Here is a 72,089-nt window from a genome sequence, read left to right as displayed (position 1 = left end):
AGCTCTCAAACTCTCTCATCTCTCTCACGGTTCCTCTTTCTCTCTATCACACTCTCACTCTTGAAGGAATGTAGAAGAACTTGGGTTTGGGAGCTAAGGAAGAAGAAGGGGCAGAAATCTTAGGCTATGAGCTGAAGGAAATTGAAGGAAAATAGAAGGAAATCTACGGGGGATTCAAGCTAAGAATCTAAAGTTGGAATATGTGAGAATTCAACCATAATTGAGGTAAAATCCTGAATTTTCCATCTTTGAGTTTCTGGTTGGATATAGATTGAATTATAGGAGCTTGGTTAGTTCTGACTTTGATGATGATTTTTCTACTGAATTGGAGTGTTGATTCTAGTATGATTGTTGGGAATTATATGATGAAAATATGTGAATAAAGGTCCCAAACTCGTAGTTATGCATGTTTGTGGTTGGAAGGTTTGTTGGGTGAAGTTCTGGGGGAGAGTGGTTGGGAGAAGCTTGAGAAAAACCCAGATTTCTGGGCTCGAAGGAGGCGCGCCGCGACCCAGCCCTGAGGCACCGCGGCGCGTGTGGCCTGTTTGGCCAGGGTTGCTCTCTGACTTGGGGGGGGGGGGGGCACCACGAGGCCAAGTCGCGGCCCGCCTCCCCTTTGGCTTAGGTCCTTGCTCTCTAACTTAGGGGAAAGTCGCAACCCACTAAGCCAAGTCGCGACCCGCCTAGGGATTTTGGCCTTATAATGGTTTCTAGAATTGGTAAGGCTCAGGGGTTCGAACCTAGGTGCTTGGGACAATTTCTACTACCTGGTTTAGTATAAATTGAGATCTCGAAGGCTAGTTTCTGTCTCTTAAGTATTTATTTGGATTGGAAGTTAAAAATTACCCATTGGACACTGTGACTAGGTTTATCTCCAAGGCTCGGGACTGAGGATCGTGCTCGGGACCATTCCATTATCTTCGTTCGGAATTAAAGGTAAGAAAACTACACCCTTGTGTGGCTGTGTTGGGATTGAGATTCCCTGTATTTGAATACATATGTTGTATGACTGTGATAATGCCATGTGAGCATGAAATGAAAGGCCTAAGAGAGCTAGGGCTGATAATTTGCGCAAAGGATGTGGCTCGGCCACTGTGAGCTGGGGTCAGCTAGATAAGCATTGGACTCAACCTAAGCGAGCTGTAGTTAGTGGGTTAAACAAAGGGTGCGACCTAAGGGCGTCGACCTTGAGTAATGTGTAATGATTGAGATAAAATGTTGAATATAAATGTTTATTGTTGTTAGCTTGATGCTACAGTTTAAAAAATATTTGGTTAACTGTCTTGTGAATTAATTGATTATCATCATTGTTTATGTTATGCTGTTATGGTTTTCTTGTTGGGCCTCGACTCATGGGTGCTATGTGGTGCAGGTAAAGGCAAGGGTAAGATGGATCAACCATGAGTTGGAGAGCTCTGGGGGTGAGGTGTACATCGCCAATTGCTCGTCCGCCACGGCCAAGGGATTGTACAGGGACAGAAACCTAAAATGTGTATTTTTCCATTAGAGTGGCCTCTGATTGTATATAACTTTTGAGAGTTTGTAAGTTATCTTTTAAACCCTGTTTTGGGATCTCATGTACCAAACATCTATTTTAATGAAAACTAACCGTTTATGATCAAAATCTTTTAACCCTAACTTGATTATGATTATAGGTTCACACTTTTATTCAAATGACTTTGATTAACAAGTCTTGCACTATTTCAAATACACAGTGTAACAGTCTTGGTTATCCAAGGTGTTACAGAGATTGTACGTCTCCATGGGGTTCCAAAGTCTATAATATCAGACCGGGATCCCATATTTACTTCCAAGTTTTGGGGTAGCTTACAGAAGGCTATGGGGACTCAGTTGAAGTTCAGTACGGCCTTTCATCCTCAGACAGACGGGCAGTCTTAGAGGACAATTCAGATGTTGGAGGACATGCTTAGAGCATGTGTGATAGACTTCGAGGGGTCTTGGAGTAAGTACCTTCCATTGATTGAATTCTCATACAATAACAGTTACTAGTCAACAATTGGAGTAGCTCCATACGATATGTTGTATGGAAGGAAGCGTAGATCGCCCATTCATTGGGATGAGATGGGGGAAAGGAAGTATTTGGGTCCATAGATGGTTCAGAAGACTAATGAAGCTATTGAAAAGATCTGAGCTCGAATGCTCTCTTCCCAAAGCAAACAGAAAAGATACGATGACCCTAAGCATAGGGACATGGAGTTCTAGGTAGGGGACCACGTATTTCTGCGAGTTTAGCCATTGCGGGGAGTAAAGAGATTTGGAAAGAAGGGCAAGATGAGCCGTAGATTCGTAGGACCTTTTAAGATCCTAGAGAGGATCGGACAAGTAGCCTATAGAATGGTGCTGCCCCAGGAATTCATGATGTGTTTCACATCTCAATGCTACGGAAGTATGTGTCAGATACGACCCATGTATTGGGATATGCAGATCTGGAGCTACAAACGGACTTGTCATATGAGGAGCAACCAGTGCAGATCCTAGACAGAAATGACAAGGTTCTAAGGAACAAGATGATTCCTCTAGTTAAAGTCTTATGGAGGAATAGCAAAGTCAAGGAAGCGACCTGGGAGCTAGAGTCGGTTATGCGGGATTGTTGACCCTAATTTTGGTCAACTGACACGGAGTCAAAATTGCTTGATGTGGACAGATATGTTGAAATGAGAATAATGACAAAAACAGTAAAGCACACAAGGATTTATAGTGGTTCGGCCCCAGAATCTGGTAATAACCTACGTCCACTTGAGCTGTTATTGATATAAGATTCAAAGGAGTAATCAAAGAACTAGGGTTCAATGAGTTTCACAAACCTCTGAAGAACAAAACAATATATCGAATGTGATAGCTCTAATACACTTGTAAAACTCTAATCTCCAATAATTAGAAAGCAAAAAGATCCTTTCCTTGAGATATCTTTCTCTATTTATAGGCTCAAGGAAGATTACATTTAATTTGTTACAGATATTCTTTCCTAAATAATCGGATACTCAGGAAATCATGGGAGATAACTTCGGATATGATTATAACTGCATAAGATTCTCTCCAAATATAGCGAGTATACGACCAAGCTGGTCGTATATAAAGATTGAGCGTCGCGCCGCAGACATCTTTCTGGTCGATGGTCGAACAAGACTTCTGCCAGATGTCAGCCATGTGTACTAAACGTCTGCCATGTCATCCATGCCTGTTTTTTGGATAACATTTGCCCCCCAAGTTTGTTTAATGCGACCAGCAATAAAGAAACTTTAGGGAAACAACCGTTCATATGCCCCACGAAATCTGTCAGAATCCTTGTGCGTTTTTGAAAACCGTGACATAATTATGTCTAATCAAGCCTTTTCGGTTTTCAAGAAATCAATTCGACGGCTTATACACTCCCCCACGTTTCGAAAATGGGAAAGTCATGATTGCCACTTTTTGCCATACTTCAGCCTCTATAAGTAACCTCTTTATCTTTCTTATAATTCTTTACTCACCATTCCAATCAAGAACTTCAAGAACTTTGCTTCAGAGCCTAGAATTTCGAAATCATTCAGACGTCCTACCGAAGATCCTTCCGACTCAAATTTTTTTTTTCTTCTGAATCTCCACCTTTGCCCAGGCAATCACTTCGTCTTTTAAACTCTTCATTATGCCATGCATGCTGTTACTGTGCTTTGTAATTTCCTGCGTTCTTGAGTAAAAATTATGAGGATTTTTGTATAAACCATCTGATGCTTGGTAAGAGAGTGTGTTTCTGCTTTATATAAGTTAGGAGCTAGTTTGATAGTAAGGATCATAGGTTTAGGGCGTAAGATCAACGTAAAAATTCAATCTTTAAGCTAGTTGAAAAAACTGGGTTTTTTCTAGCCCTTTAGGAGTTGAAAAAGTTCCCTTTCAGAAAACATTTTATTCCCTTTTTGATCCGTTTTTCAAACTGCTAGCACCAAACTTAGTGTATGGGTAGGATGCTGCTGGTCAATAGACGCGAGCAACGTTATCCCAATCTCCCACGTAACTCCGCAGGCTATGTGTCTTATCTCCTCCTTTGTCTGTTTACAGTTCATATGCAAGACCCTTGGGGAGGAGAAAGTTCCATTAAAGACAACCTCCTAGCTCAGCTGCTTGAAGGCGAAGAAAACCCCTCTACTCTGATACCAGATATCCCTTTCTCTCACCCTAGCCCAAACCCTTCTCCAGTTCCAACCCAAAGAATGGCTTGAACAAAAACAAAAGCTCAAAAAAAGGAAAATCCCTAACTCCTCATGCCAGCCTACTGCTGATGCCCCCTCGACCAGTGGTCGAGGTGAAAATGCTCCTGATGCCAATGTATAAAGGCATGCCCGTCCTCAACACGCTGCTCAGCCGGATGTCGAGTGGCCTGTTGTTCCCCAGAGTAGAGTGACGATGCGGATGATCTCCAACTACTTAAATAAGTATAAACTGACAGGGGTGACCCTGGTTAGACCTTCTATCGACCAGAGGGCCAACCTGCCAGGCGGGGCCTACAGCGCCTGGTCGCGGTTTCACATTGAGGCAGGTGCCACTTTGCCTCTTCACTCGTTCTTTCAGGGGGTGGCGAATTACTTTGGAGTTGCCCCCTTTCAAATCACCCCAAATGGATGTAGAATGCTGGCCGCACTCTATATCCTTTACAAACTTAAAAAATGGCCGAAGCCCACTCCCCACGAGGTCAACTTTCTCTTTGACCTTAAGTCCAAACCTAACCAAGAAGGCACGGGGTTCTTCCACTTTTGTCATCAAGAAACTGGGCGCACTTTCTTGTCCGACACTACTCACATCTCCAACGTGGGGAGGTATCATCAGGAATACTTCCTTACTCCCGACTTAGCCGCAGACAATCTGTCCTTCACCTAAGGAGGTAAAAATTCTTACGCCACTAGCTTCTTCGCTTAGTGTTTTTCTGCCACAATGTCTTGACATTCCATTGTGTTCCAGGCCCATGGTTACGTCCAACCCCAACTCCAGGGATGGAGTCAAGGGCGGCACTCTTAGCCAGCATGCCGAATGCTGATAAGAGTGTCAAAAATTTAGTTACTGAGGCTAACCTTAGGCTGGTCGGCCTCTGGAATCCTCAACCAGCGACGAGCGAACCTTCGGCGGAGAACGCCCAAGCTGAAGTGGAACCCAAGCAGCAACCCCAAGCGTCTCCTCCGCAGAGGAGACCAACTGGGGTTACGATCAGGGAACCTGCCATCCCTCGTCGAGCAGAGAAACCCTTGGCCCCCGAGGGCAAACGAAAACAAAAGGTTGCTGAGCCTATCGAACTTTCTGACGACTCGTCGGATGAAAATGGTATAACAATCTCGCTTTTAAATCATTTTCCAATTCCCTCTCATCTATTTGATGGGGATGGCAACTTTAGGAATGCTCCCCCCTTAAATTCAGATTTCTTCCAGGAACTAGGTAGTTCAGTAAATAATGTTACGACCAGTAGTTGTAGCGCGGGTACTTTACTTATAATCCTTTTACTTTTATTCTTTTATCCTGCATGACCATTTAGTCTTACTGCTTGTGTTGCTTCCTTTTGTGCAGGTATGGACTCCGAGGACGTCTTTGAGCACTATCAAGCTAATGCAGCCTCTTTTGTCCCGAAGAAGGATAGCAAAAGGGCTCGGGGGGAAAGCAGCAAGACCCCCTCGAAGAAGGCTCGAACAGACGATGCTCCAGCCACCGCCCCTTCCAAGGAGAACTCACCACCTTCGCCCCCCTCCGAGCAGACGACTCCCACTCCTGTTAATCCACAGCCTTCTTCTAAGGCTGCTGACAAGGAGGCACTGGACACCTCGCCCGAAGGCTCCCTGCCCAGCTTCGTGGTCGGCTCAACCAGGGAGAGGATATATAAGCTCTCGAAGCACAGACGCAGCCAGGCCGCCATTACTGAAACTACCTCAATGGAGGTTGATCAATTCGTCAACAGAGGGCTTAACGAGATAGTTAGCGTAAGCTACCTCCTGCTACTTTATCATTTATGCCTGATTTCTTTTCCTCACTCTATCTCATTCTTTGTCTTCAGGGGTTGCTAACTTTAACTGTTGGCTGGCGCCGTGTTGGGGCGTTGGTTTCTCGGGGAAAGAACTTCGACTCCAGGCTTGCCCAGACTAAGCAAGCATTTGAGGCTGATTACAACAAGCTGCTCGAGGAGAATAAGGAGTTGTCCAAACAGAATGACCAACTGCACGAGGACTAAGCTACTCTCACCAAGGAGCTTCTGGATGCCCAAGATGCCTTGAAGAAAGCCAACGACTCCCGGGAAAAATTCAAGGAAAGTGCCAGGCTCAACACTCAAGAATGTAAGCAGCTTGAGCTTTATCTGATCGCCAGCAGGCAGGAGACGAGGGAGCTTGAAAAGCGAGTGCAGGAGCTCGAGGAGGACGGGGCCAAGAATTTGAAGAAGTATAAGGAGGCCACTCACCTCTGCATCAATGAATTCTGGAAGCACAACCAGGAGGCCAACTTCAACTACCTGTCCAAGTGGTTGAAGAGGACTCTGATGGCGCAGTGCGCCATCCGGCTGGAAGAAGAAGAGAAGGCCAAAGTGCCTGCTGCTGATGCTGAAGCTGGTCCTTCGGCTGACCAAGGCACTCCTCCTAATCCTCAGGATCCTCCAGCTCCTTAATAATTTTTTTTATTTATTTCGTTTTCATGGCCCACGGGTCGTATTGTAAAGACAATTTTTTTTTATTGCTGCAAGGGCAGCTTTTTACTTTTAATTAAACAATTACATCCGAGCAGTACTGCTCGTGGTGTAAAAGAATGCCTTTTGATATTATAATATTTTTGTCTATTATAACATCTGTTCGCATGACCAAACTTAGCATAGTACTTTGGCTTGATTTAACAAAATATAAATTTTGAAAAATACTCTAAGTACCGTAGCATGCTTTCACTCATTTTGTTCATGTGTTTACATACCTATTGGTATGTTTTGCTATCGATGTACCTTATATGCCCCCCAAGTGATCAAGGAGCTTTAGGTCCTTGGTCACTTGCCTTGACCACGACCTATGCGAACATTACTGCTCGGTAGGAAACGTAACACTTATAATACAGCAAAACAACACACGTAATGAACAAATACTTGTAAAAATAAATTTACAAAGGTTGGCAAGAATGACTGGCTGCGCACAGTCCCTTATAATCTCGTATTAAAAATGGACTAAACATGTCTTTACGAGTGATCTTAAAAAGATCTTACACTTATAAGCGATTGGCCATACAACGTGGCTAACCCTTTTTCGAAACTTGTAAAAAGTAAAAATTAATACAAGCTAGTCCTTTAAAAAGGACTGTTTATTGATAATACTTGTGCAGGTGTTCTCCATTCCAATAGCGTGGAACGAGATCTCCATTTAAGCGTGCAAGCTTGTAGGTGCCTGGATGAAGGACTTCCTCAATCTGGTAAGGTCCTTCCCAGTTTGGACTGAGCACTCCAGCAGTTGGGTCGCGGGTGTTTAAGAAAACTCGTCGTAGTATTATATCTCTGACGTTGAATTTTCTTTCTTTCACCTTTGAGTTAAAATACTGGGCGACCTTTTGCTGGTACGCAGCTACTCGGAGTTGGGCTCTTTCCCGTTTCTCTTCAAGTGATTCTAGAGACTCCATCATCAGTTGGCTATTCCGGTCTTGGTCGTATGTAATTCGTCGATGTGAGGGCGGATCTAACTCGACAGGCAACATAGCTTCATACCCGTATGCTAAGGAAAACGGGGTATGACCTGTCGCTGTTCGATGAGAAGTTCTATACGACTAGAGTACTTCGGGCAACTGTTCTGGCCATGCTCCTTTAGGATCTTCGAGCCTTTTCTTCAGGGTGTCCTTAAGCGTTTTATTCACTGCTTCAACTTGCCCATTTTCTTGTGGATGCGCGACTGAAGAAAAGCTTTTGACGATTGCATGTCTTTCGCAGAAGTCTGTGAATAAGTCACTGTCAAACTGGGTGTCGTTGTCTGAGACAATTTTTCGAGGCAAACCTTATCGGCAAACAATGTTCTTGATGATGAAGTCAAGAACTTTCTTGGTCGTTATGGTAGCGAGTGGCTCAGCTTCGGCCCATTTGGTGAAGTAGTCGACTGCCACAACTCCACCCTTTCCCGTTAGCAGGGATCCAGTCAAGTGTATACCCCATACTACGAAAGGCCAAGGACTATGCATCTGCTTTAACTCGTTGGGAGCTACACGTGGGATCTTGGAAAATCTCTTACACTTATCGCATTTTCGCACAAACTCCATTGAGTCTTCGTTCATAGTCGGCCAAAAGTAACCTTGCCTCAGAATCTTTTTTGACAAGCTCTGCCCCCCAGCGTGATCCCCGCAGAAGCCTTCATGTACTTCCTTCATCAGCTCTTTAGCCTTTTCCGGTGTAATACATATGAGCAGTGGCATGGAATATCCTCTTCGGTAAAGAACACCATCGACCAGTATGTACCTAGCAACCTGCCTTTGGAGGGTTCTGGCTTTATTTCTATCTGCTGGTAGTACACCATTTGTAAGATACTCCAAGTAAGGTGCCATCCATGTATCCTCCATCCAGATTTCCATATTAGTCTCATATGCTCAGCTCGCACAATCTTTCTACTGGCACAATATTCAAAGTGTCAGCGTCTTTCACGCTTGCGAGTTTGGCTAAGGCATCTACGTTCGAATTCTGATCTCGAGGTATTTGCTGGAGGGTATACTTCTCGAAATGGGCCAACAGATCTTTAGTTTTATTTAAGTAGGCCACCATTTTGAGGCCTCGTGCTTGATATTCCCCTAGGACCTGATTCACCACCAGCTGTGAATCACTGTAAATATCCAGCACCTTTATACCCATGTCTTTTGCCAATCTTAACCCAGCGAGGAGTGCTTCATATTCGGCTTCATTATTTGACGCAGTGAAGTCGAACCTAATAGCGCAGTGAAATCGATGCCCTTCTGGCGTTATCAATATCACTCCCGCTCCTAAGTGAGATTCATTGGACGATCCATCTGTGAACAACTTCCACGAAGGAGCTTCACCTTGGGGCTCAGGCGCACTAGACTCTTCGCACTGCTCATTGTCTGGAAGCTCAGTGAACTCGGCAATAAGATCAGCCAAGACTTGTCCTTTTACTGCTGCTCGCGGTGAATATGTAATATCGAACTGCCCGAGTTCGACTGCCCATTTTAATAAACGCCCAGCCGCCTCTGGTTTTTGCAGGACTTGCCGAAGGGGCTGGTCAGTTAAGACTGTAACGGGATGGGCTTGGAAGTAAGGACGTAGTTTCCTTGAGGCCAAGATTATACAATAGGCTAACCTCTCAATGGGAGGATACCTCAACTCTGCTCCGATTATTCTTTTGCTTACATAGTAAACTGCCTTTTGTACGCCTTCTTCTTCTCCTACCAGTACCGCACTAGCAGCAACTTCGGTGATCGCCAGGTAGATGAACAAAGTTTCTCCTTCGATAGGCTTTGATAAAATAGGAGGCTGTGCCATATGGGCTTTTAGGGCTTGGAAAGCCTGCTCGCAGTCTCCTGTCCATTCAAACTTCTTGTTGCCTCTAAGAAGATTAAAGAAAGGGACGCATTTATCCGTCGACTTGGAAATGAATCTACTTAGTGCGGCAATTCTTCCAGTTAAACTTTGCACATCCTTGATCTTCTCTGGCGATTTCATGTCGATCAAGGCTTTTATCTTGTCGGGGTTGGCCTCGATTCCTCTTGAATTGACAATAAACCCCAAGAATTTCCCTGATCCGAATCCGAAGGAACATTTGAGAGGATTTAATTTCATTTGGTACTTGTTCAACACATCGAAACACTCTTGTAAATCCTTCACATGTCCTTCTGCTTTTTTCGACTTTACCAGCATGTCATCCACATACACCTCCATGTTTACTCCTATCAACTCCTTAAACATGTGGTTAACCAATAGCTGGTAAGTCGCACCTGCGTTTTTCAGTCCGAAGGGCATTACTTTATAACAGTATAACCCCATATCGGTCCGAAAGCTGGTGTGCTCCTCGTCAGGGGGATGCATACTAATCTGATTGTATCCTGAGTATGCATCCATGAAGGAGAGGATCTCATGTCCTGTAGTTGCATCGACCAGCTGGTCAATCCTTGGGAGTGGGAAGCAATCCTTTGGGCAGGCTTTATTAAGGTCTGTGAAATCCACACAGGTTCGCCATTTGCCGTTAGGCTTGGGAACCAGTACTGGATTAGAGACCCACGACGGATAAAAAGCTACCCTGATGAACCCATTCTCCTTTAATCTTTCAACTTCTTCTTTTAAGGCTTTCGATCTATCCTTATCGAGCAGCCTTCTTTTTTGTTGCACGGGTGGAAAACTCTTGTCTACGTTCAGGACATGGCTGATAACTGCAGGATCTATCCCAGCCATGTCTTTGTGTGACCAGGCAAAGACTTCCTGGTTCTTTCGCAAAAATTCCACTAGTGCGTGCTTCGTGGTTGCTTCTAAGTTTTTCCCGGCCTTCACAACTCTGGTCGGGTCTTTTTCGTCAAGTTGGACCTCTTCCAGTTCCTCGACGGGTCCAACATTTTCCTCAAAATCCCCAAAGCGAGGATCTAAATCCCTATCCTCATTTTGGGCAACACCCTATTTAGTGACTCCATCACCGGATTGGGCTTGTGTATCAATAGCCATCTGCAACCTATCTGGGGGAGTGCTCTTTGACGTTCCCTTCTTCGCCTTTGTGACTGAGGCGTTGTAGCACTACCTGGCATCCCTCTGATTTCCCAACACGCGTCCTACCCCTGCATCTATCAGGAATTTCATGGCCAAGTTCCATACTGAGGTGACGGCCCGAAGACCAACCAGTATGGGCCTTCCAATGACAGCATTGTACGCCGAAGGACAATCGACTACTATAAAAGTAGCGAGTAATGTCCTGGTAGCGGGCGCTGTACCTGCTGTCACTGGAAGTATGATTGACCCTACTGGGGCGAGTCCCTCACCAGAGAAGCCGTAAATTTTTTGGTTGCAGAGCTCCAAGTCCTTAACGGACAACTTCATGCGTTCCAGCGAAGATTTGTATAGGATGTTCATTGAACTTCCTGTATCAACTAGTACTCTTTTCACCATCATATTGGCGATTTGAACGTCCACGACCAGCGGATCAGAATGTGGGAACCGGACATGCTGGGCGTCGCTATCAGAGAAGGTTATCTCACCCTCCTCTGACCGAGCCTTCTTTGATGCCCTGTCCTCCACAGTCATCATCTCGATGTCCTGGTCGTGGCGTAGGGTCCGAGCATATCGTTCCCTCGCCTTTCCACTGCCTCCCGCGAGATGCGGGCCTCCACAGATGGTGAGTAAAGTGCCAGCTACGGGGTCAGGCTGCAAAGGTGGCGAGCGTTGGCGTGTGGGCGCATGCTCGTTGCCACCTGGAGCTTCTCGTTGGGAATTTCCCGAGGCCCGTATATATCTTCTCAAGTGTCCTTGTCTAATAAGGAACTCGATTTCATCCTTCAGCTGGTTGCATTCATTTGTATCATGTCCGTAGTCGTTATGATAACGACAGAACTTGGTAGTGTCTCTTCTCGAAATATCCTTTCGAATGTGGGCAGGTTTCTTATAAGGCACACTGGAACTCATGGCCTGATACACCTCTCCCCGAGACTCAATAAGGGCAGTGTAGTTAGTGAACTGAGGTTCATAACGATTACCCTTGGCCCGTTTATTGTCAGAGGTGGAAGGCTTATTATGTGGCTGTTTCCCCCCATTCTTGCCATTGCCATTGCCGTTCCCATTGCCTTTGCCGTTTCCATTGGGTTTCGACCCTTTGGCGGGCTCGGTAGTCCCCTTATCCTTGCCTGGGGCTTTCCTTCACTGGTGATGGCATCCTCGAGCTTGATATATCGATCAGCTTGATCCAAAAATTCCTGGGTAGTCCTGACCCCATGCTTTCTGAGGCTGTTCCAGAGAGGCGTGCGATGCTTAACCCCTACAGTTATGGCCATCATCTTGCCTTCGTCTCCCACTATTTTCGCTCCAGCAGCTGCTCGCATAAAACACTGGACATAATCTTTCAATGGTTCTCCGTCTTGCTAGCGTATTTCGACCAGCTGATTTGCCTCAGTTGGGTGCACACGACCCGCATAGAATTGTCTGTAAAATTCCTTCACGAACATCTCCCAGGAAACTATACTTGCAGGAGGGAATTTGAAAAACCACTCCTGTGCAGCATCAGAAAGTGTTGCTGGGAAGATCCTGCACCGAGCGTCTTTGGACACTTTCTGAATGTCCATTTGTATCTCAAATTTGTTGACGTGAGATACCGGGTCACCATACCCGTCAAAGTTCGGAAGCGTAGGCATCTTAAACTTGCTAGGAGTTTCTGCCATAGCTATCCTCTAAACGAAAGGAGTGCCCTTTCTCCTATCGTGATCGATATAAGATGTTCTTCCCCCGACCAGCTGTTGCACTGCCTGGTTGAGGGCATCTATCTGGGCCTGCATGGCGCCAGGAATCACCGGGACCTCTAGTGCTGGGGGAACATACTCGTCGTGCCGTTCCCGGTGATCGTTGAGTACGTCTCTCAAATCCTCATCTCTTCTTCGCTGCTCGCTAGCTCCGAGCCAGTTAAAGATGTTATTTTGTATGGGCTGCCCCCCAGCGTCACGTCTTTCGGGTTGGTCATCCCTAGGTGGTAGGCTTCTGCCCCCACCTCTTTCTTCATTTCTCCGACCGGCGTTTCCTCTGCCTGAGTCGGCCTCATTATAATCATGGCCATCTCTGAGTCTTGATTGGCTATGATGGGATCGACTGTTCCCTCGGTTGCCTTCCCGGGCTGGAACCTCCCGAGCGTTAGAGGGTGGCCTGCGTTGGTTGGTAGGTCCCCGTGCATTATCATGTCGTGGGGGGCCTCGGACTGCAGAGCCTGTCTCTGAGTTCCTTCTGTTTCCAGAAGGACGCTGTCCTCTGCTCGGAGGGTTTGGCTCTTCGCCCCTATGGCGTCTAAGACTGTGGGGTGGTTGCCCGGCCCTATTCTGCCTTGGTTGCCGGGGATTGCCGCGACCAGCCTGGGATGGAGGCTGTGCCTCGGGGTCCCTCAGCGGGACATCGTCCTAAGGCATCAGTGGCTGCTTGGGCCTTTGGGGGCTCGAGGGCTGGATTGGTGGGCTAGGATTAGGACCCCTTTGGGGCGGCCCATTTGTAGGTTGATCAGGCTGCGAAGCAGGTGCAGCCTGATTCCTAGCCAGCTGTAGGGCAACTTCGAGGGCTGCCATGGCCTCCCTCTAGCGACAGTCCATCTCCACCTGCCTTTCACTTAGTTCCAGGCGCTGTCGCTCAATCTCTTGTTGCTGCCGTGCCATAATCTCGGCAGCACTTTCCTGGCTGGCCCTCTGATTAGCCAGTTCGTCCTGCAATACCCCCAGGGTATTCCTCAGCGTCTCAGAATCCAGTTCTTCCTCATCGAATTCCAAATGTGGCTCATCTTCGGTCACGTTTGGAGGAGGAGGAGGAGGCTGAGATGGTGCAGCGCTAGCCGCCTGTCCAGTCTTCTTGGTTGTTTTCGCCATTGATATTTCAACAATATTGTATCAAGCTCTCAATGAAAGCACAAGAATGTTGACCCTAATTTTGGTCAACTGACACGGAGTCAAAATTATTTGATGTGGACAAATATGTTGAAATGAGAATAATGACAAAAACAGTAAAACACACAAGGATTTATAGTGGTTCGGCCCCAGAATCTGGTAATAACCTACGTCCACTTGAGCTGTTATTGATATAAGATTCAAAGGAGTGATCAAAGAACTAGGGTTCAATGAGTTTCACAAATCTCTGAAGAACAAAACAATATATCGAATGTGATAGCTCTAATACACTTGTAAAACTCTAATCTCCAATAATTAGAAAGCAAAAAAATCCTTTCCTTGAGCTATCTTTCTCTATTTATAGGCTCAAGGAAGATTACATTTAATTTGTTATAGATATTCTTTCCTAAATAATCGGATACTCAGGAAATCATGGGAGATAATTTCGGATATGATTATAACTGCATAAGATTTTCTCCAAATATAGTGAGTATACGACCAAGCTGGTCGTATATAAAGATTGAGCTTTGCGCCGCAGACATCTTTTTGGTCGATGGTCGAACAAGACTTTGCCAGATGTCAGCCACGTGTACTAAACGTCTGCCATGTTATCCATGCCTGTTTTTTGGATAACAGGGATCAACATCCCGAATTATTCAGGTAAATTTCAATTATGAAATTTTCAGTAGGAGGGGGTAGTTGTAACGTCTCAAATTTTCTAATAAGGCTTATTAGTGCCTTGATTAGTGTGTCAGGAGGGCATTATTGGATATATATATATGTGTGTGTGTGTGTGGAATTAATAGATTAAATGTGTGACTACGTGGCATACATGATTTATATGGTAATATGAACATATGTGCATGTTTATGTGTATTAAATATGCATGTGGGGCCGATTGTTGTTAATAAGGGAATATTTGTAATTTTGACCTGTTGAGGGTATAAATGTGATTATATGTGTTAAATCATTGAGACCGCATTATTATGTGGATATATTTGCGATATTCGGCTTGAGGCGTGAGCAGATTAGCAGAATAGTCACAACGGGGTCAAATGCCCGGTTCGAGGTGAGCCTAGGGGTATTTTGGGGACTTAGTGCGTACTTGGGATTTATTGGGTAACAGATAGTTATTTGGTGATTGTTTGGGAGCGTCGAGATTAATTGGGAATTTATAGGATCACTTGAGGATTAGCGGGAAATGTGGTAAATGACAGGTTTGCCCTTAAAGGCAATAAGAGGCTAAGGATATGTTTAGGGGCATTTTGGTCATTTGTGTTAAGTGATAGGCTTGGGAAAGTATACAGGAAGTGACCAGAAACACAAAACCACTAAGGGTTCTCTCTATCATGTTTACCCTCTTTCTCAATCTCTTTGGGGAACTTTGGAAAGATGAAAGAAGAACACTAATTCTCTTAAATTTGGGACTGGGAACTGAGGAATCAAGCTAGGAGTAAGATTGGAGTTAGCTAAGGGGTTGAATCCTTTCTAAGGTAAGCTTTACAACTTGATTTCTTTGTGAATTTCCATGGTTAGTATAAGTTGTGACTGAGTTTTTGTTCTTGATTAATTGGGCAATTTTCATAATTTGGCCCGTTGAGGGCATATTTGTATATTTTCATGCATATTGGTGATTTATGGATGAGGCCACATTATAGTGTGGATTTTTTCAAGCTATTCGGCATGAGACGATCTTTAAATGCAAGTTAGCGGTTTGGTCATATCAGGGTTATTTACTGGGCTCGGGGTGAGTCTCGGGGTAATTTGATGATTAGTACATTACCGGGAATTATAGGGTAATGAGATATGATTTATTATTATTTGAGAATATCAGGAATAACAGGAATTGGAGGACGTTAATTATAATTAATGAGACAGACGGGAAATGACGATTTTTCCCTTGCTAGCCTTGAAAGGAAATTATTTAACCTAGGGGCATTTTGGTCTTTTAACCAAGGGATGTGTTTAAAGTAGGATGGTTGTAGAAGAAAGAGGCCAAAACAGAGTGCTCTTCCTTCCTCTTCCTCCCGATCATCTTCTTTTCTCTTTTCCTTTGAAATTTTGAAGCTTAGTTTGAGGATTCAAGCTAGGGAATCGAAGCTTGAGGTTCTAGGCTTATGTTTAGCCATTTAATGGGGTTTGATCATGAGTTTGAGGTAAGGTTTCAGCCATGAATTCTCTGGTTTCTTGCTCTGTTTTTCAGTTGGTTTTAGTTGAAATCTTGGATTGACTAATTGGGAATTCAATGAGCTTTTTGGGAAAGTTTGATTGGGTTTTGATGTCTAAGACATGTAGAATTGGTTTTTGGGTTCATTTGTGGGTTTGGTTGAGGTTTGGGGTCAGTTTTTTAGGTTTATAATTTGGAGAACTCGAAGAGGAAAAAACCAGAGTTTGAACACTCTGGTTCAGGTGCTACAGCACCCAGTGTAGGGCGCTACAGCACTGTCTAGGGGATGGCTGGCTGGCTGTAGCGCCATAGCGCCTGGAAGGCAGCGTTGTAGCGCTACCCTATTTTTCCAGGGCCTTCTTTTGGGTACTTTTTAGGGTTTTAGGCTCGGGATTTCAATTCTTAAGGCTCGGGATCGAATTTATTAACCGTGTTAGTAGGATTCGAGGTCCCGGGAGCGAGGATTAGATCATGAACCTTTTATTATTGATTTTATTGATGGAATTCCATATTTGATTATGACTAGGTGACCGCTAAGGGATCAAAGGATTGATTGTTCTCAAGGGTTGTTTTTAACTTGTTTCACGCTCGAACCAGAGGTAAGAAAAATGCACCCAGTATGTGATGCATGTGATGCATAAGATACATGTGATTAGGGCATGGCATGAATGTTGAATATGAGATTGATCAGAGCTTGAGTCTCTATAAATTTGCATGATCATAATTATGCTAGGGAATGTTGAGTAAGCATGCTGAATGCCCTGTATTTGGATATTTGACATATGATATATGCCTAGTTGCATTGCTTACTTGTGAGTGGAACTGACTTATTAGTCAGAATCGGCAATGGTGTCAGTATTGACTATGAAGATGTGACTTATTAGTCAAGTTCGGTAGTGGTATTGAGCACTGGTCGTATGGTATTGGCTTATGAGTCAAGACTGGTATTAGCATGTCTAACGCAAGCCGAAAAGATTAGATCTAATCGACATAAGCATTATCAACATAAGTATGAAATGCTTGACCGACCTTAAGTTCGATGAAAACAAAAGCGCTTGTCTAGTCTAAAGGCTAGTTATTTAGAGTCAAGGCCAAAAGGTTTAGGTGACTGAAACGTCACATGGCTTAGGGAGCGGATCCCCAGAGATGGACTCATTAGCCATCTATTCAGGGAGCGGATCCCCAGAGATGGACTCATTAGCCATCTATTTAGGGAGCGGATCCCTAGAGATGGACTTATTAGCCATCTATTCAGGGAGCAGATTCCCAGGGATGGACTCATTAGCCATCTATTTAGGGAGCGGATCCCCAGAGATGGACTCATTAGCCATTTATTTAGGGAGAAGATCCCCAGAGATGGACTCATTAGCCATCTATTCTCAATATGACTTGATAGTCATCTATACAAAGAGCAGGGCCCATGAGTCATTATTTGGACTTTCTTGAATGCATGAGTAGGGTTAATACTGCTAGGCATGCCTATTGTGGTTCAGTGACATTTTATTACTTGTTCATGAGCATATTGAGTTTTCTTGCTGAGCTTCAGCTCATGGGTGCTATGTGGTGCAGGTAAAGGCAAAAGAAAGCTGGACCATCCTTGAGTTGGAGAGCTTAGGTGACGATGTGTACATATGAGGCTGCTCGACTACCACGGCTGAGGGTTGAAAGAGTAACTAGGGTTAACCCTATTCTGCCGCTTAGGTCGGCTGGTTGTAAATATTATATTGTAATTAACCTTTGAATTATATTTTGGGATCCCAATGTATACAGTAAACGTTTTCGTGAAACGTTGTATCTTGACCAAAAAAATTTAATCCTAAACCGTTAATTATACTTAGTTACACGATTATGGCCAAATGGCTAGGTTAGCGAGTTTATCATTGTTTAAAATGCACAACTTAACGGTCCCTGGGTAGTAGGGCGTTACAATCCTACTACTTGGTTTAGTAGAATTTGAGGTCCCGGAGGCTAGTATATTATTCTGAGGCTTTTAATCGGTTTAGGTTTTGATGGTTATCCATTATTTCATTGTGACTAGGTTATATCGTTAAGGCTCGGGATTGAGGATCGTGCTCGGGACCATCTTACACTTGCAGCTCGGGACTCGAGGTAAGAAAACTACACCCGGATTGTGATCGGGGCTTCGACCCCTGTTAATGAATATGATTATGATTGTGAATGTATCTATATTTGAGAATATTTAGATAGGCATGCTTGTTTGTGTTGCAATCGATTGCATATTCTGCAATATATTCATTTGTTACATTTGATTTGAAAGTGGGGCCTAAGGGAGCCAGGGTCAGCTATATAACCAGAGGGCTCGGCCTAAGGGCGTCGGGCCTGAACGTCACCGAATAAAGAGAAGTGTCATTTGCACTTAACTAACTGTATTGAATGCTGAGATTGAATTACATGTTGGATTGAGCTGATTATCATTGCCTAGCTTATTGCTTATGTTCTGTTGTTATTGAACTGGTCGATTTAAGTTTATTGTTTAGATATTGTTGTTCATTTGTGATTGTGAATTAAGTTTTCTTGCTGAGGCTTGGATCACAGGTGCTATGTGGTGCAGGTAAGGGAAAGGGAAGGCTGGACCAACCATGAGTTGGAGAGCTTTAGGGGCAGCGTGTACATTTGCCAGCTGCTCGACCGCCACGGCCGAGGGATCAACGGGGACTAGAGTCAAACTTGATTTTGCCGCTTAGGCTGGCTTTAATTGTAATCATTTTGAGAGTTGTAAATGCCTTGTAAACACCTATTTTCGGGATCCCATGTACAGACTCAACTTTTTAATGAAAACAACTATTTTCATGATCAAAATCTTTTAACCCTAATCCGTTAATTGACCTTAGTAACACGTTTATGTCCAAACGACTTGATTAGCAAGTCCAGCACTATTTAAAATACAGCGTGTAATGGTCTTGTCTATCCAGGGCATTACAATTAAGGTTATCCATAAAAAGTCTTTCACCTCATGTTCTCTCATATTATTGAGAACGAAATCTAGCACCAACATTTCGGCACTAGAAGATAAGTCCTAGTTAGTTCAATAAGTCATGATGGTAGTGGATTTGAAGTATTTATATCACCAACCTTTTTGCAATTTATATATGCCTTTATCTTTTCTCTTCACCCTTACTCTACCATTGATCGTAGTCCTTAGTACTTCAATTTTCTCTTTAGCAATCATTGTGTTGGTTGTCGCCATTGCCATATTTTCTTCGATTGTTAGGGTTTAAAAAGGCATGACTTTTGTGTAACGTCCCAAAACCCATAATAGGATTAAGGGCTTGGTTTAGCGTGTCGAGTGGCCACGTGGGATAAATATGTGAATTATATTAGTATATAATCGAGTATGCATGATTATGTGTATTAAATGTGCTTAAAGACCTGCTTTTGTTAAAAAAAGGGCATTTTCGTAATTTTGACCTGTTGAAGGTATATTTGTATTTTATGTGCTATGTGCTTGTGACCACATGGTTATGTGGATATATTTCTGATATTCGATAGAAGTGTACCCTTGTGAGCAATTTAGCGAAAAAGTCACAACGGAGATAAATACCCGACTCGGGGTGAACCAATGGGAATTTTGGTAATTTTACATATTTTGGGATTTATTGTTAAATGAGAGTATTTGATGGAAAATAAATGGTATTTATGAACTAGTTGATTAATTTGGAGATTAGGGGTATAATTTGAGGTTTAGTGGGAAATTAGGCAAAAGGCCAAATGCCCTTGGGGTTGAGCTTTGAGGTTAAGGCCAGGGGTAAAATAGTCTTTTGGCTAAGGGAATAGACAATTCAACTAGGAAGCAAGGGGTCATCCACGTTAGTCTCTCTCCCTCTCATTTTTTTCTCTAATGGTTACCAATTTTTTCTAAGGGAAAACACTTGAAATTGAAAGAGATTCTTGGGAATTGAGGGAACTTGGAAGGATTTGAGTATCAAGGGAGGTGATTGAAGCAGCCAAGGTTTTGAATAGCACAAGAATTTTTGAAATTCTAGAGGAGGTATGAATCTTCACCTCTATTATTCACTTTCTTGTTATGTTCTTGAGGAATTTGGGGTATAGGGTTGAGTTTTGATTTCTGTGAGTTTGAGACAATTAGAGAGTAGATATTGGTGATAGAGGTTGGTTAAATTTGTGATTGGAGACTTGAACCTTTGCTGGAGTTGTGGAATTGAGTTTGAATTTAGCAAGACCTTGAGTTCAAAAGCTCAAAATGGTAAATCAAGGTATCTTTTGTGTTTTGGTGCATTTTTGTGATATCTTGTTGTTACTTGTGGTTTGTCTAAGTTGTTTAAGGTTGATATTGGTCAAAAATCTGGGTTTAAGCTATTGGGAAACACCTTGAAGTTGAGATTTTGGGTTCCTAAAATCGCATTTTCTGGGTTATCGCGACGCGTATGGGTTTCTTTGAGGGTGGGTTTGCATTTGGCCCTTCATGGCACCGCATCCCTTTAGAGGGGTCGCGCGCGACTCAAAATGGAAAATTTTTATAGGGAATGTTCTCGGGTGGTTGTGGCGCCGCGACTCAAAATGTGGAAATTTTTCTAAAGGGTTTCTCAGTTTGTTGTGGGCCGCGGCGCTGCAGGGAGGATGCCGCGGTGCTAATGCAGTTTCAGGATGCATTTGTTTAGGGTTTTGGGGAGCTATCTTGGGAGGCTCAAGGGACAATTCTGTATCACGTTTAGTGGAATCCAAGGTCCCAAGAGCTAGGGCTTAGTCTTGAGGCCCATTATCAAAATTAGTTCCTGATAAACATATCATTGATGTTGTGACTAGGGTTCCACGAGGCTCGGGGAAAGAGGATCACACTCGAGGTCGCTCTGTCGTTAGCACTAGACTTGAGGTAAGAAAATTGGCACATGCACTGAGTGTAGGGCTTGAGCCCTGATTAGCGAGTGTTGGTGTGACGGTGCCATGAATATGTTTAAAGTTAAATGCTGGCTCTATATAAGCATATGTTGTTGTAACCATTTGTAATGATTGATTGTTGCTTATGATTGATCGATCGGGAGACCATCATCGGCCTTGAATTTGTTATAGGCACTACATGCATAATGTAGGCCGTAGTGGCGGGGCCATTACAGGGATGCGGTGTGCATCTACTTGACATGAGTCATTATACTTGTTGGAAAGTCCATATGAATCTGATTATGTTTTATAGAGCATGTATTTGATAGAAATATTTATCTGAATATCTGTCTTACTTTATTGAGTTTTCTTGTTGGGCCTTGGCTCACAGGTGCTTTGTGGTGCAGGTAAGGGAAAATGAAAACTGAACCAGCTATTAGTTGGAGAGCTATAGGGGCAGTGTGTACATACTCGGCCTGCTCGGCTACCACGGTTGAGATATTCTTTTGAGAAACATGAGATTATAACTCGATTTTGCCACTTAGGTCGGCTAGTTCTGTAATTTTGTTATACCTATGTTTTGATTGAAGACCTTTGGGATCCTTTGTAAATATTCAAACCCTTTTAAAGAAAAGTTTGACTTCATTGACCAAAACTTTTAATACCAAAACCAATGTTTAACCTGAATTACATTTTTTGAGTCCAAACGACTCGCTTAACAAGTTAAGCATTATTTTTAACACACGAGGTAACAATCCTGGATTAGTAGGGCGTTACATTTTGTATGTTTTAGCAAAAAGGGTGAAGAGGAATATCTCGAGGAGTTTAGGCTTTTGTGCAAAGTTTTATATTATTTTTATTTCTTTAAATCAATACATGTGTATAATGAGATGAATACACCACAATACATCACATATATATGTAATGTAATAATAAGTCCCTTTCACAATATTAATCCCAAATCCAACACAACCCATTAGCAAAGTTACTTGAGGTGACTACTTAACTCTTTTAAGTTTATTTTGTGCTCTCCAATGCTAAATTCTCAGGTACATTCTGAACGTGAAGGAGCGTCGAAATTCTAACAATGAGGGAGATGAGGAACATTTCCACGAAGAGGACAATAAATACAAACCCCACAACATAATAAAAATAGTTAGGACCAAATAATTAATGATTGTACACCCTGATATTCAGCCCGGGTCTTTTATGCAGCTCGAGTACAGCTGGCTAGCTATGAACAGTACTAAAGGACCCACAACTTGAAATTTCCTCTGCGAAGGCAGTGCGACTCCCCAAGTAATAACACGAGTTGAGGAATATGAAGCATTAAGGCACGGGCTGGAGATGGATATAAAACACAGTATCCTAGGCACGAGCTGGCGTTATGTTCAGGTCGTGGTACTCTGACAACCTACCATGTCCAGGAGTCTTTATAAACCTGGATACGTTATTTATAAACGTGTGTGGTCAGACATTACATGTCTGTTATCCCTGAATTCTCGGACACATAACATAAACGTGCATGATCAAACATCACATGTCTAATTATGCTAGACGACCCATGACTAATTTTACCTAATGATTAGACCATACCTTAATATACATTGTAATATTCATCATTTGTGCAAGACAGGTCACATATATGAAGGGTATCCACGTGATGACCCTTGCACCTATCCTGGGAAGGTTCTTCTAAAAAACCAAGACCTTGGATAGAAAAGGGGTTGGGTTTTTTCTCTGTGTAATGCAAATACTCTGTCAAAATATAGAGAGATATACAATAATAATATCGACTCGTGGACTAGGGGGATTTTAGCCTCCAAACCACGTGAAAAGGAACGAGTGTTCTTACTATATCATTCTAAGCATCCTTAAGAGTTATTATTCTTATTATGGTTTATCCTTAAGCACTAGTTTATTCCAGCTAATTACGTAATACACCGTTGGCGAAAAATCGCGTCAACAGTTTAGTGCTTTCATTGAGAGCTGCAAATTACTGCCATTGAAAAAGATTCATAACAAAGTTCATCATGGTGGTCACTCTTTCAAGGCACGGTAACGAAACGGATCAGCATGGTGGATAGGAGGCTCACCATACCGCTGTTTCAGATGAGCAAAGCCCAGAGATTTAGCATCGGTCAGGAAAACAACCGATGGGCCACGACGACACTGGAATTTCAGCGCCTCTACCGCCGAATCCGAACCCGGATTACTTGACCGTGGTAGAGTTGGAGAACATGCAGCTGAGGAGCCATCTATCCAAAGAAAACAAGCGAATTGAGGAGGTCTTGGCACGGCTATCCCCTCTTGCAACCGACGTTAACGTCGGAAAGAGGCAAGGCGGGACTCGTAAGTCCTGCCGGGATAGTTGATTAAGGGTCAAAAATGCACATTTATTGATTTTAATTGTCAAAATAAATTAAGTTTTAATTACTGTTTTCAATGAATTAATGTGATATATTTTATAAATGAAAATATTTAATTTGGATTTAATTTGTTTTTATTTTGTAGGAAAATGATACAATTTTGGTTGAATAAAATAAAGCAAAAAGAAAAGGAAGTAAAAGTAGAAGAAAATGAAGAAAGTTGGCATTTTTAAGAAGTCAAGCCCAAATTGAAAAAGCACAATCCAATTCATGAAGATGCCATGTCACAAATCCATGCAATTTCTTCTCCACCAATAAGAGATGTCAATTACAACTCATTCCAACAAATATTGACAATCCATGTGCTTCATTTTCAACCAATAGAAGTGTCTTCTTTTCAACAAAAATTAGCAATCCATGTGCTTCCCTCTCAACCAATGGTACCATAGTTTATTTGTATTCTACACCTATAAATAGGATGTAGTTTTCATTTGAAAACACACATTTTCTATACACTTCTCTCCCTACCATCTTTTCTCTCTATTTCCTCTTCTCCATTTTATCTCTAAGCCTAGTCTTCTCACATTTTCAATGGAAAATGTGAGAATGACTTTTAACTTAGGCCAGAGTTTTCTTTTGGTGAGGATAGGGGTGAAGCTTTATATTTTGTAATCTTTTTATTTTGAATTTATAAAAGTGTTTTAATGTTCAAATATTTGACTTTTATTATTTCTATCATTATTTATGCAATTAATATTTATTATTAATTTTATATAGATTCAGTCAAGCTTTTTCTATGTAATTTTACTAAAATAATTTATATTAATTTTATTATTTTGTGGGTAGTCTTTTACTGCATTATCGCCAATATGGTATAGTGTCGCTTCAAGATTTCTCCTAACAATAGTATTAGCATTAGATATTAATTTGTTATTTTGTGAGTAGTCTTTTACTGCACATTGCCAATGGTAGTATGTCGATTCTAGGTTTCTCATAACAATAACATATGCATGTACTTCAACTAAGAGATTTTATTACTTAAATACATTTGCAAATTATCAAAGTAAATAGGTGACCAAAATATATTGTGGAACCCCGATGCCTCACCAAACCTCTTTTATCATTTATTTTCCTTTCATTTCAATTCTTTAAAACCACAAAAATATAATTTATTTTACTACTTTCACATTACTTACCTTCTAACCATTTTATTTGTTATTTGTTTCTTTACCTCCTTGTGGAATCGACCGCCCATCTATACTACGACTACCGCTAAGTGGAAGTCACGTTTGGGCGTTAAACAATAGTCGACCTAGGCCAAGTCGATCGGTTAGAACCTCAACTCCAAGTTCTGCGCCCATGCCGCATAATCACCAAGGAACCCCGTTTGGTGGCTTTCCTAAGGATCATCAACGAGTCAGTCGGTCGGTCAGAACCTTGACTCCAAGTTCAGCACCACCGTCAAATGCCCATGGCAACCCACACAGACGGTCTAGGACGAACTCGCAAAGACAGCATGTCCCAACCGACTTCCCTGTACCGCGATCAGATCGCCAGGCGCAGGGAACCAGAAATGGTGGAGCAGAGCGACCGCGGGCTGACTTGGTCCGACCTGATGGGACGAGAATTGCCTCACCAATCAGACATCCTCCGTCGCTGATAAGGCATCCGTCCCCACCTCGTTCAACTCGAGATGTTCTTACCTACGGAAATAGAAGGAGGAATCCTCCTCCCGCTGCCCCTAATCATGTCCCGCGAGCACGCGGGATTATCCCAGATCCTCATCCTCGGCCGCAACCTCTGAGCTTTTCTAATGGAAGCTATTGGACAGAGGGTCGTCGAAGTGATAGGACTAGTGCAGATTTGAGGAATCGGCTGAGTTCGGCTCAGAACCCTCAAGTAGATCCACATACCGATTTGTGAGATCGCCTAAACTCACAAAGAACCAATCCAGCTCGCGATGGAGTCAGCGGCACTCACCACGAGGGAAGTCCTTCTGAAGTGCGCGATAATGGCAATGCCCCACCAAACTAAGCTTGAACTTGGAGGGACAATAACCCACCAAACGCTTACGGTCGAATGGGAGCTGTTGAACAGCCCTAGGGAACCAAGGACCCAACCCTCGAAAGGTTGGCCCAGATGGAGGAACTAGTGAAAAGACTCCTATCAGAAAAGGAGAAAGACGAGTATGATTCAGGGGACGAGCTCGAGCTCTTCGCCCCCAACATCGCGGCAACCCCATATCCGCCGGGTTTCAGGATGCCCCATTTATCAAAATTCGACAGAGATGGAGATCCGTCCGACCACTTGGGGATGTTCAATACCCTGATGATGGCCCATAATATCGGACCTGAGTTAAGGTGCTTGGTATTCCCCTCAACTCTGGTCAGACCAGCTAGGCAATGGTTCAAGCAATACAAAAAGCATTCTATCAGCTCGTGGAAGAGCTTCTCCGCTGACTTCAAGAGGGCGTTCTGGGCTTCTCGAGCAGCTTGGATAAAGGCAGACTCCCTTGCAAACGTAAAGCAGTAGCCCAGAGAACCTCTGAAAGCTTACTTGAGTAGGTTCGCCAACATTGTTGCGCGAGCTAGAGACGTGAATGAAAGCTCTAGGCTTATGGCGATGAGAACAGGAATCCTTGTTGGAGGCGACCTGTGGAAAGAGATCTAGAGAAAGGGTGTCAACACTATGGATGAGTTCCTGAACAGGGCTCAAAGATGGATCAACCTAGAAGAGGCATGAGCTTCAATCGTAGGAACCAGCCAAGTCCCTGCCCAGCCCGTTGGAGCAGTAACAGACGTTGCAACTACAGCTCAAACAATTACCCAGAATAACCAAGGGGGAGGAAGGGAAGTGGCGAGGGCGGCCAGAACGGTTCAAAGAAGAATAAGCCCGTGGAGAAATTCAAACCAATCTATGAAACTTACACTGACCTCACGGATACTAGGGAGCGCATCTTCTTGGCAAATTATGCCCGCCTTCCGTGGAAGAAGCCGGAGCCTCTAAAAAATCAAAGGGCGAAGAGAAACCCTTCAAAATTTTGTCGATTCCACAATGACATTGGTCACAAAACTGATGACTGGAGGCACTTAAAGGATGAGATCGAGACATTCATCAGAGTCGGGCCTCTGGCTCAGTACGCCCGGAATCGAGTCACCCGTAATCAGCTCGTTGGGCAAAACATTCAATCAGCTCCGGAAACCCCCGCAAAACATATCGGAGCTCTGGTGAATCAGGATACCCCTCCTCCGATAACAAGGGGAGAGATAACAACCATCTTCGGAGGACCTCATCTGGCAGGAATGAGCAAAAATGTCCAGAAGAGGTATGTCAATGAGCTGAGGTCTCACAATGGAGTCGAGTTCGTCCCGGAGCAACGTTTATCTAAGCAGCAATGATTGGAAAAGCAACCAATCGGTTTTACTGAAGAAGACGCCAGTCATGTCCAGTTCCCACATAACGACCCTCTTGTCATAACCGTCCAGCTCGCCAATCGGAGAGTTAGGCGGACACTGGTTGATAACGGGAGTTCTGTGAACCTACTATTCAGGTCCACACTGGAGAAAATGGGATTGTCTATGACCGAGTAGAAGGCAACCTCCATGATGCTGTATGGATAATCCGGCGAGGGATCGGCAGCTATCGGGATGATCGAGTTGGTGATAACCTTGGGGGAGGGAACACGAACTGTTTCCAAGCTGCTCGAGTTTGTGGTCGTCGATTGTCCGACCGCATACAATGCAATCTTGGTAGGCCCACGCTGATGGCATTTGAAGCCATAACTTATGTCTGCCACCTTGTGATCAAGTTCCCCTTATCTACGGGAATATGTATTGTCCGAGGCGATCAGCTCGCTGCCAGGGAATGATATAACATTTCCATGAAGGGAAAATCACAACCCGGGCAGCGAACGATGGCCGTGCAGGATGGAGGCGAGGAATCCCAGGAAGTCAGAGATGATCCTGGGATGGAAGAACCCCAGCAAGTTAGTTGCAGGGGAACCTCCCCGAGTGAGGATATTGATCCCCGAATAGGTGAAGATAGGTTCGAGCTCCAGGCTATTGAAGAACTCGAAGAGGTAAACATCAATCCCAAAGATGCTTGAGGGTGGTTAAGCTCGGGAAAAATCTTGACGCTGAGAGAAAGACGGAGCTGGTAGGATTTTTATAAGAACATCTAGATGTTTTTGCTTGGTCCCATGAAGACATGGTAGGGATCAGCCCAAATTTCATCATGCATACGCTTAACTTGGACAAGAGCATAGAGGCGTCTGGGTACAACCCGTGCTAAGGCCCTAGAAGAGGAAGTACCTAGGCTTTGAAATGTGGTTTTATTCGTGAGGCAAAGTACCCGATCTGGGTCGCTAATCCCGTTTTGGTCCCAAAGCCAAATGGAAAATGGCGGACCTGCATCGATTTCTCAGATTTGAACAAAGCCTATCCCAAGAATTATTTCCCCTTGCCAAGGATTGACCAATTGGTGGACCACCGCGGGCATGGATGCATACTCTGGATATAACCAGATCACTATGAACCTCCCGGACCAGGAGCATACTAGCTTTATGACTCCGACCAACGTTTACTGTTATAAGGTCATGCCCTTCGGGCTAAAGAACGCTCGGGCGACCTACCAGAGATTGGTCAACAGATTGTTCGCTGATCAGATCGGAAAAAACATGGAAGTGTATGTTGATGACATGTTGTTCAAGTCAAAAGCTACCGACAACCATGTTTCCGTCCTGAAGGAATGTTTTGGGATCCTGAGGAAGTATAATATGAGGTTAAACCCCCAAAAGTGTACTTTCGGAGTGCAGGTACTGCAGAAACCTGAGGCATCGGGACATCTATTGAAATGGGCAGTCGAGCTCAGCTAGTTCGAAATACTAAACGTACCCTGAACTGCGATCAAAAGCCAAGCCCTGCCTAATTTCGTGGCTGAATGCACTGGATTCCAAGAGGATCCCTTGAGAGAACCAATACATGTTAGGAGTGTGTCCTAAAAGCATGTAAAAGACATTTGTTATTTCTGTGAATAAATACATACAATGGTTTATTATTATTGATATATTTAGATTGTTAAATTATTGTTTGAATAATTTTGTAAATATCAGAAAAATTCCATATTCATTATTGAGGATGTGATCTTGTATTAGTACGAGAGAATTAAGATCACATGAATGAATAAAAATATTCAACAACAACAAATTAAAGTTATGGAATTCTTTAATTGGGGTTGTAAGTATGATTTGCTGAGTATCCTGTTGATACAAATAATCTAGATTCGGATTACTGATGTGGTAAGACATCTCGGTAAAGGTGCTTTACATAATATGATTATATATGACATGGACCGATATGAATAAAAGTCTTTATCCAAAAACTATTTAATAATAAAGACTTGTGATTCATATCATAACTGATGAACTCCTGAGTGTTCATGAACTCCTGTTCATGTTTATTAAATATTTTTATTCATTCGTTAAGGTCTCTTCATGGAATGAGGCTAATGAATTTTGTTTTGGAGATTTAATATAATGGATGGCTGGGAACATGTATCAACAATAAGGAATCTAATATTTCCTAACGGATCGTATATTAGTTCCCTTAAGGGTTAATTCTGGAACTGAATGATTTTGAGCTCAAATCTATAATTAGATTATAGATTAATTATTCACTAGTGAATTAATGGTACTTAAGGAATAAGAAGTAAATTAGAAAGGTAAAATGGTAATTGTTCCATTCTAATTTATGAACTAATTAATTAGAGGGTTGAACTATTGTAAGATGGTTATATCAATGGACGACTTAAGATAAGATTTCTGTAAAAGTATATCTATAACATAAAGAGTGCAATTATGAATTTATAGTGGAGAAATATCATAATTAATAAATTAACTATTATAATTAAAGAGTTTAATTATTTAGTTTCAATTTATTGGAGCTTAATATTATAGGTCTATGGTCCCCGAAATGGCTCAAACAAACACTGACAAAGGTAAATACAAAAATTGGCAAAAGGACTTATTTGATAAGTAAAATATTTTTCTATGCATCAAACATAATTATTGTATAATTATGTGTAATTAATTAATTGAGAATTAATTAATTATTTGATTTAACAAAAATATAATTAGTTTTGAATTAATTTATTTTTGGGAATTTTGGTATTTAAATAATAATAAAAATTGGGAAAAATCACATGCCATCCCTGGCATGTGGTACACGTGTAGCACAGTGCACAGTCACTGTGCTACACGCATAAGAGACTCTGAGTAGTTTCTTGGTTCCACAATTTTAGTTATTTAAATATTAAATAAATAATGAGATATTATAATATGATTAAAATATTATTATTTAAACATAATCTGATAACTGATTAGTTATTTTGAAATTGTTTAAAATAACTAATATTTTATTTTTAATATATTGGATATATTAAATATAGGATATCAGTTTTTCAGAATGTAACTTTTCAGGGATAGAAAAATATCGTGAAATCTCTCTAAGAAATAGAGAACAGTGATATAAGCAGAGGTCACTGTTCTTCACAAACTTAGGTCCAAACTTTATCAGATCTCATGTGTTGAGAACATCTGATAAATAGATTTTGCCTATTATTTTGTATAGCGAGCCCACTCTCGTTCTTTGTGTGCTGAGAACATTTTGGAAGATCTTGGTGTGAGATCTCAAGGATTTTTGCCATACAAAAAAATAGCAGTAAGGAAGGACCTAAGGTAATTTTATATTCATGTCTTTGATTCAATATATATATGCATGTGAAGAAGTAGATCTAGAAATCTTGTGGGATTAAATTAACAATTTTGATTGTTGTTTCGCTGCGTATAATCTCTGATTTGATCTATAAAAACCAACAGTACGGGCATTGTGGAGAATCTTTGTGGACGGTTCATCTAACGAGAACAGGTCCGGAGCTGGGATCATTTTGATATCTCCAGAAGGGCATCGTTTCCACTCCGCACTGCGGTTCGGATTCGTAGCGTCCAACAACGAAGTCGAGTACGAAGCCGAGTACGAAGCCTTATTGGCCGAGCTTAGAGTGGCGAAGGAATTGAAGGCCAGGGCCATCCAATGCTACAGCGATTCCCAGCTTGTGGTAAACCAAGTGTCTGGGGAATATCAAGCACGGGGGACCAAGATGGCGGCTTGCCTGGCCAAGGTAAAGAATGAGCTATCTGAGTTTTAATATGGCCTAGTCGAGTAGATCCCTCGCAAGCAGAGCGCCAATGCCGACGCTTTGGCTAGACTCGCTACCTCCAAAGAAGCCGAGACTCTGAGCATAGTTCCAGTGGAATTCTTGGAAAGTTCGAGCGTAGCAGAAAGTGCGATGGAGGTCGAGATGATCGATATTAGGCCGACCTAGATGACTCCCATAATAGAGTATCTTACGACAGGGAAATTGTCTAATGAGCGGAAAGACGCGAGGAAAATACTCTATCAAGCTCCAAGGTATACAATCATAGACAGGACGCTGTACCGACGTGGCCATTCCTTGCCCCTTTTGCAGTGTGTTCTGCCAGAGGAAGCCAAAACTATTTTGCAGGAGATGCATGAAGGCTTCTGTGGGGATCACGCTGGGGGGCAGAACCTGGCCTTAAAGATATTAAGACAGGGATACTTTTGGCCCACGTTATCAAAGGACTCCATCTCCTATGTCCAAAAGTGTGACAAGTTCCAGCGATTTGCCACAATCGCCCGAGCTCCACCAATCGAGTTGAAAATTATTTCATCCCCATGGCCATTCGCGGTGTGGGGAATCGATTTAATTGGAGCCCTGCCCACAGGGAAAGGAGGAGTTCGCTATGCAATGGTGGCCATCGATTATTTTACAAAGTGAGCGGGAGCAGAGCCCCTGGCAACAATCACCTCAAAAAGAGTCCTCGACTTCGTGGTCAAGAATATTGTTTGCTGGTTCAGACTGCCAAGAAAGATTGTATCAAACAATGGAACCCAATTCGATAGCGATATCTTCACCGAATTTTGTGAAAGGCACGACATAATTAAAAGCTTCTCCTCGGTGGCCTACCCGCAGGCCAACGGGCAGGTCGAAGCCATAAATAAAACTCTCAAAGCAAGTCTTAAGAAGAGATTAGACGAGGCCAAGGGAGTCTGTCCCGAGCAGCTCCCGCAGGTACTGTGGGCATACCGGACCTCTCACCGAAATTCTACGGGGCACACCCCGTTCTCCCTGACTTTCGGGAGTGAGGCTGTCCTTCCTGTCGAAACAAAGATAACCACGCATCGGCTCCAGACCTTCAGCCAGGAGCGGAATGAAGAATTGCTCAGCGCATCCCTCGACCTAATTGATGAAAATGAGAAGATTCGCAACTACGACTCGAGCATTATCAGCAAAAAATCACTCGTTATTTTAATTCAAAGGTCAAGAAGCGTATCTTTGGTTTAGGCGACCTGGTACTCCAAAGGGTATTTTTAGCAAACAAGGACCCCAAAGATGGTGCCTTGGGTCCGAGCTGGGAAGAGCCCTATCAAATAGTGGAAGTCATACAGGAGGGAACCTTCAAATTGGCTCGGTTTAATGGAGAAACAGTTCCACGGACCTGGAACGCTATGCACCTAAAAAAGTATTATCAATGATCGTACCACCTGTCTATGTAAGGCTCAATTTTAAAAGCCACTTAATTTAAGAAATAAAAGTCATTATATAGTTTTTGTATCTTTGTATGGTTTCATCTGCATGTTAGTTCGGATGGTAGCGTTGGTCCAAAGTAACCCAGAAAGTTCACTTCTTGATTACTTGGGGGGCATTAACCAGTGTTTTTTCTAAAAAAACGTGAGGTGTTAATAAAACTAACACGAACTAAGTTTTAATTAAATATCCTGGATACAACCAGGTTTCGAAACTTAGAAGTTGGTAAAATTGATTAACCAGTGTTTTTTCTAAAAAAACGCGAGGTGTTAATAAAACTAACACGTGCTAAGTTTTAATTAAATATCTTGGATACGACCAGGTTCCGAAACTTAGAAGTTGGTAAAATTGATTAACCAGTGTTTTTTCTAAAAAATGCGAGGTGTTAATAAAACTAACACGAACTAAGTTTTAATTAAATATCCTGGATACGACTAGGTTCCGAAACTTAGAAGTTGGTAAAATTGATTAACCAGTGTTTTTTCTAAAAAACGCGAGGTGTCGATAAAACTAACACGAACTAAGTTTTAATTAAATATCTTGGATACGACCAGGTTTCGAAACTTAGAAGTTGGTAAAATTGATTAACCAGTATTTTTTTCTAAAAAACGTGAGGTGTCAATAAAACTAACACGAACTAAGTTTTAATTAAATATCCTGGATACGACCAGGTTCCGAAACTTAGAAGTTGGTAAAATTGATTAACCAATGTTTTTTCTAAAAAACGCGAGGTGTCAATAAAACTAACACGAACTAAGTTTTAATTAAATATCTTGGATACGACCAGGTTCTGAAACTTAGAAGTTGATAAAATTGATTAACCAGTTTTTTCTAAAAAAATGTGAGGTTTCGATAAAACTAACGTGAACTAAGTTTTTAATTAAAAACCCTGGATACAACCGGGTCCAAGGCTTGATACTTAACAGGTAGGATATAAATCATTTTTGGTTATGACCAAAATTAAAGTATCTACCTCGACCTAAGGGTCATTTCCTAAAAAAATTTAGATGTACAAGTCATGAAGCATAAGAAGGAAATCAAGGAATAAATAAAAAATAGATAATGAAATTATAGATAAATTGTCTCGAGGAAAATAACCTCGTACTAAACGTTTACAAAAAAAAATAACATGTAAAATAAATGAAGGCAAATAAAAACTAAGACCCTCCAAGATGCTCTGAGGACGTCACCTCCTCGGTCTCCTACTCGCTAGCGGCAGAGGCCTCCCCGGTCTCAGACGGCAGCTCTTGTTGAAGTCGAGCCTTGAACTTCTTGAGGTAGTGCCCCCACACTTCAGAGGCCATGAAGGAGAAGTTTCCGTCCTAATTGAAGGCCCATCAGTGGTACAGAATGCTCTCCGTGGAGGATGTCGAGGCCTTCTTTTCCTCCTGAATAGCAGCCTCAGCCTCCAGTTGTTTGGCCTTGGCCCCCGCAAGCTCAGCCTGAAGGGCAGCCGAGGTAGCCTTTGCAGCCTGCTCACCCTCTTGAGTCACGGCTAAGGAAGCCTTTGCCGCCTGCTCGCCTGCTTAGGCCGCCGTCAGGGCCGCCTTGGCACTTTGTTCGCCCTGTTGAGTGGCGGCGAGGGCAGCTTGGGTCGCAATCAGGGCGGCCTGAGCAGTTTGGAGCTCGGCCTTAAGTTCATCATTCCTGGCCCTGGCCTGAGCTATGCTACGATGTTGAGCCAAGGCCGCCTGCAAAAAGCAAGGAAACAGTTAGGCACATGCCAGGGTAAAATAAAAAAGAATGTTAGGTCAATGACAGTGCTTACTGTGAGGTTCATCCCAGAGCGGATTCCATAACATTCTCCGGGCTCCTCTCCTCGATCGCCCTCAGGTCCTTGGGCTTGGCCTTATAAAAGTGCCCCACCGTGTGGTTAGCCATCTCGTAGACAGTCCCCCGAAAAATGTTTGGAATTTGCTCCAGGTCCTAGGTGTTAACTGGGATGCATACAGTGGCGGCGGGCACTATCGGAGCTGGGAGACCAGCTGGTGCTCCCTAGTCCCGAGCAGGGGCTGAGGGAAATCGAGGAGGAGGTGCAGCCAAACCCCTCTTCTCTTGGGCTGTGGTGGATGGGGCTCCTGAGCCCGGGCCTTTCCCCTTGGCCGGGGATTTGGAAACAGTTGCAGCCGGGGGAGGCGTCTTCTTTGAGGTGGGCCAAAGTTTCTTCACGAGGGGACCCGAGCTGGATCTCCCTTCCTGGAACATCGCGCGGATGTCAGGATCCCCCTGTTGTGCCATCTCCTCACCTAAAAAATAATGGGAAGTACGTCGGTATGTGTACAAATTCATTAGTCTACATAAAGTATGTATGCGTGTATAGGATATTATCAAGAGTCCTACCCTCCGAGCTAGAGGAGGAGTCTATTGCCACGATCTCTGGCCTCGAAACCATTATGGGAGAGGGAGAACCTAAATCTACAATTTCTTGGATTAGGGGAGGTTCAGGCTCAGGTTTTAGCTCAGGGCAGGACTCCTCTACATATTGTGGGTTTTTATTGATCAAATCAGAGATTATGCGCAGCGGAACAACAATCAAATTGTCAGATTAATCCCACAAGATTTCTAGATCTACTTCTTCACACTCATATATATATTGAATCAAGGACAAGAATAGAAACATTACCTCAGGTCCTTCCTTGCTGCTATCTTTTCGTATGGCTGAATCCTTGAGATCTCACACCAAGATCTTCCAAAATGTTCTCAGTCACCCAAAGAACGAGTGTGGGCTCGCTATACAAATAATAGGCAATAACTATTTATCAAATATTCTCAACACATGAGATCTGATAAAGTTTGGACCTAGGTTTTGTGAAGAACAATGACCTTTGTTTTTGTCACTGTTCTCTTTCTCTGAGAGAATCCTAGATATTTTTCTATCCCTGAAAACTTCCGTTCTTTTGAAAACTGATATCCCATATTTAATAATATCCAATATATTAAAATATTTGTTATTTTAAACAAATTCAAAATAACTGATCAGTTATCAGATTTTTGTTTAAATAATAATATTTTAATCATATTAAAATATCTCATTAATTATTTAATATTTAAATAATTAAAATTGTGGAATCAAGAGACTCAGTCCTTCTCTTATGCGTGTAGCACAGTTCATGTGCACTGTGCCACACGTGTACCACATGCATGTGCAGGCATGTGATTTTTCCCAATTTTATTATTATTTAAATACCAAAAATCCCAAAAATAAATTAATTCAAAATTAATTATATTTATGATAAATCAAATAATTAATTAATTCTTAATTAATTAATTACACATAATTAATCAATAATTATGTTTGATACATAGAAAAATATTTTACTTATCACATAAGTCATTTTTGCCCATTTTTGTATTTGCCTTTGACAGTGATTGTTTGAGCCATTCTGGGGACCATGGACCTATAACATTAAGCTCCAATAAATTGAAACTAAATAATTAAACTCTTTAATTATAATAGTTAATTTATTAATTCTGATATTACTCCACTATAAATTCAGAACTGCACTCTTTATGTTATAGATATACTTTTACAGAAACCTTTTTCTTAAGTCGTCCATTGATATAACCATATTTCAATAGTTCAACCCTCTAATTAATTAGTTCATAAATTAGAATGGAAGAATTACCATTTAACCTTTCTAATTTACTTCTTATTCCTTAAGTACCATTAATTCACTAGTGAATAATTAATCTATAATCTAATTATAGATTTGAGTTCAAAATCATTCAGTTCCAGAATTAACCCTTAAGGGAACTAATATATGATCCGTTAGGAAAGATTAAATTCCGTATTGTTGATACATGTTCCCAGCCATCCATGATATTAAATCTCCAAAACAAAAGTCATTAGCCTCATTCTTTGAAGAGACCTTAATGAATGAATCAAAAGATTTAATAAACATGAACAGGAGTTCATGCACACTCAGGATTCAGGTTGATCTATAAATGATCATCAGTTATGATATGAATTACAAGTCTTTATTGTTAAATGGTTTTTGGATAAAGACTTTAATTCACATCGGTCCTTGTCATATATAATCATATTATATAAAGCACCTTTACCGAGATGTCTTACCACATCAATAATCCGAATCTAGATTATTTGTATCATAATGATACTTAGTAAACCGTACTTACAACTCCAATTAAAGAATTCCATAACTTTAATTTGTTGTTGTTGACTAGTTTTATTCATTCATGTGATCTTAATTCTCTCGTACTAATACAAGATCACACCCTCAATAATGAATATGGAATTTTTATGATATTTACAAAATTATTCAAACAATAATTTAACAATCTAAATATGACAATAATAATAAACCATTGTATTTATTTATTCACAGGAAAAACAAATGTCTTTACATGCTTTTAGGACACACTCCTAACACATATTGCCTAAGTCCAGGGGCGAGAATCCCCTGACGCAGGGAGTCCCACGACCTAAGGCTGGTCCCATACTCTTCAAAAAGGGGTGACCTAAAGGATAGAGTGTTGTCTATGATTACAGTTCCTCTAGGACGACCCATGTTGTATCGTACCACTAATTGATCCACACATTGAAGCAAAATTGTGTTCCAGGCAGGGTCACTAGGGTGGCAATGTACGAGCTGGTTGGGGTTAAACCTAACTAGCCTAAGGTCGGCACCAGCCCTATCTAGATCCCTAAAAGGATATGGGCTACCTTGGTCGGAGGGACCGGCTGCTGCCCCCGATACAACTCGGTCCGCGTCTGAGCTCTGAGCAGCCTCAGGAGCTCGCCTCTTTCGCACGAGCGGCACCTCGTCCTCTTCTTGCTCCTCGCCGTCGTCGGCAGCAGCGCCTCCTTCTGAGATGGGCACTAGCTCGCGGGCTATTGGGAAATTAGCCTGCATCCTCCTCAAGGCCAAAGTCTGGCCTTCAGAAAGTAATTTACATGCCAACATCGTACCATCAGACACGAGCTAGCAGTAGTCCTTCTCGCTGGGCGGAAGCCCCGCCAAGGTATCATATTGACCCCCAAGGGTCACTGATTTGGCCGTCCTCGCAAAAATGGCTGCACGAAGATACTCCAGTTAGCATACATGCGAGAAGATGAAGTATGAAAAGAATAATTCTCTGAGCTAATAAAGGAAAGGAAACTTACAAGGACGGTTGAAGTACCGGTGCTCGCAATTGCGAAACTCGTTCGACATAAAGAACTGATCTTTGAAGTTGTTGGGGTGGTTGGGTAGCTCGATGACTGCGGGTGAGTTCGGGAAGCGGGTCAGATAGTAGAACCCATCACCCCCCATTGGTCCGGGCTAGCCTTGAGGCTGAAGAAGTACAAGATATCCACAGGGGTAGGGACGTCCCACATCTGCTTTAGGAAGAGGTACTTCAGCCCCGCCAGCAGTCGGTATGAGTTTGGGGGAGCTAGAATGGCGCCAACTTCACGAAGTTGAGGAAGTCAGCGAAGTACTGATCGAGGGGGAGGAAGGCCCTGCCCTTTAAGTGTCATCACTCTAGGCCACGAAATCATCCTAGAGTGGTGCACAACTCCTCTCCCCCTCGAAGGGAGGTCGGGCGATGAGAACGCCCATCCCAACCTCAATGTTGTGGGACAGCATGATCTTGTTGACCCTTCCTTGGGTCGTTATTTTGGAGACTATCCTCTCGGCCTCAAAAAAGCATCTGGTGCAACCGCGACCTCCTTCTCCACCACGAGGCCGATTTTAGGAATGACAGAAACGGGAACGACCTCATTTCCCTTGTGGGTTTGCTGGGACGATGAGCCAGCTGCGTTCTTTTTGGGCGCATTTTTCTTGGGTGCCATCAGCTCGCCTATCGAACAAGAACGACAGAATTTTTAGTGGGTGATGTAGAATTTTTTGTACAGGCAAGAAATAACAAAGGCTGATGATTTTAACACACGAGCTGAGGTAATCTCAGCCCGCAGTGTGGTGCCACGCGCTACCTATGCTACGTGCCTAAGTTTTCCCAGCTGACTCTTGATGATCAGGAATTCGTGTGTCAGGAAATCAGGCCACTGCCCTCCTAGGGGACGGTTTAGACCTATGTCACCCTAGAAGCGTGGCCCCTAAGCAACCTATTTTCAAGCCCTAAAAACCTTTCATCTTCTACATGCCGAATGGGTATTTTCTAAAATTACCCAGGAATCACCCAAAAAACTACCCAGTTTATGAACATCGCAATCATAGATATATTTTAGGATATACTCAATAAACCTAAATCGAAACCTATGTACCAAAAATGTTTGGAAATAGCCTAATGCTAATAACGGTGAAGTGCATATTAGCAGGATAAAGAAAGAAGAGAAACGCACAAAAACCAGTAAAAGAAAAGTTCCAGTAAAACAGAAAACTTACAGTGTATTCTTCGACAAAAGGAATGAGCAATGAAGAAGGAAAGATCCTTAGTGACTGGGTTTCCGAAGGTTTTGGTAGCAGATTTCTGGGATTTTATGAGAAAAGGATGAGGGGTTTCTGAAGTTCAAAAGAGAGAAAATTAGGAAAAGTTTCGAATGAAAGGTGATGAACACTGAAAATTGCCAGCCCTATTTATACGTAATAGGCCTAAAGAAACGTGGACCGTCCAATCAAGCTAATGCGGGATACGAGGGTCATGTTTCGAAAGATTAAACGGCGGTAAAAAGGTGGCCAGGCCATTTAATGCCATCCTCGAAACCAGAACAGACGCCAATCACGGCATTCCACGTGTCCAATACTCGAGTAATGAACAATCATGGATGATCGCAACAGAATTTTAAAAGTCCCCACCGTGTCAGTCAGAGGATGACGTCATAAGACACGGGCAGGGACTCGGGGGGCAAATATACGCCCTGATGTTCAGCCCGGGTCTTTTATGCGGCTTGAGTACAGCTGGCTAGCTAAGAACAGTACTAAAGGACACACAAGTTGAAGATTCCTTTGCGAAGGCAGTGCGACTCCCCAGGTAATAGCACGAGCTGAGGAATACTAAGCATTAAGGCACGGGCTGGAGATGGATATAAAACACAACATCCTGGGCACGAGTTGGCGTTATGTTCAGGTCGTGGTACTCTGACAACCTTCCATGTCCAGGAGTCTTTATAAACCTGGACATGTTATTTATAAACGTGCGTGATCAGACATTACATGTCTATTATCCTTGAATTCTCAGACACGTAACATAAACATGCATGATCAAACATCACATGTCCGATTATGCCAGACGACCCATGATCAATTTTACCTAATGATTAGACCATGCCTTAATATATATTGTAATATTCATCATTTGTGCAAGACAGGTCACATATAGGATGGGTATCCACGTGATGACCCCTGCACCTATCCTGGGAAGGTTCTTCTATAAATATCAAGACCTTGGATAGAAAAGGGGTTGGGTTTTTTCTCTGTGTAATGCAAATACTCTGTCAAAATATAGAGAGATATACAGTAATAATATCGACTCGTGGACTAAGGGGATTTTAGCCTCCGAACCACGTAAAAAGGAACAAGTGTTCTTACTATATCATTCTAAGCATCCTTAAGAGTTATTATTCTTATTACAGTTTATCCTTAAGCACTAGTTTATTCCAGCTAATTACGTAATACACTGTTGGTGAAAAACCGCATCAACAATGATATTTATGTAATTTTAATTGTCATATAAAGAAGAAAGATGAAGGCAATGATTTGGTAAAACAAAGAGGGTTCAATTTAATTAAAAATATTTATGTCTTTTAGTTATGGGGGCTTTTGCATTTGGTTGAAACTTTGAGCCAGTTTGGTACAACTTTTTAAAAAGCGAGAAGTTACTTTCTGAAAAAGCTATGTAGTCATAAATTAGTTTATTAAAGAATTTATGCAGAAGCTACAGCTAAAAGCTAAAACTGGCACAACCCAACTTTTAGCTTTTTCTAAAAGCTACTTTTTGAAAACATTCTACTATAAATGTGTTTTTTTTTATCTAAATATATATACTTATTTATTATATATTAACCCAAATTAAAATATTTAAAATAAATTAATATGATAATAACATAAACAATATTTTAATCATAAATATTTTTATTTTGTTCTAAAAATATTTTTATATTTATTAGATATTTTTAAACATTTTTTTTATTTTGATAATTTTATATTAACAAACCACATTAATATAAAGATTTTTCAAAAATATTTAATATAGAAATTATTATACATTATAATATTATTTTTGCATCTCATAATATTTTTAAATTAAAAACATAAAAAATGAGAGTTTTGCATAACTTAATTTTTACATATTTGTGATTATATCATGACTAAATTATTATACTATGATCATTATAATTAGAATTTTAGCTAGAGTGACTAGTTATAATATATATATTTTTTCTATATAATAAGTATGCAGATAACGGAAATTCTTGGTTTTAGCGATTTTTTTTTATTTTTTTCGTTAACTTTAACGGAATATTCTTAAATATAATAGAATATTCTTATATTTAACGGTAGATTGTAAATATGATTTAAACCTAAATCAAATTAAATAAATAATTAATTAAACAAATTAAAATAAGATATTTTACAATAACAATTATTTAAAAATAATAAAAACCTTACATTTTATAACCTTAACTTAAACTTCACGTATTATAATAATAGTATATTAAATAAATAACATAATATAATCTACTATCAACTAGAAACAAACTTCTTTAAAAAAAATTGGCAACAAACTTAAATTTAAAATCCATGTATAATATTAATATTATATTAAACATATAATATATAATCTTTTATTGTCACTGCCAAACTCAAAAACTAGAACAAACATAAACTTAAACAAAAATTAATTAATTAATTAAAATAGGATATTTTAAAAATATTTTATGATAATTTAAATAATTAAATCATATTTATTTAAAAATAATAAAGTCATACATATCATTTTTTATCTTATAAATGTTAAGAATATGTCCTAAAAGCATGTAAAAGACATTTATTATTTCAATGAATAAATAAATACAATGGTTTATTATTGTTATATTTAGATTATTAAATTATTGTTCGAATAATTTTGTAAATATCATAAAATTTTCATATTCATTATTGAGGATGTGATCTTGTATTAGTACGAGAGAATTAAAATCATATGAATGAATAAAAATAGTCAACAACAACAAATTGAAGTTATAGAATTCTTTAATTAGGGTTGTAAGTACGGTTTGCTGAGTATCATGTTGATACAAATAATCTAGATTCAGATTACTGATGTGGTAAGACATCTCGGTAAAGGTGTTTTATATAATATGATTATATATGACATGGACCGATATGAATAAAAGTCTTTATCCAAAAACCATTTAATAATAAAGACTTGTGATTCATATCATAACTAATGATCATTTATAGATCAACCTAAATCCTGAGTGTTCATGAACTCATGTTCATGTTTATTAAATCTTTTGATTCATTCGTTAAGGTCTCTTCATAGAATGAGGCTAATGACTTTTGTTTTGGAGATTTAATATCATGGATGGCTGGGAACATGTATCAACAATACAGAATCTAATCTTTCCTAACGGATCGTATATTAGTTCCCTTAAGGATTAATTCTGGAACTGAATGATTTTGAGCTCAAATCTATAATTAGATTATAGATTAATTGTTCACTAGTGAATTAATGGTACTTAAGGAATAAGAAGTAAATTAGAAAGGTAAAATGGTAATTATTCCATTCTAATTTATGAACTAATTTATTAGAGGGTTGAACTATTGTAAGATGGTTCTGTCAATGGACAGCTTAGAATAAGATTTATGTAAAAGTATATCTATAACATAAATAGTTCAATTCTGAATTTATAGTGGAAAAATATCAGAATTAAAAAATTAACTATTATAATTAAAGAGTTTAATTATTTAGTTTCAATTTATTGGAGCTTAATGTTATAGGTCCATGGTCTACGAAATGACTCAAACAAACACTAACAAAGATCAATACAAAAATGGGCAAAATGACTTATTTGATAAGTAAAATATTTTTCTATGCACTAAACATAATTATTGTATAATTATGTGTAATTAATTAATTGAGAATTAATTAATTAATTGATTTAACAAAAATATAATTAATTTTGAATTAATTTATTTTTGGTATTTAAATAATAAGAAAAAATTAGGAAAAATCACATGCCTTCCTTGGCATGTGGTACACGTGTAGCACAGTGCACAGTCACTGTGTTACACACACAAAAAGCTTCTAGAAGTTTCTTTGTTCCACAATTTTAGTTATTTAAATATTAAATAAATAATGAGATATTGTAATATGATTAAAATATTATTATTTAAACAAAATCTGATAACTGATTAGTTATTTTCAAATTGTTTAAAATAACTAATATTTTATTTTTAATATATTGGATATATTAAATATAGGAGATCAGTTTTTCAGAACGATACTTTTTCAGTGGTAGAAAATATATCGTAAAATTTCCCTAAGAGAAATAGAACAGTGATATAAGCATAGGTCACTGTTCTTCAAAACTTAGGTCCAAACTTTATCAGATTCATGTGTTGAGAACATCTGATAAATAGATTTTGCCTATTATTTTGTATAGCGAGCCCACACTTGTTCTTTGAGTGCTGAGAACATTTTGGAAGATCTTGGTGTGAGATCTCAAGGATTTTTGCTGTACAAAAAGATAGCAACAAGAAAGGACTTAAGGTTATTTTCTATTCGAATCTTTGATTCAATATATATATATATGTGTGTATGTGAAGAAGTATATCTATAAATCTTGTGGGGTTAAATTAACAATTTTGATTGTTATTCCGCTTCGTATAATACCTGATTTGATCTATAAAAACCAACAATAAATTTGTGTGATAGTTTATTTTTTATCAAGTGTTGGAGTTTTTTTTCTTCATCAAATTCACCGAAGGACATTGAGAGTTACATTAGAAACTAAAACTAGTTGATTCATGTATACTACTCTACACTATAACTTTTTTCTATTATTAATTTATTTTTAAATATTATTGTAATATATATATGTCATGTAGCCATGTAAATATATATATATCTATGTCAATGTTATGTTTAAATGTCATATATGTAGAGATTATTGATTAAATATATATATACTATAGAAGTGTAATTCATTCTATTATATATTAAAAAAAAGTGAATAAGTTTTTATTAAAATTACAAACAATGTTTTGCCTTAATTTTTTAATACATTTATGTCATACATTATATTAAACATATTTTATTTATTTTTATGATATTGTATTTATTTAAAATTTATATGATAGATAAAAAATAGTAAAAATAAATATATGTTTATAACTTTAAAACTAAGCAAATGTGCATTGCACGCTATTTTTACCTAGTACAATTATACGTGTGTATTATATAATATAACATTTTTGTGATCACTTAATTAGTGTATTCTCAAAAATATATTTTAATTTTAACACATTTAAGTAAATACGATGTTAATATTGAAATTTATTTAGTATATGTGAATTTATTTTAATAAAATAAAAAAATATAACATTTATTTTGGTATTTTAATATTTAACAACACTTCAATCATATAGTTTACCAAATACCCTGCTATAACTTTTCCAACTCATAACACTTTCATATCTATAGTTTACCAAACAATCAACAACTTTTCTCCACAATACAGATATAGTTGCTTTTCGTCTCAGTACATCTACAACTGTACCAAACTTGGTCCATTGTATTTGGTCAAGTTATCTAACTTTTATTGAAATAGTTACTTATTTGAGGAATTTTTTCTCAATTAGATGTCCACTTCTAAGGAATATTCTTAATTTATATTAGATTTTATGTTTTAAGGCTACACATTTGTTTAAAATAAGATTTGTCTTCGAAATGAAGCATGTAGAACCCGCATCTTCAAGTCTTTTACAAAGTTAAGCTGTAAATATACAAAGGGAAATTTGAGTTTTAATGCAATAGGTGACACTACATTTAAAAAATACAGTATCCCTATATAACTCTCATTTTGGTGCTACTAATGACGTTACTACCCAAAATACCCCTGGCATAATTTTCCCTCTCTTTTTCTCATAGTCTTCACTCTCTATCTCTTATGTTTTCCCTCTCTATCTCTCAAACTCTCGTACACACAAAAAAAGCTAGCCACCATTAATTTGCATTTCGGATCTAGGGGCAAGTTATGAGTCCTTTAAAGTCAAGAAACTTCATTTTGGATTTCGGATCCAGGGGAAAAAATCGTATGGGTAAGTATATATTTGTTATATGTAGTGAGGAAACTTGCCTGGTTACATTACTTGTCTTATTTCGAACAGATCTGTGTATGCATTCATGTTTTATTGCAATTTTTCACTGTCGGAATGAATTTTGGATACTTCGTGCGTTTTCTTCTGGATTTTTTTCCTGCCTCGATGAGTTTCGATGAAACTCGATAGGTCTCAGTGTTGCATGCATGCTGGCTAGATGGTCCTCGACGTGCCTCGATAGTGTTAGGATGTTAATACCTCGATGGTCCTCGATTGTACTCGATAAAACTCGATAGGTGTATAAGAGTTTAATTGGATTTAATAACTCGATTGTACTCGATAAAACTCGATAGGTGTATAAGAGTTTAATTGGATTGTTTGCCTCAATAGCCCTTGATTGTACTCGATAAAACTCGATAGGTGTATAAGAATTTTATTGGATTGTTTGCCTCGATAGTCCTCGACTGTACTCGATATGTGTGACCTCGATAGGACTCGACATATATCGATAGAAATCGATATTTTCTATTTTATGTTGTAGTTTAACTTTTTGACCTTTTTTTTTGTTTTTTTGTTGCAGATTCGACTATTTCCGTATTTGTTGCATTCAATGGTGTTTGGGAACTCGAAAATAGGGATTGGATTTTGAGAGATGCTGAAAATCAAGTTCTGCGGAGAAGGGTGTGACGTATGAGCAACTGCTTGACATTCTGTACGATGAGTTTGAAGTGGATAAATGTGTGCATGACTTGAAAATTTAGGTCCCATACACATGCCTATCACAATTCGTCAAACCTACCGTTATAAAAAATGATAGGCATGTGCGTGCATTCATTGGGTTAGCATCGAAATCTGTAGAGAAACTCATTCCTCTATGTGTGACATTGATTAAGAAGGGAGGTGTAAGAAATGCATCGGCTTCTGCCAGCGTTAATAAAGAAGTTTGATTTGAAGAGAACATTTCTCCTCCATGTCATGGTTTCAAAGGAACTCAAGGTGACGTTGGAACATGTGTTCCTGAGACAAATCCAGATGTCATAGTCCATGATGATATCCAAGTTAGAGATCCGTCATATGTGCATGACATGGCGGAGTACGATCCCTATGGCTACGATCCTTATGTCAATGACGATCCTGTTGCTGATGCAACAGATCTTGGTGGGCCAAATGTTAGGGCATATTTTCCAACACATAATTAAGATGTTATGGTAGATGAGGAACGCAGAATAGAAGATCGGCAAACACCCGGGACCAGCAGTAGTCGTCCAGGTCCAAGTAGAACCGATGATAGTTTTAGATGGAGTTCTCCATTGGACTTAGGTGAAGATCGTAGAACATGGAGTGCTCCCATGTTCACCAAAGAGGATATAGAGGCCTCACATCAACATCATTCCTCAACCAGCAAAGCTTCAGGAGAATTTCACCTTGGGAAGTTCATTCAGAACAAGCTTGAATTGAAAACCAAAGCATCCATATTTGCGATGAAGAATAATTTTGAGTTTATGGTGAATAAATCTAGGACTGATGTGTGGTACATTACCTGCAAGGATCCTGATTGTGGTTGGAGATTGAGGGGTAAGAAAAAAATGCGATCTGAAATGTTCGAGATTACTGTATACAACGAAGTACACACTTGCTCACAAGAAATTCGAGATAAGGACCACCGTCAAGCATCACCGTGGGTTGTTGGGCACCTAATCAAGAGGAAATTTGCTACCGATGGTACTCGATACATGGAAAACAATATAAGGGAGGACATGAAGCACCATTTTGGGGTCGAAATGAGCTATGAGAAAGCATGGAGATGCAGAGAAAATGCTCTTATGTATGTCAGAGGGACACTTGAGGAATCATACTCCAAGTTACCTGGATACCTGTGTCAGTTGGAGCATAAGAACCCAGGTACAATTACTGATTTTGTAGCAGAAGATGGTCGTTTCTTGTATTGCTTCTTTTCCCTCAGTGTTTCTAGGCGTGGTTTCCAGTACTGTCGTCATGTAATTTGTGTGGATGGCACATTCTTGAAGAATAAGTATGGTGGCCACATTGTAATGCCCTGAAGTCTCCAATGTGGTTTAATGGCGGGAATAGTAGGTCGGGAGGGCCATACTTGTTTAATTAAGCCATTAAATGATATTATGCATGTATATGTGAATTATATTATAATATGATGTTAAATACATGCATGTGGGTCCACATTTTAATTACAGGGGTGTGATGGTAATTTGGCCTGTTGAGGGTATAATTGTATATTTGTATGCATGTCGGTGATATATGTTGAGACCACATTATAATGTGGGTTTGTTCGAGCTATTCGGCATGAGACGATCTTGGATTATTGATTAGCGGTTTAGTCACAATAGGTTTAAGTTCGGGGCTCGGGTTGAGTTCCGGGGTGATTTTAATGATTAGAGCGTTACCAGGAATTAAAGGGTAACAGGATGTGAATTATTGGTGTTTGAGATTATCCAGAATAGCGGGAATTGGAGAGCGTTAATTATGATTAACGAGATAGGAGGAAAATACCAATTTTGCCCTTGGGAGCCTTTAGAAATCTTAAATTGACCTAGGGGTAAAATGGTCATTTCACCCCTAGGATAGATAAAACCATTGTTGGCTGAAAGAAGGTAGAAAAAAATAGAGCAATTTGGAGAGCCTTCCCGTACCATCTTTTCCTTCAGTTTTCTTTGTAATTTTTGAACCATTCTTGAGGATTCAAGCTTGGGAAGCAAGCCTTGGGAGTTTGGGAGTGTGTTCCTCCATTGAAGAGCATCATAAGCTGAGCTTTGGGTAAGTTTCTAACCATAGAATTCTCTGGTTTGCCCTGTTTTGGTTCTGTTTTGCAGCTGAGATTTCTAGGGTGAATATTTGGTTTTGTTGGGAGTTTTGTCTAGGGTTCCTATGCTTGTGATGTTTGGGATGTGTTAGGGTGGTTTTTGGGTTCATTTGGCATTAAGAATGGGATTTAGAAGCTTGGGAATCAGGTTGGAATCAAAGGAGATGAAGAAGGTCGGTTCAGGGGAGTTTTGGTCTGGAGGTAGCGCTATAGCGCCCACCCTAGGGCGCTACAGCGCTCCTCAGGAGGCAGATGGGCATGTTGGGGGTTCTGAGTATAGCGCTGGGGCGCTAGGGGTTCAGCGCTGTAGCGCTACCCTGTTCATTCAAAGTCCCGTTTTGGGTGTTTTTAAGGGTTTTTGACTTGGGGTTTCAATCCTTAAGGCCCGGGATCGAATCTACTCACCGTGTGGGCATGTTTCGAGGTCCCGAGAGTGGTGCTTAGGTTAAGACCCTATTATTGTTGATTCTCATTAATGGAGGTTATAATTGGTTGTGATTAGGTAACCGCTAAGGAACTAAAAGATCGATCGTTCTCAGGGGTCGTCCTTATTATACTTCTCGCTTGACCCTGGGGTAAGAAAACTGCACCCTATGTATATATGTCATGCGTATTTGCTATAGAGGCATGTTGATTGACAATGTGGACATGGATTGCATATTAAATGCTAGTGAATGTTGATTACTTGTATATGGCACTGACTAGTCAGGGACACTGACCTAAGAGTCAGAAACGGCATAAGCGTCCTGAACGCAGGGCTGAATGAAGATTAGATCTAATCGATATCAGTGTTGAATGGCTCTAAGGCATTAACACTGGACCGACCCTAAGTGTAACGACCCGGATTTTCAAGACTCGATAATGCGGAAATATAAATGTTTTCATTTAACAAAATGTCTCAAAAACCCATAGAAAAAAAAAACTTTTTAAAAGGTCGTATGGCCATACTTAACATTTAGTTACAAACATGTTTTATAAAGATTAGAGTGAGCCTAGTTTAGGAAAATTACACAACATTTCCAAAAATAAAAAGGCTTCCCAAAAGGTCGGTCCACATGTACATTTGCAAGGAAGACTCCAGCGCTCACTGCTCTGCCTTGCCCTTGCACTTACCTACAACATGAAACAACTAGGTAAGCGAAAACGCTTAGTAAGATCAACTTTCAAACAAAGCATGTAGAGAATTAGGGTTCCGGACCCATCCAGACCCTAAACAATCAATTTCAAGAACGCTAAAGCGTCCTGGCAAACTTATGGTCATGCCTGATAACCAATGATAAATTAATTCGTAACTGGATAAAAATCCTGCACTCAGAAAAATCCCAGAACAAGCAGATATATTATATCACAACTATATCTTATCAACAATTATATCCCTGCACTCAGAAAATCCCAGAGCAAGCAGATATATTATATCACAACTATATCTTATCAACAATTATATCCCTGCACTCAGAAAAATCCCAGAGCAAGCAGATATATTATATCACCAAATAATTCGAGACCAACGCTCGACAATTTCCAACAATTCATGCGTAACGCGCCCTCCAACATAATTGCTAATCTGTAAAAGAGAACTGAGTCCCCACACTAAGATCTAGCCAATAAATATTCTCACCAAGGGTAACTATCGTGTTACCTAGGGCATCGCTACATATTCAAGAGTGTAATCCAATTTACACGATTTTATGGAGACTTCTATGTTAATCAGTGGTGCTGGTGAGCAGCTGCCCCTAGGGTGTTCAACCTCACTCTATCTTGGCAACCCCTAGTATCTCTAGGCACTCTCACGGAATGGCCAATATTCACGGCTGCTATCCGGGAATAACTTATCAGAGCACTTGCTCGGATTCTAACCGTCCAATGATTAAGTAAGCATGAGGGCCCCTAGGTCCCATTTATCTTGGCGCCCCTAGGTTTAACCAGCTTATCCTCATCTCATGGCCACTCGTCTCGGTAATGAACCGGACATAAATAAAATCAAGCAGTGTGACGGGGATCAACCGTCTAAGATATGACGGACTTCTACCGTTCATATTTTCTAAATCAGCACTCACTAGACTAACGTCTCTAAGCAACTTTCTATGACAGCCTATGTATATGCATGTATCCCTATACTAACATACAAGACAATAATCATTTCATGTTGCAGCCATACAATATAAGTTGACTTACTTGGAGTCCTTAGCGCTCAGCAGGTTTTCACCCTCCAACGTTCAGTCCAGTTACGCTTAGCCAATACTGTAGTTATCCATACAGTATACTCGGATTAATTATGGCACTAATAATTCATTATTATTATTTTGGGCAGTTTGGTCATTTTAATAAAAGTCATTTGTAAGGATTTATAATCCTTATTTGGTTTTAAACCTATTAAGGAAAGTTATACAAAATATTCGAGACTAAACCCTAAGTCTCGGGGAGGCCTATCCTAAGGTCTCGATACCTAGGCTCGGGTATCACAATGGTATTTTCCCACAATCCGCTAAAAATCTTATTCTTTCAAGATATCGCTATTAACCCGCACTTTCGACTAGTCGGTTAAAATATGTAAGATTTTAGCCGGTATTATATCTAGAAAATACAAATAAATTCCTTAATTATTTTTAAAGAAAATAAACTCTTTAAATTTTCCTTTTTGTTTTCTTAAGGTTTTTAATATCTAAAAACCGATTTAAGAAAATTGCCTAATTTGTCTTAATTAGGAAAACCGTTATAAATTTCTCATCTTGACTAATTAATTTTCCAAAAGCAATTAATCAATTTTTACTTACTAGAAAAATAATTCATTTAATTATTTTCTCAAAATATAAGGTTTTAAACCCTCTTTTAATTTATTAACTATTAATAAATTAAATCTCTTATTTTTAAAAAGAATAAAAACTCTTTAATAAAAATAATTCATTTAAATGGGTAATTTTAGTGAAAATATGATTTCAAGACTTACCAATTTATATCTTGAAATAAGCAAAATTTTACTTTTTACCTTATGTTCCAAAATCTCATTTTTTTTTACACTAAGTGTGAAAAACCTATTTTTCACATTTTTAACTACATACTTCGTTAGTTTATAACTTGAAATTTACTTACCCAATTGTAACCAAAATTTCCCAATTCCATTTTTGTTATGCCCTTTAGGTCTTTGTAAAATCTTAGGTCAAAATGAGCATTTTTGATTGGTGAAATCCTTTTCCAACAATGAGGTAAAAATGACCTTATTTTCAAGCCCTTATTTTTTCCAAACTTTGACAGTTAATAACTTTCAAACCGTTTAATATTTTCTTACCAAATTTTACAGTGGACTAATAGGTTATGCCAGAAATATGTCCACAAAATTTTAGAAAAAACTGGGTTCATTTTCCCTATACAGTGGCTGTCCAAACTTGGTTCCGAAAATAAGAATACGAAAAAACAATTTTTTACCTAAACTTTGAAATAGCATAACTTACTCATTTCTAAACATTTTTTAGTGTTTCAAAAGCTCAATTTTATGTACTCAATCTCAAAAACATCACAGTACAATTAAATTTTACAAAACCAATATACAGTGGCTGCTTGACCCCTTGGAAGTCACAGCTCAAAACATGTTTTGTTTTAGGGTATCCTACAAAACCCTTGGGGGTTTTGGTTCCCATTTTCAAAAATCAATACACATGCATCATAAAAATTATTAAACAACTACCATAACCTTATTACATCACCAACAAGAAACTTTAAGCATTAGATATACAAAATAATGCTTAAAACTAAAAACCCTACAACAAAATCATCAAAAGTAAACTTTTTACCTCTTTGGTGTTCTTGCTTAAGGTTTGGACCTTCCTATTAGCTTTGGCTCCTCCAAAACCTTTCAAAAACCCTAACCAACTTCCCCCAACAACATAGGTAATTAGCTATTTGAAACTCTATGATTAAAACTTGACAAAAGTCTAGATTAATGAAACTTTACCTTAGGGAAAACCCTTCCTAGACCAAGACTTAGCTTCCAAGTTTCTTTGGTGTTCTTGGGGTTGAAAATGGAGAGAACACTTGAGAGAGTCTTCAAAAATCAGATGAGAGTGAATGAGGGAGGGAGAGTGGTCGGATTTGGGGGTTAGAATGGCTCACACAACTCTTCAAAATATCACAAAACACTTGAGTGCTTTTCTACCCACTTGCCCACTTGACTTCTTAATTAAAATGGGAGTTAAACTTTATAAAATTGGGTTCACACCACTCTAAAATAGCACATGGCTGGCCACCCTTTGCCATATATGTGACCATTAATTTTTTTTATTTTTTTTTATAAAGGTTAATAAAGGTTTCATAAGAAGAAAAGTCCAAATTGGCTTTTGACACATTTTTCACTCTTATTAAGTTTTTATCACCAAACTTAACATTAATTAATTAAATTTAATGTCTCTCACATTTAATTTAATTAATCACATAATAAAATTTAACCTAAGGTCCATTCATGGAATAAAATTCCCCATTTCGGCAAAATTAGGCATTTACCACAAAATGCCTTAAAATTTCCATTTTCTTTTAGGTTTCTTATTTTTGACCAAACTTTAACTTTTATGAATGTATTTTATGCCCAAAATATAATTGCCATGATTTTTCATTTTATTTTCCGAGATTTTTACCCGATCAGGGTTTTTGTGTCGGTCCAGGACCGAAAGTCTTATCTTGACTTTTAAAATCACAAAATTCATATTTTGGCTAGCAATAACTCATGGAATACTTACAAACAAAATATAATATTATTTAAAATAATATTCTTAACCCGGGGGAAAAATCCCGACCCGAGTCGTTTAAAGGTACCCGAAAATGCAGGACGTTACACTAAGGTCGATGAACTTATAAGCGCTTGGCTAGTCTAAGACTAGTTACACAGAGCCAGGGCATAAGGCCCCGGTGACTATTGTCACGTGGCTAGGGAACGATGTTCCAGGGTTATGACTCTATGGTCATGAGGAGGGTTATGTTGGTGACTATTCACCATACACCTATCCTGGTCAAACTTATGAAAGGCTCACTTATCAGATAAGCCCTGGTGATCCTATCGTCACATGGCTAGAGGGGGCTGTCTCCATTTTTGTGACTTTTGCGACTGTCACCTATTTGTTTTGGACTGATAGTCCTGGATGATTATTACGATCATTGTTGATATTGTATCATGCTGTATTGTGTTTTCTTGTTGGGCCTTGGCTCATGGGTGCTATGTGGTGCAGGTAAAGGAAAAGAAAAGCTCACCCAGCTTTGAGTGGAGAGTTTAGGTGGTGATGTGTACATATGCGGCCGCTTGACCACCACGGCCAAGGCGTTCTCAGAGGAACTAGGGGGTTTACCTTATTTTTGCCGCTTAGGTCGGCGGGATTGTAAATTTGAAACAGTAATGACCATTTTGTACTGAGAACAACTTGTAAATGTTTTAATTAGCTTTGCAGAGCAGTTTGTAATGAAATATATCCATTCCTTTTTAGTAGTTTTTCCACCTTAACCTGTTAATCACAATTATAGCATGTTTTTAACCAAAGGACTCGGGTAGCGGGTCAAATTTCTGGTTCACCGATCACTGTAACTGTTCTGGGGTAACCAGGGCGTTACACACATGCTCTGTGTTGTTGCATTGGATGCAAACAACCAGTTGTTTCCAATTGCGTTTGCATTGGTGGACAGTGAGAACCATAACTCTTGGACTTATTTCATGAGAAAATTGAAGGAAGCCATAGGGGACGTTGAGAACCTTTCTTTTGTATCAAACAGGCATGAAAGCATTAATCATGCTTTGGAGCTTGTGTTCCTAGATGCGTATCACGGTGCATGTTACCATCATATCTGTATGAATGTTGTGGCAAAATTCAAAACTGACCACGTGCAAGACATCATGGGGTGTGCAGCGTACGCATTTCGAAGAACGGAATTTCACAAGTTCTTTGACAAGATTAAGGTAATTGATCCGCCCATTGCTCAATATCTAGAGGGAATTGGCTTTGAAAGGTGGAGTAGCACTTATTTTCCTGGTAACCGATACAATATCATGACGAGTAACTACGCAGAAAGCTTTAACAATAAGACCAAGGAGGCAAGGAGCTTTCCAGTCGCCACTTTTCTTGAATTCATAAGATTCACTCTTCAGTCTTGGTTTGCAGATAGACGTGAAAGAGCTGCAAAAGCAAAAACTGTGTTATCACCTGAGATGGAAAAGGATTTGAAGAGAATAAGTGATAAATCAATTTTTTTAGATGTCCAAGTCCTTGGTCATCACGAATTTCATGTGGTCGATGGTAATGGTGATGGTGAGGTGAACTTGGCCACAAAATCATGCTCTTATGGCATGTTCCAAACCATTGAGATACCCTGTGTACATGCTTTTGTTGCAGCCAGAAAAAGAAGCATAAACATTTACTCACTGTGTTCCTTTTACTATAGAATCGAGGCATTGAAGGACACTTATAAAGATACTATTTACCCTATTGGGAACGAGGATGAATGGGTATATCCTTGATCACATCAGAGATACGGTTGTCGGCGTCCCCGTTGAGAAAACCCCTGTAGGAAGGCCCAGGAAGTAGAAAGTGGGTAGGCGAAAGACAAATCGCTATGCTTCACGCGAGGAAAAGATTGTCAAGTCACGTAAGTGTAGCAGATGTGGTGGTAGTGGGCACAATAGGAAGTCATGTAAGGCTAGGATTTAAAATATTGTGTTATGTAATTATTTAATTGATTTTGCTGCATTTATTATATGGAGTACTTCTTCTAATACTTTGTTTGTTTGGATGTCGAGGCAAACACATTATGTGAATTTAGTACTTTTTTATTTAATAACTTTTTCAAAAAATATTGTTTGATAAAAAATAATATACAAAGAAAATGTACAAGATGCTATACGCTATACTATACAAGATGTGTATGAAAGAAAATGTAAAGAGCATCACGGGGACAAATTCTGATAGAATAGGTCCACACACCACTTGGTCCTGAAATGCTGCATGTTCTCATCGATAACGGTATCGAGTGGTAGCCTGGAAACCAAATGCTCGATATATTTGATGACAAACATACCAATCCCCACTGCATATAATCGATTTTGTGTCAATAGAAGATAAAAATAACTTTAATTTTCAGATTTCAAAATACACTAATTAAATAGGGGAATACCTTGTTTTAGTCTGAGGACACTCCTCCGGAGGAATACGACAATATGAAAAAGGCTTTGCGTTCTGCTCAGGATATACCTGGAGGTACTCATGGTCGTCAAACATGCCAGAACACCATAACAACGAAGGCACCAATAAGCACCAATGCTTGATCGCTTCCTCCAACAGAGTGGGACTGAGCACGCTATGGTTGGAATCATAAATGTTGATGCACCATGTTGGAATGGAGACTTCAATGGTGATCCAATGTGCGGCTTTATCGACGTGCAAGGCAAAATATACTTCACTCACATTTTGCCATGATGCAAGGAATTGATTATCATCGCCCTTCAACATTTTCAGCACATCGTCGTCCCATTCATACTTAGAGTCAGTCTCTCTGAAATGATTCCAACGACCTAGGCACACCTAGGGGAAGGTGGTGTTCATGGTCGCAGCATCCTGCCAAAATGCACCATGATAAAAGTGGCGCCGGCGGCATAGCATGTGCAAAGCGGCATCAATATGCTGAAAAAACATGAAAATTCGTCAGTACGATCAATATATTAAGATTAAATTGAAAACATAAATGTAATTTACATACCGAATCCCAAAGCCAAGTCTGGACTATGTGCAACTGCAAGAACCATGCCACATCGTGCGTCCCAGTATGGACGTTCCGGTCTCTCTTGTTGTCGATCTTCCCGATGATCCACTTATGGAAGCTCTTTTCCTGCTGTGGGTCACACTTCCTCAATGGTTCAACAACTAGCCCCTGTTTATCATATCTGATCTTCTTCGTTGGGTCGGTGAAGTCATCAAAACGCTTGGGCCTGCGTTTCTTCCTGACAACTTCAAGGGCAGCTGCCTCCCCGAGCTGCAGTACTCGTACACTGGGACTGTCAGCATCACTGGCAATTACAGATGTCTGGGCCTGTGGAGTGGAGGGTTGATCACCGTGCTTGTAGTCTGCAGGCAAGATATCAGACTCTGTATCTGATTTTATGTCGGTGGATCGACCTGAGACCACTGAAAGCAGCTGCGCCAACTGAGCCATGATCGTAGTCTGATTCTGTAGTAAGGTTGCCTGGCCCTCTTCAACCCTCTTGAGCCTTTGCATCAATTGCTCATAATCAGGCTGGGCAACCTGACTAGATGAAGTTGCATAGGGTTGTGAAGTGCCCTCCTCAACCCTCGGGACATCCTCGTAAAAAATGGAGGCTTCCTTTGCAACTTTTGCCAGCTTCTCTGCCTCATTCTCAGGTACTACTACTTCCTCCGCTACAGTCCCAGCCTCCCCCATAGTTGATTCCAACTCAGGGAATAACCTAGAATCAACTTCTGGGAGGCTATTGTAGTAAACTACCTCACCGGGACGTGGCTTCATCATGGAAAATACCACTAACTGCATGGTTGAATAACATGTGTCAAGAAAACTTTAATAAAATAAATCGTTAATCAATTAATCTGTGACATTTAACAAGATAAAATGGAACTTACTCGACGGTTGGCAAATATAGGAACCAACTAAGCTGTCGAAATAGTGATATCAGTCTTCATAGCCCAGCTGAGCATCCTCGAAATCTAGTTCCCACTGTTCCTACTGAACTTACTCCCGAGAGATGGCATGGCCTCAAAAGCCCAGTAAAGAAGTGCGGGTGCATAGCCATAGAAACTATACTTCGCCTCCTTCTGTTTTTTGCTTGAACCCTCTTTCTTTTTCTCCTCGTAGTGTTTCAATTGCTTCTTCATGTCCTTCTGAACTCCTTTGCTAACTTTCTTAAATGACAACTTCCCCCATGGATACTTGAAAAAGTAATCAAGATCCTCAACCAGCCTCAGGGAATCTCCCCATATCGTCATTGTCTTCTCTGGGGCATTCAATACCCCCTCTATCAAATAGCACAAACCCAGCTTAAATGCATCTTCTGGGTTTGTGGAGGCCTTCAAAGCATCTTCCAACTGACCAAAACTAACCTTCGAATCACCATTAAAATATTCTTGGATGATCCGATCACTTGAAAGATGCTCTTTCAACTCATCTGGGGACGGTGATTTCCCAAAATTCAGCCCGGTAACTAGGGCAAACTCTGCAATACCAAATCTACACAGAGTGTTGCCCATGTAGAACTGACCCTCTTTAGGCTTCTTGCTTTCTACCTTACGCAACATTAGCTGATGCAGCAGAACCCCAGAAAAACTAAACTGCTTCGCCTTAAAGAACTATCCCAATGGGCATGCCTGTGCCCTTTCAATAAGACCATGCCTCTAAAACTGCTCTATAAGGGTATCCAAGTAGGCACTACCCCTATAAGTGACACGGCCAGGAAAGTGCTTCTCCAACGGCACAATAAGGTCAAGCATTTGGAAAAAAAAAAAACAAAAAGAAAATGTTAAAAAAATGTAAAACAATCTGGTCACTATCGAGACAGTTACTATCGAGTCCCATCGAGGCAGAAACTATCGAGGCCTATCTAGGTGGGTTCTAAAAATCACAAAGAATAATATCATCGGGTTACTATCGAGTCTTATCGAGGCCTATCGAGGTAAGGCCTAAAAAATCCCAAAGTCTCGTAGTATCGAGTCCTATTGAGGCCTATCGATTCCTATCGAGGTAGGTCCTAAAAATCCCAAAGCCCAGTATCATCGAGTCCTATCGAGGTAGGTCCTAAAAATCCCAAAACCCCGTATCATCGAGTCCTATCGATTCCTATCGAGATATATGCTAAAATTTCTATAAGCCTAAAATTTCATCGAGTCCTATCGAGTCCCATCGAGGCCTATCGAGGCACAGTCAAATCCAGTCCCTATCATGCACTATCGATTTCTATCGAGTTGCATAAAAAAATATCGAAAAAACCCAAATTTCTTCATTCCCCAGCCCCGATCTATCCTATGAACAAAAATCAACAAAAAAAACCAGGCACATACACATATTGCAGATTAAAAACGAAATCCCTCACCTTCGTTTTCTTTGGGGTTGTTTCCTAAAAGTTTGGTCGGCTTGCTCGACGTTTTCTCCTTCCCCTTCTCCGATCGTCAACTCCGACCCTTTGGGAGCCCTTGTTCGTGGTCGTGGAAGACAATGAAGGTTGGGTTCTACGGATTCAATCGAGGCCTATCGATTTCAAAGTTTGCTTGGTTTGGGAATTTGGGAGAGAATACAGAGAGTTTGAGAAAATTATGCCATGAGTATTTTGGGTAGTAACGTCATTAGTAGCACCAAAACGAGAGTCATAAAGAGATAGATTATTTTTTAAATGTAGTGTCTCTTATTGCATTAAAACTCAAATTTCCCAATACAAATTGAAGAGTTCCGAGTTCCGGACCTAGATACTAAATATGCTAAAGATAAAGGGTTTTGCAGTAAATGACCTAAAAACTACTCTCTTTTTTGTTAAGACAGAGAGAAACATAGAAAAGGCAGAAAAACCCGATTGGAGTGTTGCCTCAGATTGTGGGGGAAAAACAATGGCGGAGATGGCTGATTCGCGTAGCAACAGAGCAGCTGTTCAAGCCACCAACGACGACGCTTCGGCCAGCAAATTGTTAGTTCCTTTCTTATCTTTATCTGCTGTTTGTTTCCCAAGAAAATATTTTCATTTCCGGACTAAAGGGTACTGACTTTGAATTTATATGACTGAAAAGGTCCTGCGTTAAAAAAGGGTACATGAAGGATGACTATATCCATTTATTTGTTAGGAGACCCGTGAGGAGATCTCCCATAATAAATCGTGGTAGAACAATTAAGCTTCTGCCTCTTCTTTGTAAGATTATATTTGTGTGTTTTTGATTAGTGATTTGGCTTAATCGTCTTTCATGCTTGGTATATAACAAGGCTACTTTGCGCGTCGGGCTGCTCTTCGGAAGCTTCTTTTTCAATTTGTGGACACTGAGAGAAATGGGGATGAAAAAGTTCAAACTAAGAAGCAGATATTATCACTTGGAGCTGGTTTTGATACTATGTTTTTTCAATTGCAGGTGTTTCTCAGTCTTTATTGATATTATTATTATTTTAAATGCGATAAATTTAGTACTTTCAAATGTATCTTTGTTTTGCTTATTTTGAGTTTATAGTTGTAGGAAAATGATTTTAAAAGTTTTGGCTTAGTTTTGTTTAATTTTCCAGTCTTTAAATGCCCAAATGATTTAAATTGTTTTTCAGTGTTTCATTTTTAGTTTCCCAGGACAACATATGCATATATATATATATATGTACACATTACATGTATAGGACCTGTATTAAAAATTTTCTTCATTTTCTTTGGCAGGATGAAGGGAAAGCCCCACATTTATATGTGGAAGTGGATTTTAAGGAGGTGAGGAGGATTTAAAACTTTCATTACTATCAGGGAATTTGTTATCAAATGCAGTTTCTTTTCATTTTGGTATGAGGAAGCATTATGTCTAAGTAAGGTTAAAATGTATAGGCATGAATTGTTTACGAGAGAAACTTATGTAACTAATTCCAACTGTTAGACCAAGTATTAAATTTAATGCTTTCTCTTAAAAGAGGGATGGATCAATCTTGTTCTGCTTTTGTCATTTGCACACCTTTAAATCTTTTTATTTTTTTAGGTTACTAGTAAGAAGGCTGCACTTATAGAGAGTTGCAATCAGTTGAGGAACAAAATTAATCCATCGGCATCCATTTCACGAGGTAGATGAACCTCAAGTTGCATTCATATTTACTGGCTGGAAATAATTTTAACTATAACGTTTAGCTTTCTTTTCTGTTTCATGCTAATCATGGCTTTTCTGAAGAACTAAGATGTATGAAATTCCATACCGAGAATGCTGAATATGGATATATATGTTCTGATTTCTTTACTTTGTGATGTCTCTTTGATTTAACAATGTTCCAATTGCAGTCAAAAACAACTTTTTAAACACTTGGCTTGCATAGATATTACTACAGAAATACTTGAAATTTTAAATTTTTAAAATTTTTGTTGGTTATATAAATTTGATGTTTAAATAAGTGATAGACTACTATGTTTATTTTAATATTTATGCAAGTGATAGAATTTCTATTGGGGTATCTGTTGCTTTTCAGATAAAGGAGAAGTACTTAGTGATAACTATAAATTACTCCCGGTGGATTTGCGTGACATAAACAAGTTAGATGACATCATAACATTAGCTGATATGGATCCCAGGTATGTGATTAGAGTCATTCATTAGAAAAAAAATGGGTATGTGAAAAAAGTAGAAACTGAATATATGAAAAAAGAGAGACGGAAGTTGCTTATTGTTTCCTGAAACTCTTTGCAATTTAACATGTAAGATGCCAGTTGCCACACCTATTTTCCCTTAAAAGAGAGAAGGAAATATAATTCTTATTATCTTCATTTATCGTGAAGGAGGATTAAATTTCTTCATTCTAATATTTTTATCAGCTTGCCGACTTTTATAATAGCAGAATGCGTTTTGATATACTTGGATCCAGATTCAAGTAGTGCTGTAGTTGGTTGGGCATCAAAGACATTTACTACAGCAATATTTTTCTTGTATGAACAGGTTATGTGCCTTTCCATACCTAGTATTATTATTATTTGGTGTTTTCTTTGACTGTGTAAGGCAGATAGGTTTCAAGGTTTACTGCTTCTCTTGTCTTCTTTCATTTGTGATTGAAATTTTTTAAGTCAGTTCAATTGCTGAACTAGGTTCCTTTAACATCTGATTACAACAGATTCATCCAGATGATGCTTTTGGGCAACAGATGATTAAGAATTTGGAGGTCTGTTTCTTTCTTTTTTTCTTGTTGTCTTGATTATTGTTTCTGTCATTAGTTAGTAATTTTTCTTTGGATTTTCTTGTTTCTCATTTGAGTCTTAATGGACTTCTTTTCTCTTTTTGGTATTTAAAAATGATTTCATTCAGAGCCGAGGCTGTGGACTCCTGGGTTTATATGCCACACCAACGTTACAAGCAAAGGAAAACCTTTTTCTTGACCAGGGATGGCAGGTAGGTGGTCCATGATTTTAATATCTGGAAGAAAAAATTTATTTTTTTCATAATATTTTGGTGATCCCATTTGTAATACTGGTATCATGTTCAACATGGGCTGGTTGCAGAGAGCTGTTGCTTGGGACATGCTTAAAGTTTATAGTAATTTTATTGAAGCTCAGGAAAGACGTAGGTATGTCCTATGTTCTCAAGTGTTTGTGAAGTTATGAGCAGATTATTCATTTGTGAATTGTCATGTTTAATTTCTTAAATTAATTGCACTAGTTTGGAAGTGTTTAAATGCTCAAAAGTTTGGCGTTTAATTTGTCTTTACTTGTTCTCCTTATGAATTCTTTCATTTAGATATATGACACTACATCACTTTAAAGCTTCTCAGTTTCAAGAACTGCTTCAAATTGGCTCCTTTTGTTCATTTAATTATTATTATTATTTTTTATTGTCGAGCATAACCATCTTTTATTGCTTTAAATTATATAAATGGGTTGGTTATTGCTTGATGTAGTGTCCTTGAAATCCGAAATTTGTGATGGACCATCCCAAGTGGTGTTACAACTTTTACAAGTCTTAGAAGGCCCACTAGTTTACACATGTTTGTCATGCTAGGTAGAGAACAACAATTATCCTCCTAAGAAGATTGCAATGTGTTATAAGAGGTGAAGACAATTGTATTTTCTTCTATTTTATTGTGAAAATAACATGTATTTATATACAAACTAGATGTATTCATATACAAACTAGAGAAGCATTTCTAGGAAACTAGGAGAATATAGGAAACTAAAATAATTAAAACTAATCCTAATTTATAGCTAATTTACAACTAATATAAACATATATATATATATATATTCTAACATTACCCCTCAAGTTGGAGCATAAATGTTAATCATGTCAAGCATGTTACAAAGATAATCAACCCGCACCCCATTTAAAGCCTTTGTAAAGATGTACCCTAGGTGTTCTTCAGTCTTCACATATTCTGTGGAGATCAAACCTTGTTGAATTTTCTTACAAACAATATGATAATCAATTTCGATGTGCTTAGTTCGCTCATGAAACACAAGATTAGATGCAATATGAAGAGCAACTTGGTTATCACACCACAATTTTGCTGGCACTGAAGTTTTAAGTCCTACTTGACTAATATATTCACATTATTTCACACACAAATTGTGCCATAGCCCTATATTCTAACTCTGTAGTGGATCGTGACACAACATTTTGCTTCTTACTCATCCAAGAGACCAGATTCCTTCCAACAAAAATACAATAACTTGAAGTGGATCTTCTTTACACCTTGGAACCTCCCCAATCAGCATTTTAGAAACACTCAATATGAGTGTGCCCATGATCCGCGTACACGATACCTCGTCCTAGTGTTCCTTTCAAGTGACACAAAATTTGTTCTAACACTGCCCAATGATGAATTGTTGGGAACGACATAAACTGACTAACAAAACTAACTAAGAATGCAATATCTGGACGAGTCACGACAAGGTAATTCAACTTCCCAACCTATCTACGATATTTTTCAGGGTTTGCAAATGGGTCCCCATCTCCCGTAAAGTGCACATTTGGACTCATTGGAGTACTACAAAGTTTTGCTCCAAATTTTCCAGTCTCGGTCAATCAGTCAAGGACATATTTTCTTTGAGATAGAAAAATATCTTGTTTACTCCGAGTGAGCTCAACTCCCAAGAAATACTTGAGCACCCCCAAATCCTGTGTGAAATTGAGCATGAATGAAAAATTTAAGGGATGAGATTCCTCTAGTATCATTTCCAGTAATAACAATGTCATTCACATACACAACTAAGACTAATAGAATGATACCTGAGTTGCTTTTCAACATACTAAATTTCTCAACAGCCTGACTAAATTTTCCAAACCAAGGACGAGGACTTTGTTTCAAACCATATAAATATTTTTGAAGACGACAGACTCGCCCTGAGCAACAAAACTAGGTGGTTGCTCCATATACACCTCCTCTTGAAGATCACCATGAAGAAAAACATTCTTAATATCGAGTTGATGTAAAGGCCAATGATGAGTAACTACCATAGAAATAAACAATCGAACATATGTCAACTTAGCAACAGGAGAAAAAATATCACAATAGTTCACTACGTAAGTTTGAGCATAACCCTTAGCAACAAGACGGACCTTAAACCGAGCAATTGACCCATTTGGATTGACCTTAACAGTGAAGACTCATTTGCACCCTTGATCCGTTTTCTTGCAGGTGAATCGACCAAGTGTCTAGTACCATTGTCATCTAAAACATTAATCTCTTTCTATCATTGCATTATGCCAACCAAGATGAGATATAGCTTCACGAACAGTCTTAGGAATAGAGATGGAATCAAGGGAGCAATAAAAGAGCGAGGAAGATGACAACTTGAGTGAGTCCTGATATCGTGAGAACTTGGCAAATTCATCAGCAGAATTAAGGACTGATTTATCAGAGGCATCATTGGTACTTGCAACATTAGCGGAGTGTTTTTGCTGATTTTTAAACTGTAGCTTTCGTTACTCAAACTTGGTGTGGCATGGATTTTTGCATTAGTTGCAAATAATGTCTCTAGGATCTGGTGTTTGAGTTTCAAATCCTTGCGAACTGCCTCCTCTGTGTACACTCAGAGTAGAAGATTTCTAAGGCGCATAATTATTACAACTCACCAAAGCAATATTAATAGGAACAGAGGGAGTAATTTCTGTGCGAAGAACACAGCTAGAGACATCTTTTAAAGAAGAGACATCATAACCAAAAAGAACTTGTGCCTTCGCAGAATCAAATTCAGGTGAGAGTCCTGCTAGAAAGCTTGTGATAGCCATCTGCCCTTGCTGACAGCAACATATTAAGCTCCTCATACTTTTTAAATGCCGTAAAGTAGTTGATAGGGGTCTGATCTTGTTTCTCCACACCGTAGAATGTTTTTCAAACCTCATACATACGGAAGAGATTGCCTTTTCCGGAATACAAAAATTCAAAATAATCCATTAGTTTTTTAACTAACTCACCGTGATTGATCAAGCCAATTACCTCATTGTCAATAGAATTCTGGATTTGAAGGAATAAGCGAGCATCTTCCCAAAGCCACGTTTGCCTCGAATCATCTCTCTTTAGGAGGATCATCATTTAAATGGTCATCTTTGTCAATACTTCGTAGCTAAAGCCGAACAGTCTTACTCCTCTCCAAGCCAGTCAGTTTATGGTCTGTGATTTTAGACATCATAGGAACCACATTAGATACAACTACTGATTTAGCCTTTGATTTGCTCTCAGCCATAACGCCTATACAAAGAAACACGACAACAAATACGAAAACCAAGATAGAATCACAACAATAAACCTAGAACAAACCTTGACAGTTGCAAGTACGAAAACTAGGTGAGTGAGCAAAAACGAGGCACGAATAACCAGAAACTCGGAGGAGAACAACCGGAACGAAGACGACCGCCGGGGATGGGGCCACGCGCTACCGGCGCGTGGGAGGCAAGCCCGCGGCTTGCGACTGTGTGTGGGGCCCACGCGCAGGGAGTCTGACCGCTGGACTTTGGGGAAACGGTGATTGGCGGCTGGGGATCCTTGTGGTGTGGGCAGTGAGAATAGAATACTAACAGAAATAGGTCTTCCAAAATAAACCCTAAAATAGACTAAACCCTAATTTTGTAGCAAAATTCGATTTCGTAAGCTAAAGGTTCAAATACCATGTTATAAGAGGTCAAGAGAATTGTATTTCCTTCTATTTCATTGAGAAAATAACTTGTATTTATATACAAACTAGAGAAACTTTTCTAGGAAACTAAGAGAATATAGGAAACTAAAATAATTACAATTAATCATAATTTATAGCTAATATATATATATAAATATATTCTAACACAATTAAAGTCCCTCCTGGGCATCTTCATAGCAAGTGCTGTGTTTCCTGGTCTCCAAATATTGTAGGGTTAGGTTGGGAGTGTAGTTTAAAAGAAAAATAAAATGATAACAGATTTTGGAATTAGATAATGCATTTTTAACGAGTGAAAGGGGATGTTTACTTGCGGCCTCTCTAGGTTCTCTTTTACAGGAAAATGACATCTCTCTTAAAAGTTTATTACCTGATTTTAGTTTATTGATATTTTCCCTCTTTCCTTTAGACGCATGGTCCATAGTTGTAAAAAAATTATAGTTGCCATAGTGTGGTACAAGTCCTCTTTTCAAAGCTCAAAAGTTTCTTGTTAGGGAAATTTGCGGTATTAATATCTATGTAGTTCATTTTCTTTAACTTAAATCCCTGTGCAAATTTTTTGGCAGCAAAAATCCATGTCGTTACACATAAGTGTATCTAGTGGTACACATGGCAGTACCCGATAGGCGACAATTTGCTTTTGAGAAATTTGCGGCATAAATAACTATGTAGCTCATTTTGTTGCATTTTAATGCCCAAGTAAATTTTGTTGCCAAAAATTAAATAAAATAATTTATTCACCTAAAAAATTATTTAAGTATAAAATAACAAATTATTGAAATGTTAATTAAATTCTTAGTTTTGTTTAGATGAATTGTTTTTGTTTTAATTGACATTTTAATAATTTGATAATTAGATTTTAGTAATTTTTTATTGTTAGATTTTAATTAACAACTTATTGAAATGTTAGTTAAAACAAAAATAATAAAAAGTAATCTTAAAAAAATTAAGAATTTGATCAATTTTTAAGATGAATTTAATTTTTTTTTAAGATCAATAATTTGTTAATTAGATTTTAGTAATTTTTTGAGGTAAATAAATTATTTTATTTAATTTTTTGTAGCAAAAAATTTACTTAGGCATTAAAGTGCAATAAAATGAACTACATAGGTATTTATGCCTCAAATTTCTCAAAAACGAATTTTGCTGCCAATCGGGTGCTGTCACGTATACAGCTTGACATACTTAACGGTTGGGGGACCAACGTCCGTGCCAAATGTGTAACGGCATGGATTTTTGCCGCCAAAAAATTTACATAGGGATTTAAGTGCAACAAAATGAGCTACATAGGATTAATGCCGCAAATTTCCCTTTCTTGTTATAAAGTATATGTTCTGGTTTTTGTTGTGCTGTGCATCTTTGTGCTCTTGCTTTAGAACTTCTTATTGGGAAGCTCACAATGGTTCTGATGTATTTGGAGAAAGATTATCATCTGTGATCTTGTGTTGATTAGGATCGAACGGCTAGAATTGTTTGATGAATTTGAAGAATGGCACATGATGCAGGCAAGTCAACCCTTCAATTTCTGTTGTGAAAGAAAACAAAAGAACAAATATTAATTATTATCAATTTGACATAGATTTGCAGCGAGTAGAGTACTGAAAGCTGTTAATACCAGTTATTTGCACTTAGCATGCACATGTATATGGCCACACACGTTCGAATCATACCTGTTAAAGTTTCAACAATTGTGGAAAATATCTTTTGTAGTAGAATAAATGTACAATACATACAAAAGCTTAAAAATACTACTACTAAGATTTTATTTGTTTTAAATTATATATACCTACATGCTTATCTAATCTAAAGTTTGTACATATTTTTATATAAATACAAATTCAGATGAATCATATCTATGTAGATGTGGAGGTGAAGTTTGTGATAATGTTGATGGGTCATACTCTTTAGCATCGCTTTTCGATATTGTTTTCGTTATTCTTACGTGAATTTTGTTGTGGACTGACGATTTCCAGGAGCACTACTGCGTGGCTTATGCAATCAACGATACCATGGTATGTCCGCATTTGACTAAACTCCTTGCTCTCACTTTTCTCGAGTTCGGTTCAAAGAAAGGGTAAAAAGAAAAAGATATTGGAATATACCAACTTTTGATCCCGGTCATCTTTCACTCATATCTGGCTGCTATTTTATGATTTTAATTATATTTTCCATACATATTTTTCTTATAAAGTTTTTATTGCTAGCTGAAAAAGAATCTGAAGCCTTTTTTACTCTTACAATCTGTCTTCCCTTTCTGCACTGATTAAATTTTATTGGTATCTAAATCATAATAGTTTTATTGGAGCGACATGGAGAGATGTATGTTGTTCACTTTATCCTTTTTTCCCTTTTCTCATTGGTGGAATGAGTCGTTTTTGCACATTTGGTCCCAAAAGGATACAGATTTACATAACCCATTTTGGCTTTTTCTCAAATGGCTCAGGGTCTGTTCGGGGATTTCGGCTTTCACAGCAATCAGCAGCACGTGCTAAACCCCTCATCAGCCTCGCTATGAAAGCACGAGCTTAAGCTTTCTTTGCCAATGCCAAGTTAGGCTAGAACAAAGCTCGTGCTTCTGACACGTACGACCCCAGCCCAGCAGCCTTGTATGGTGGGGGTTTTTGGGATTGTCACGTACACAATAACTACTAGTTATTCTTTTTACCTATGACATGAGTTGAATCTTTCTGTGTGTTTTTGTTTGTTTTACTAAAGAAAGTAGGTCATGTTTGGTTGTTGAAAAATTAATGGAATTAAGAGAAATTCCTTTTTATTTGTGTTTGGTTACAATCTAAAATATTAAAATATTATTTCAATGGAAAGTTTATTCTAATGCATAAAAATTTATTATTTTTTTACTTATTAAATTTTAGAAAATTTACAGGAAATACTAATTCTTCACAATTTTTAATTATTTTTTTTTACGGTGGAACGGAGTTTTCTTTCTCTTTTACTGTCTTCAATTAATTTTTACAATTTTACCATTTATCAAGGGTTTGCTCCGTCTGCAAGGGAGGGAAGATCTCTGCCGATTATTACATAGCACAGAGGAGTTCTGATGTCACTCTTGTTCCTGCAGTATTTCTGTTTTTGATAAGTAAAACAAAGTTTTGTTATAATATATTTTTTCAGTTTTCGACATTATCATCATCACCGTATAATTTTTGTGGTTCCACAGTAGTGGTCTGCGGCAAAACATATGATAAGAATTTGATCTTCGCCATTACTTACTCACTGCTGTCTTACAAGAGAAACAAACATCGAGAGAGAGAGAGATGTCGTGAAGGCAAAACACATCCAAGTTTCTTTTCAAAGGGTATGGATTTGTTCTCCACTATATCATTAAAAATATCCATTCCATACATGGAGGCTCAAACCCTTGCCACCTTTCTTCACTAAAGGCACTTTTTTTTGGTAACCAAAGATACTCTTTAATTATTTTGCAAAAAAAGATAATTTTTAAGTTTTTAATTACTACCGACAGGGCAACTTGTAGAGGGGTTGAAAAAAATGAGATTTTTTTTACAGAACACGCAGATTGCAAAGGAAAATTAAATTAGTCTAGTTATTTTTTTAGTTTATTTGAATATATGTTTAGATGTTTTGAGATATATTTTGATATTAAGTTTGACATATTTAAAAATGCAGGATATGTTTTTCGAGATTGTTTTTTAAATTTATTTTGGTATATGTTTAGTTGTTTTGAGATATATGTTAAGTTTATTTTTAACACATTTAAAAATACAGGCATAAGTTTTTCGATGTTATTTTTTGTTTTTGTTTTTTAGTTTAATTTGTGTATATGTTTAGTTGTTTTAAGATATATTATGAGTTTATTTTTAATACATTTAAAAATGTAGGGATAAGTTTTTTGAAGTTATTTTTTAGTTTATTTTGAGTTAATGCAATATGTTCATGTTTAATTGATTTATTATTCTCTTTTAACACTGTATTGTTGTGAGATTGCTCTCTAGTTGATTTTAAGTTATTTTTCAGCACTATATTGCTATAGGGTTGATGTCTAGTTGAAACCATATTTTTGTAATTTTAAAACTTTAAAATTGTATTTTTGAAAACTTAAGTTAGTAAAATTGAAAAAAAAATAATATTAGTAAAAATGTAAAAAAAAACATAAACAAATATATATATATATTTATTAAAAAAACCCTTAAATTTTATTACATTCATGTTCTAATTCTCATTTTAATGTTTTCTTTACTCAAATTCAACCAAACAGAACTTCAAAGAAAATAATAATATTTTTTCCTCTGCTAGCTGTTTGGCAATGAAGATGTGTGTCCTCGGTAGTGCATAGTTCGGATTGTAGGGTGAAGCCCATGTGGAAAGTATATATTATAATTTATATGGTTTTCTTTTTCTTCTTTTTATTGTGTAATTTTCTCCAATGTTTTTATTTCTCTCTTATCCTTTCTTGTTTGACTTTTTTATTTTGACCAACCTGCCCTTTATTGAAGAGGCTGCAGCATCCATCTTTGATTTCTTTTACAGATCTTTTTTCTACCGTCAAAATAACTCTAAATGGTATATGAAAGTAAGTAAATCTGTATGTTTTTAATTTTGCAATAAAATAATTTATCCACCTCTTAATATTATATATTACCAAATATATCATTAGGAAATTAAATTATACTATTTCATTCTAAATATTTTAATATTATGATATATGTATATTAGTTTTTATTTAAAGTTATTTTGATTTTTTTTTTTCATTTTTCATGTTTTTATAAACTATTGTATCAATTGATTTTGTTTGTTTGCTTTTGTTGACGCGGTTTTTCGCCAACAGGTAATTAAGAGAAGAAGAGAAATGGATTAGTGCTAATAATGAACCGAAACAGATATATGATCTTAGGAAATGGAAAGGTGACTCAAGACACGGTTTTTAAGTGGTTCAAAGGTTAAAATCCTTCTACTCCACTAGTCAATATCATTGCTCTATTCTGGGTATATGATTACAGGATATTTCTTACAAGAGATCATCCAACCCCTATCAACTCCCAGGGTCTCCATATTTATAGGAGAAGTCACCTGGGAGTTGGTAAGAAGGTCATCCCGTGACCTTCTTACCTATCATATCAACTCTATGACATTCATGATTAATTCCTAAACCTGACACATAAGTGTGGTCAAATCAATAGGTAAGGAGATAATGGGCCGCATGGCCCAACCCAGTCGTGGATGTCTGAATACGCACGTTCCTGCTGCGTGTCCGAGAAGTCAGGGGCATATCAGACATGTGATGTCTGATATATGCACGTTTACCTTGCGTGTGTTGACTTTACAAAGGGCCATAGCCTCCATATTCAGCTCGTACCATGAGCTGGATACTTAACTCGACCTTCGGCCTTTGGAGTCCAGGCTTAAGTCTTGGGCACCAAAGGCGAACCCTTGGGCTTCCTCGAGCTAAGGAGGTACGACCTTATGACGGAAGCTCCGGTCTTGGGGATGTCCACGAGATAACCCTGATTAGGCCGCAGCTCAGCTTGCTAATCAGCCCGTGGGAAAATCAGGGCGTACATCAGCCCCCCAAGCCCCTGCTCGTGGTATACCACGTCGGATAAGGCCACAGTAGGGGCGTTTTTTGACTTTGGTGTTGAAGTAGCGAGTGATTTTCTGTTGATAATGGGCGAGCTGGAGTTGCGAATCCTCTCGCCTTTCATCAACTAGATCGAGGGAATTTCACAGGAGCTCGTGGTTTCGATCTTGGTCGTAAGACTAGACTCTATGCGAAAGCACTTTAGTTTCCACGGGGAGGACTGCCTCACTCCCAAAGGTTAGGGAAAATGGAGTATGACCCGTAGGAGTCCGATGCGAGGTCCGGTATGCCCATAGGACCTGGGGGAGCTGTTCTGGCCAGACCCTACTGTGGCCTTATCCGACGTGGTATACCACGAGCAGGGGCTTGGGGGGCTGATGTACGCCCTGATTTTCCCACGGGCTGATTAGCAAGCTGAGCAGCGGCCTAATCAGGGTTATCTCGTGGACATCCCCAAGACCGGAGCTTCCGTCATAAGGTCGTACCTCCTTAGCTCGAGGAAGCCCAAGGGTTCGCCTTTGGTGCCCAAGACTTGAGCCTGGACTCCAAAGGCCGAAGGTCGAGTTAAGTATCCAGCTCATGGTACGAGCTGAATATGGAGGCTATGGCCCTTTGTAAAGTCAACACACGCAAGGTAAACGTGCATATATCAGACATCACATGTCTGATATGCCCCTGACTTCTCGGACACGCAGCAGGAACGTGTGTATTCAGACATCCACGACTGGGTTGGGCCGTGCGGCCCATTATCTCCTTACCTATTGATTTGACCACACTTATGTGTCAGGTTTAGGAATTAATCATGAATGTCACAGAGTTGATATGATAGGTAAGAAGGTCACGGGATGAACTTCTTACCAACTCCCAGGTGACTTCTCCTATAAATATGGAGACCCTGGGAGTTGATAGGGGTTGGATGATCTCTTGTAAGAAATATCCTGTAATCATATACCCAGAATAGAGCAATGATATTGACTAGTGGAGTAGAAAGATTTTAACCTTTGAACCACTTAAAAACCGTGTCTTGAGTCACCTTTCCATTTCCTAAGATCATATATCTGTTTCGGTTCATTATTAGCACTAATTCATTTCTCTTCTTCTCTTAATTACCTGTTGGCGAAGAACCGCGTCAACAGCTTTTCTAAAAAAAAAAAAAGTTTATGGTATATAAGTTTAATAGCATGATATATTAATTTGATATATCACATAGTAACAAATTCATATACAATGCTATTAAACATATATATTATATGTACCATAGTATTTTATATACCATGATGATAATAAATTTATATACACTATAATTTTTTTTAACAAAAACAAAATTTGTATATTATTACTCAAAAAATGTATATAACATGCTACAAAATAATATACCACAATTAAAATAAATATATTATACTAATAAAATTATCTATCACCATTATATTTAACAAGATATAAACTAAATATCATCTAAAAAAAATAATACATCATACCACGAAAAAAACATATATACTGAGTTGGAAAACAATATACCAACACTTAAAAAATGAAAAAAAATTTACTAAAACATATATATAACATGATAACAAAATTATATATCACCATTAAAATGTATATTTAATGCTAACAAAATTATATACCACCATTACATATAACAAGATAGAACATAAATATTATCTAAAAAATAATGATATACCATACCACAAAATACATATACCGAGTTGAAAATAATATACCAATGTACACCCTGTTTTTCCCACGGGCTAATTAGCAGGCCGAGCTTCGGACTAATCATGGTTAGTCCATAAACATCCCCCAGGTCGGAGCTCCTGTCTTGAGGTCGTACCCCCCTTAGCTCGAGGAATCCTCAAGGACTCGCCAAGACTCCCAAGACTGGAGCAAGGAATCGGAAGGCCGAAGGTCGGGTCAGATGCACAGCTTGTGGTACGAGCTAGATATGGAGGCTATGACCCATTGTAAAGTCAACACACGCAAGATAAACATGCATATATCTGACATCACGTGTCCGATATCTCCCTGACTTCTCGGACACGCTGCAGGAACGTGCGTGTTCAGACACCCACGGCTGGGTTGGGCCGTGCGGCCCATTATCTCCTTACCTATCGATTTGACCATACTTATGTGTCAAGTTTAGGAATTAATCATGAATGTCACAGAGTTGATATGACAAATAAGAAGGTCACGGGATGACCTCCTTACCAACTTCCAGGTGCCTTCTCCTATAAATATGGAGACCCTGGGAGTTGATAAGGGTTGGAAAAAATAGTCTCTGGAGAGATATACTTTGTAACCAAATACCCAGAATATATCAATAATATTGACTGGTGGAGTAGAAAGATTTTAACCTTTGAACCACTTAAAAACGTGTCTTGAGTCACCTATTTCATTCACTAAGATCTTATATCTGTTACGGTTCTACATTCAGCGCTAATCCCTTCCTCTCTTTCTCTTAATTACCTGTTGCCGAAGAACCGCGTCAACAACCAACAAAACCTAAAAATGTATATGCTATGCTAACAAAATTATATATTACCATTAAAATATATATACCATGATACAAAATCATATACTACTATTATGTATAGGGAAAATACTAGTTTGGCCCCTGTGTTTTACCCAAATACTCGATTGACCCCTATGTTTTGTTAAATGACAAATCAGACCCTGTGTTTTGTAAAATAGAACAAAATGATACCCCGAATTTGATTTTGGTCTAAGAAATTTACAATATGACCAAAATGCCCTCGAATTTTTGAATTAATGAATTAACTAAATAATTTTTAAAATAAATATCTTAATTCCACAAATAAAATCTAAGATATAAATAAAAAAAATTAAATCTTCCTAAAATAGGAAATCAAATAAAAAATTCTTCCCAAAAACTAAATCTAAAATAAAATAAATAATTCTTCTCCAAAAAAATGTTCTTCTTCTTTCTTTCAAAATCCCACGAACTCAGTATCCATCACTCTCTGTCATCTTCTTCTAGCTTGATTATCTTTGATTTGTTGAAAATGTCATCCCCTACAATAGTGGTAAACC

At 39.1% G+C, this 72,089-nt stretch overlaps 1 protein-coding gene across 4 annotated transcripts; it reads left to right on the top strand.

The window, feature by feature from the left end:
• Window positions 1-57,152: 57,152 nt before the first annotated feature.
• LOC133777551 (leucine carboxyl methyltransferase 1 homolog) lies at window positions 57,153-66,259 on the top strand. Of its 4 annotated transcripts, none has more exons than XM_062217217.1 (13): window positions 57,153-57,328; window positions 57,429-57,517; window positions 57,619-57,761; window positions 58,052-58,099; window positions 58,359-58,440; window positions 58,837-58,939; window positions 59,180-59,300; window positions 59,473-59,520; window positions 59,664-59,747; window positions 59,858-59,922; window positions 64,938-64,989; window positions 65,458-65,496; window positions 65,928-66,259. In XM_062217217.1, the coding sequence occupies exons 1-13, from the start codon at window positions 57,252-57,254 to the stop codon at window positions 65,997-65,999; spliced, it is 1,023 nt and encodes a 340-aa protein (XP_062073201.1). In that variant the 5' UTR covers window positions 57,153-57,251; the 3' UTR covers window positions 66,000-66,259. The 4 variants fall into 4 exon arrangements, with proteins under 4 accessions (XP_062073201.1, XP_062073202.1, XP_062073204.1 ...); XM_062217218.1 differs by having other exon boundaries at window positions 65,908-66,259; XM_062217220.1 differs by lacking the exon at window positions 64,938-64,989.
• The last annotated feature ends 5,830 nt before the right edge of the window (window positions 66,260-72,089 follow it).

Source organism: Humulus lupulus, chromosome 5 (assembly GCF_963169125.1).
Source record: "Humulus lupulus chromosome 5, drHumLupu1.1, whole genome shotgun sequence".
NCBI classification, from domain to species: domain Eukaryota; kingdom Viridiplantae; phylum Streptophyta; class Magnoliopsida; order Rosales; family Cannabaceae; genus Humulus; species Humulus lupulus.
This window is presented reverse-complemented; position numbering and strand designations above follow the sequence as displayed.

What these genes read in the sequence shown, in the direction of transcription:
- LOC133777551 (XM_062217217.1), top strand. Translation starts at nt 57,252, where the DNA reads ATGGCGGAGATGGCTGATTCGCGTAGCAACAGAGCAGCTGTTCAAGCC. An exon ending in TGGAAGTGGATTTTAAGGAG is followed by an intron (nt 58,100 to 58,358) that starts GTGAGGAGGATT and finishes TTATTTTTTTAG; the next exon opens with GTTACTAGTAAGAAGGCTGC. An exon ending in GAAGCTCAGGAAAGACGTAG is followed by an intron (nt 59,923 to 64,937) that starts GTATGTCCTATG and finishes TGTGTTGATTAG; the next exon opens with GATCGAACGGCTAGAATTGT.